The following is a 72,089-nucleotide window of genomic DNA, read 5'->3' on the forward strand; positions in this document are numbered from 1 at the left end:
GAACACAACATTTTGGCCACTTTGTGGTTCTTTTATTGACCTGGAAAACAATGGCAGCGATGTCTATGCCACAGGGAAATGTGACTCATTACTGCAGTTACTATGGCAGACCCTCTGCCACAGAAAATATGGAAAAGCATCGTAACAGGCAGAATAGCTGTGAATAAGGACAGCTTGAAAGAAAGGAACCACAGAACATCCAAAGCAGCCAAAGTCTGACAAGCACAAGGTCTAGAGTCACTATCGAAGTTTTATATAGATATACACACAATAAAATGTTTCATGCAAAAAGTTCTCATAGAATATATTCTACCACTATAAACACATGCCTACAGGTAAAAATATAAGCAATGTTTCCCTCTAAGTGGTCTAAAATGGATTTTGTGAGTTTTCCCATTCATTTGTGAAAAAAAATCGTTGCTAAACAGATGGAAAAAATAAGACCCAGAAAAATTAATCAACTTGTACTCCAGATATATCATAGCTTTGTGTTGTTGGTCTTGTTTGTTTAGTCCTTTAAAGTGACAAATTAACTAGACATTGGGAGATCTAAATTGACAGTTCATATCATAACACCAAACCTAACAGTCCCTCACACAGAGCTACCCACTCCATCTTAGCCCATTAGTTCCCACCTTTGTGATTAGTTTTAAATACAGTGTGTGATCACAGCGGGGTCTAGAAACACAAAACAAAAACTAAACAAATGCCTAAAATCTTTTCACGTGCACAGAATAAGTATTCAGGAAAAGTACTGCATACTCTAAATACATGATCTTAACTTTTGGTGAGGTTCATGCTAGCATAAGATTGTAAAATAAATCTAAATAAACAACAAATTGATACTCGTAACTGTTATTAACATCCTTCTACAATTTTATTATCTTTATTTTTTCAATGATCTTAAACATTATTTCCTTTTTTTTTAAGTAACAAAAGACTTAGTCAACTTAGCGATGGGGAAGGTGAGGAGGAAATCAAAGACACCCTCAAACGGAGCTTAAAAGAAAATTGCATTCGCTTCTTGATGGCCCGGGCATGGCTGAGCAGGGACATCCCCAGTGTTTGGAGTTGCTGAAAGCCCCATGCCAGCCCCTGGGGCCCTCCCGTCCTCCACAGGAGAAGGGAAACCAGAGAGGAGAAGCTGATTTGATGGACACCTAGAGATCTTGGACCCCCTTTAACCATGATGAATCTGTGAAAGTTAATTAGGTGTATGCACATTTACAAAATTAATTTAGAAAAGTGAATGAGCCCACAGATATCCAGAGTAAACTCTCTTTATAATCCCCGGGATCCTAGCACAGGCCAGACAGATAACAGGGGGGCAAAGAGAGTCCCAGGGGTCTGCAGCAAAGCAGAGAGCACGTGTCTGGCTGCAGTGGGCAGAGAAAAATTAGCCCTGCCAATTGTGGCCTTGAATAGCCCGGTTCTGTGTGATTTTCTGGAAATTACCATTCAGACATCTTTTTAGCAGTATTAACTGAAGCCGGACATATGCATCGTCTATGTCGTAACAATTCCACTCCTAGGTATAGATCCAGTGGAAATAGGTACATAGGATCCCCAAAATATTTTCAGAGAATATTCACAGAAACACAACTCATAATAGCCCCAAACTAAAAATAGCCCAAAGGTCTTTCAATAGTAAAATGGACAAATATATTGTGATACATTCACAAAGTGAAATTCTATTCAGCAGAGAAAGAGAATGAACACTTCCTACAGTCAACAGTGTGGAAAGATTTCACAAAGTGGCGAGCAGATGTTCAAAAGATGACATCCCGTAAGGTGCCATTTGTATAAAGTTCAAATGGTAAAACTCTTCCTTTAAGACAGAAGTCAGAATGGCGATTACTTAAAGTAAGGGAGGAGGTGACAGGCTTTGGAGTGCTGGCGATGTCCTGTGCTGAGATTGCGGAGGTGGCCTCAGGAGGGGTCCACTTTGTAAAAATGCATCACCAAACCCTGCCCTGAAGATTCTGAGTATTATTGTACGTATATTATGTATCTCCCTCCAAGGTTGTAAAATAAAACGTCTGTACTTCTAAAAGAAATGAGTGTCCTGTTTCATGTAGTGAATCTTAGAAACCAACTCAGGCTGAGTGGTGGAGAGCTTTCGGGAAGATGGCGGAAGAGTAAGCCGCGGAGATCACCTTCCTCCCCACAGATGCACCAGAAATACATCTACACGTGGAACAACTCCTACAGAACACCTACTGAACGCTGGCAGAAGACCTCAGACCTCCCAACAGGCAAGAAACCCCCCACCTACCTGGGTAGGGCAAAAGAAAAAAGAATAAACAGAGATAAGAATAGGGCCGGGACCTGCACCAGCGGGAGGGAGCCGTGAAGGAGGAAAGGTTTCAATACACTAGGAGCCCCTTCTCGGGCGGAGACTGCGGGTGGCGGAGGGGGGAAGCTTCGGAGCCGCGGAGGAGAGCACAGCAACAGGGGTGCAGAGGGCAAAGCGGGGAGATTCCCGCACAGAGGATCGGTGCCGACCAGCACTCACCAGCCCGAGGCTTGTCTGCTCCCCCGCCGGGGCGGGCGGGGCTGGCAGCTGAGGCTCGGGCTTCGGTCGGAGGCAGGGAGAGGCCTGGCGGTGTGAACACAGCCTGCAGGGGGTTAGTGCGCCACGGCCAGCCGGGAGGGAGTCCGGGGAAAAGTATGGAGCTGCCGAAGAGGCAAGAGACTTTTTCTTCCCTCTTTGTTACCTGGTGCGCGAGGAGAGGGGATTGAGAGCGCTGCTTAAAGGAGCTCCAGAGACGGGCGCGAGCCGCGGCTAACACCGCGGACCCCCCCGGAGTGCGGCGTCACGCCGGCGTCACGCCGGCCTCTGCCGCACTCCGTGCCCCTCCCGCCCCGAATCAGCGGCTCCTTTAACCCCGTCCTGTCTGAGCGAAGAACAGACGCTCTCTGGCGACCTACACGCAGAGGCGGGGCCAAATCCAAAGCTGAGCCCCGGGAGCTGTGCGAACAAAGAAGAGAAAGGGAAATCTCTCCCAGCAGCCTCAGAGGCAGCGGATTAAAGCTCCACAATCAACCTGATGTACCTGCATCTCTGGAATACCTGAATAGACAATGAATCATCCCAAATTAAGGAGGTGGACTTTGAGAGCAAGATTTATGATTTTTTCCCCTTTTCCTCTTTTTGTGAGTGTGTATGTGTATGTGTACGCTTCTGTGTGAGATTTTGTCTGTATAGCTTTGCTTCCACCATTTGTCCTAGGGTTCTATCCGTCCGTTTTTTAATTTTTTTCTTTTTTCTCTTAATAATTATTTTTTATTTTAATAACTTTATTATATTTTATCTTACTTTATTTTATCCTCTTTCTTTTTTTCTTTCTTCCCTCCTTCCTTCCTTCCTTCCTCCCTCCCTCCCTCCTTTCTTTCTTTTTTTCTACTTCTACTAATTCTTTCTTTCTACTTTTTCTCCCTTTTATTCTGAGCCATGTGGATGAAAGGCTCTTGGTGCTGCAGCCATGAGTCAGTGCTGTGCCTCTGAGGTGGGAGAGCCAGCTTCAGGACAATGGTCTACAAGAGACCTCCCAGCTCCACATAATATCAAATGGCGAAAATCTCCCAGAGATCTCCATCTCAACACCAGCAGCCAGCTTCACTCAACGAACAGCAAGCTACAGTGCTGGACATCCTATGCCAAACAACTAGCAAGACAGGAACACAACCCCACCCATTAGCAGAGAGGCTGCCTAAAATCATAATAAGTCCACAGACACCCCAAAACACACCACCAGACGTGGACCTGCCCATCAGAAAGACAAGATCCAGCCTCATCCACCAGAACACAGGCACTAGTCCCCTCCACCAGGAAGCCTACACAACCCACTGAACCAACCTTAGCCACTGGGGACAGACACCAAAAACAACGGGAACTACGAACCTGCAGCCTGCAAAAAGGAGACCCCAAACACAGTAAGATAAGCAAAATGAGAAGACAGAAAAACACACAGCAGATGAAGGAGCAAGATAAAAACCCACCAGATCTAACAAATTAAGAGGAAATAGGCAGTCTACCTGAAAAAGAATTCAGAATAATGATAGTAAAGATCCAAAATCTTGGAAATAGAATAGACAAAATGCAAGAAACATTTAACAAGGACCTAGAAGAACTAAAGATGAAACAAACAACAATGAACAACACAATAAATGAAATTAAAAATACTCTAGATGGGATCAATAGCAGAATAATTGAGGCAGAAACGGATAAGTGACCTGGAAGATAAAATAGTGGAAATAACTACTGCAGAGCAGAATGAAGAAAAAAGAATGAAAAGAACTGAGGACAGTCTCAGAGACCTCTGGGACAACATTAAACGCACCAACATTCGAATTATAGGGGTTCCAGAAGAAGAAGAGAAAAAGAAAGGGACTGAGAAAATATTTGAAGAGATTATAGTTGAAAACTTCCCTAATATGGGAAAGGAAATAGTTAATCAAGTCCAGGAAGCACAGAGAGTCCCATACAGGATAAATCCAAGGAGAAATATGCCAAGACATATCAATCAAACTGTCAAAAATTAAATACAAAGAAAACATATTAAAAGCAGCAAGGGAAAAACAACAAATAACACACAAGGGAATCCCCATAAGGTTAACAGCTGATCTTTCAGCAGAAACTCTGCATGCCAGAAGGGACTGGCAGGACATATTTAAAGTGATGAAGGAGAAAAACCTGCAACCAAGATTACTCTACCTAGCAAGGATCTCATTCAGATTTGATGGAGAAATTAAAACCTTTGCAGACAAGCAAAAGCTGACAGAGTTCAGCACCACCAAACCAGCTTTACAACAACTGCTAAAGGAACTTCTCTAGGCAAGAAACACGAGAGAAGGAAAAGACCTACAATAACGAATCCAAAAAAATTAAGAAAATGGGAATAGGAACGTAACATATCAATAATTACCTTAAATGTAAATGGACTAAATGCTCCCACCAAAAGACACAGATTGGCTGAATGGATACAAAAACAAGACCCATATATTTGCTGTCTACAAGAGACCCACTTCAGACCTAGAGACACATACAGACTGAAAGTAAGGGGATGGAAAAAGATATTTCATGCAAATGGAAACCAAAAGAAAGCTGGAGTAGCAATTCTCATATCAGACAAAATAGACTTTAAAATAAAGACTATTAGAAGAGACAAAGAAGGACACTACATAATGATCAAGGGATCGATCCAAGAAGAAGGTATAACAATTGTAAATATTTATGCACCCAACATAGGAGCACCTCAATACATAAGGCAAATACTAACAGCCATAAAAGGGGAAGTCGACAGTAACACATTCATAGTAGGGGACTTTAACACCCCACTTTCACCAATGGACAGACCATCCAAAATGAAAATAAATAAGGAAACACAAGCTTTAAATGATACATTAAACAAGAGGGACTTAATTGATATTTATAGGACATTCCATCCAAAAACAACAGAATACACATTTTTCTCAAGTGCTCATGGAACATTCTCCAGGATAGATCATATCTTGGGTCACAAATCAAGCCTTGGTAAATTTAAGAAAATTGAAACTGTATCAAGTATCTTTTCGGACCACACCACTACGAGACTAGATATCAATTACAGGAAAAGATCTGTAAAAAATACAAACACATGGAGGCTAAACAATACACTACTTAATAACGAAGTGATCACTGAAGAAATCAAAGAGGAAATCAAAAAATACCTAGAAACAAATGACAATGCAGACACGATGACCCAAAATCTATGGGATGCAGCAAAAGCAGTTCTAAGAGGGAAGTTTATAGCAATACAGTCCTACCTTAAGAAACAGGAAACATCTCAAATAAACAACCTAACCTTGCACCTAAAGCAATCAGAGAAAGAAGAACAAAAAACCCCAAAGTTAGCAGAAGGAAAGAAATCATAAAAATCAGATCAGAAATAAATGAAAAAGAAATGAAGGAAACGATAGCAAAACATCAATAAAACTAAAAGCTGGTTGAGAAAATAAACAAAGTTGATAAACCATTAGCCAGACTCATCAAGAAAAAAAGGGAGAAGACTCAAATCAATAGAATTAGAAATGAAAAAGGAGAAGTAACAACTTCTGACACTGCAGAAATACAAAAGATCATAAGCGATTACTACAAGCAACTCTATGCCAATAAAATGTACAACCTGGAAGAAATGGACAAATTCTTAGAAATGCACAACCTGCCAAGACTGAATCAGGAAGAAATAGAAAATATGAACAGACCAGTCACAAGCACTGAAATTGAAACTGTGATTTAAAATCTTCCAACAAACAAAAGCCCAGGACCAGATGGCTTCACAGGCAAATTCTATCAAACATTTAGAGAAGAGCTAACATCTATCCTTCTCAAACTCTTCCAAAATATAGCAGAGGGAGGAACACTCCCAAACTCATTCTACGAGGCCACCATCACCCTGATACCAAAACCAGACAAGGATGTCACAAAGAAATAAAATTACAGGCCAATATCACTGATGAACATAGATGCAAAAATCCTCAACAAAATACTAGCAAACAGAATCCAACAGCACATTAAATGGATCATACACCATGATCCAGTGGGGTTTATTCCAGGAATGCAAGGATTCTTCAATATATGCAAATCAATCAACGTGATACACCATATTAACAAATTGAAGGAGAAAAATCATATGATCATCTCAATAAATGCAGAGAAAGCTTTTGACAAAATTCAACACCCATTTATGATAAAAACCCTGCAGAAAGTAGGCATAGAGGGAACGTTCCTCAACATAATAAAGGCCATATATGACAAACCCACAGCCAACATCGTCCTCAGTGGTGAAAAACTGAAAGCATTTCCACTAAGATCACAAACAAGAAAAGGTTGCCCACTCTCACCACTCATTCAACATCGTTTTGGAAGTTTTAGCCACAGCAATCAGAGAAGAAAAGGAAATAAAAGGAATCCAAATCAGAAAAGAAGAAGTAAAGCTGTCACTGTTTGCAGATGACATGATACTATACATAAAGAATCCTAAAGATGCTACCAGAAAACTACTAGAGCTAATCAATGAATCTGGTAAAGTAGCAGGATACAAAATTAATGCACAGAAATCTCTTGCATTCCTATACACTAATGATGAAAAATCTGAAAGTGAAATCAAGAAAACACTCCCATTTACCATTGCAACAAAAAGAATAAAATATCCAGGAATAAACCTACCTAAGGAGACAAAAGACCTGTATGCAGAAAATTATAAGACACTGATGAAAGAAATTAAAGATGATACAAATAGATGGAGAGATATACCATGTTCTTGGATTGGAAGAATCAACACTGTGAAAATGACTGTACTACCCAAAGCAATCTACAGATTCAATGCAATCCCTATCAAGCTACCACTGGCATTTTTCACAGAACTAGAACAAAAAATGTCACAATTTGTATGGAAACACAGAAGACCCCGAATAGCCAAAGTAATCTTGAGAACGAAAAACGGAGCTTGAGGAATCAGACTCCCTGACTTCAGACTATACTACAAAGCTACAGTTATCAAGACAGTATAGTACTGGCACAAAAATAGAAAGATCAATGGAAGAGGATAGAAAGCCCAGAGATAAACCCACACACATATGGTCACCTTATCTTTGATAAAGGAGGCAGGAATGTACAGTGGAGAAAGGACAGCCTCTTCAATAAGTGGTGCTGGGAAAACTGGACAGGTACATGTACAAGTATTAGATTAGATCACTCCCTAAGACCATACACAAAAATAAGCTCAAAATGGATTAAAGACCTAAATGTAATGCCAGAAACTATCAAACTCTTAGAGGAAAACATAGGCAGAACACTCTGACATAAATCATAGCAAGATCCTTTTTGACCCACCTCCTCAAGAAATGGAAATAAAAATAAACAAATGGGACCTAATGGAACTTCAAAGCTTTTGCACAGCAAAGGAAACCATAAACAAGACCAAAGACAACCCTCAGAATGGGAGAAAATATTTGCAAATGAAGCAACTGACAAAGGATTAATCTCCAAAATTTATAAGCAGCTCATGCAGCTCAATAACAAAAAACAAACAACCCAATCCAAAAATGGGCAGAAGACCTAAATAGACATTTCTCCAAAGAAGATACACAGACTGCCAACAAACACATGAAAGAATGCTCAACATCATTAATCATTAGAGAAATGCAAGTCAAAACTACAATGAGATATCATCTCACACCAGTCAGAATGGCCATCATCAAAAAATCTACAAACAATAAATGCTGGAGAGGGTGTGGAGAAAAGGGAACCCTCTTGCACTGTTGGTGGGAATGTAAATTGATACAGCCACTGTGGAGAACAGTATGGAGGTTCCTTAAAAAACTACAAATAGAACTACCATACGACCCAGCAATCCCACTACTGGGCATATACCCTGAGAAAACCATAATTCAAAAGGAGTCATGTACCAAAATGTTCATTGCAGCTCTATTTACAATAGCCTGGAGATGGAAACAACCTAAAGTGTCCATCATCGGATGAATGGATAAAGAAGATGTGGCACATATACACAATGGAATATTACTCAGCCATAAAAAGAAACGAAATTGAGCTATTTGTAATGAGGTGGATAGACCTAGAGTCTGTCATACAGAGTGAAGTAAGTCAGAACAAGAAAGACAAATACTGTATGCTAACACATATATATGGAATTTAAGGAAAAAAATGTCATTAAGAACCTAGGGGTTAGACAGGAATAAAGACACAGACCTACTAGAGAATGGACTTGAGCATATGGGGAGGGGGAAGGGTAAGCTGTGACAAAGCGAGAGAGAGGCATGGACGTATATACACTACCAAACGTAAGGTAGATAGCTAGTGGGAAGCAGCTGCATAGCACAGGGAGATCAGCTCGGTGCTTTGTGTCCACCTAGAGGCGTGGGATAGGGAGGGTGGAAGGGAGTCGCAAGAGGGAAGAGATATGGGGATATATGTGTATGTATAGCTGATTCACTTTGTTATAAAGCAGAAACTAACACACCATTGTAAAGCAATTATACTCCAATACAAAAAAAGAAAAAAGAAACGAACTCAAAAATTGCGAAGCAACATGGGAGCCAAACCAAACACGTCAGGGGGCTGCACGGGTCTCCTAGGGCAGGGACATCTTCAGAGTAATATTTTCTGGTTTGGACTTCGAATGACAATAAGATTTATTAAGCCCTTCCATCAGTAGGTCATTGTACCCATAACAGAGTGCATGGGAAGAGCTTCTCTGCACGGTGACCAGACAGTGGAGGCGTTTCTCCAGGCGCCAGTGAGGCCAGCATATTACTTCCTCAGGATGTTCTGCTAATGCACTGAGGGCCCTCACTGGGTGATTAGGTAGCATCACGAATCTTGACTTCGGATTTAACACAGAAGAGTATCTGGCCTGGGCCCATACACTTAAACCTTAGAAATTTTCTTTCGTAGGAAATCCCAGGATAACATCCATTTTCTGCTAAAATAAATTGGAGGAAAGATAGCAAAGGCTGAACTTGGGCAATCTCACTCACTGTTGCAGTCACATCCCCCCACACCTCTATATTTACCTAATCTTTTTTTTTAATTTATTTTTTATTGAAGTATAGTTGAATTACAACACCATGTTAATCACTGCTGTACAGTAAAGTGACTCAGTTATACATATATCTACATTCTTTTTCATAGTCTTTTCTATTATGGTTTATCCCAGGTTATTGAATATAGTTCCCTGTGCTCTACAGTAGGACCTTGTTGTTTATCCATTTTATATATATACCAGTTTGCATCTGCTATTCCCAAACTCCCAATCCATCCCTCTCCCACACCCCTCCTCCTTGGCAACCACCAGTCTATTTTCTATGTCCCTGATTCTGCTTCTGTTTCATAGATAGGTTCATCTGTGTCATATTTTAGATTACACATACAAGTAATATCATATGGTATTTGTCTTTCTCTTTCTGACTTAATTCAACTTCCTGATAACTGCATAAACTTTGACTCACCCGAAGTCTGATTTTCCTCACAATTTCACTGACGAGGAAGATAAGATTCACATTTTAAGGCTGGTTTGAACAGAAAGCAAAATAAGATTTAAGACCATATTATGTGGCTGAATTCTACACCTGCTGACAAAATATGCTGAGCCATTTAGAAAGAAAAATGTTGCAAGCTGTAGATTCACAAGAGATTAGGGCACAAGCCTATTACAATGTAGTTTTATCTTTTTTTAACCTAGGCTCTAAGAAATATTTAATCCATAACTTTATATATATAGTATCGAGGTGACCAAATCCTTTTTGAAACATGTAAAATATTTATGACTTCAAATACTTTATATCATACCCTAACACATACTACTTTATCATGTGCAACAATTTATGCACCTAATTTTTTTTATCATTTTACTTAGTCTTTTTTTTAATTGAAGTATAGTTGATTTACAATATTGTGTTCATTTCTGTACAGCAAAGTGATTCAGTTACACATATATATACACTCTTTTCCATATTCTTTTCCATTATGGTTTAATCACAGGATATTGACTATAGTTCCCTGCATGCACCTAAGTTTTAAGACAACATTCAGTGTTATGGAGAGAAACCAAAAGATGACTAGTGTTATACAAACAATCCAAAACTGAGGCAAAAGGCACTAACATTTTTTTATTTGGCAATTCACTTAGCAGCAACACTAAGAAAATCTCTGACTTCCTTCTATTATCAAAACTTCTACCTCACCTATCACTTCCTTTTTTATTACAATATTGAAGAACAGAATAAACTGCAAAGTGTATTTTATTTTAACCAAAAAGCCCAAACTATAGAAATCAGTTTTAAACAAAGTTTAATTTTAGGCACAAAATACAAATAATTTTGTTTTGAAAAAAATACCTTTAAAAATATTTTAATGTAAACTGGGGAAAACTAGTGTAGACCAGGGTCTATTTTTCCATCTGTTTAAACAATGAAGTAAACTGTTTAAACTGATGACATTTAAAAATATAAGCAAAACACATGACGTTATAAAAGATAAGTATTACAGCATTCTCAAAAATGAGTCTTTATAAAATGAAAATTAGGACAGTGTCTTCTGGCATGTGATAATCTTTGGAACAAGCACATGGGATATAACATACTCAGGATGCCAAGAACTTTAATTAAACCTCAACTTCTGTAAAGCTAATAACATGAGTATTTTTTAAAGGCTGGGATATGTGAACTACAATACCAGCAGTTTAAAATAGAAGGATAGGAAATAAAAGGAAATGATATTACATTATTACAAATGTACTTATTAACTTCTATGGCAGATTTTATTTTTAGGTTAAAACACTTATAGTTATTTCTTTCAATTAATGCTTATATGCATGAATTGGAATTACCCTACATTAAAAGTTTCTGAAGTAACTGAAATTAGCTATAAAAAATACACCTAAGTGTAAACACATGAGAGAATTATTTTCCTCCTGTGAAAGATGTCCAGGAGTGTTCCAGCAGGTAATATATGATATTAGAGCTAAAAACTGCAAACTTGAAATAAACCTAAAAGACTTAAATAGTACCTATATCCTATTTTGAGTCCGATTGTTTAATGATATTTAAACTTTTAGTTACTTTTTCATGTATGGAATGCAAGATTTCTATACTTTTTTTTTTCTTTTTTTTAGTTTCCTCAATATTAACTGAAAATGGAGAGAGGGTATTTAACATAAAAATAGAGGATAAATCCTCAGATCTCCCCCAAATGTCTTAATGTCCTACAGCCATGGGCGCTGTCCCATAGCAAACAGTGGGATACCATTTTTGAAGAAATGTTACTGCCCCTTTGAATCCTGTGCTTCTTGCAAGGTAAGAAACCATGACTAAGGTGTTCAACATGGCATTATAGTGAAAAGTCTTTCTAGTTCTATTTTTCCTTAAACGGGCTCTAGTTCTTTAATTCACATGACACCCTTTGGCTGTGGTTGTCTGTTAAATTTCCTGTTTTGGTCTAGTTTCAGCAAACCAGGCTATGGTAACTACCTTTTTTTTTTTTTTTTCCTTTTGGTATTTCCAGTTAAGTGTTTTCTCTTTAGAGGTACAAAGAAAGGGAGGAAAACAGCCACACCAAGGTGTGTAAGTAGGTCACAGAAGTTTCAGTGCACCGAAAAACGTGCCGTCTCCATCCCGAGATATTTTAGCATCTTCGCGTGGTATTGCCAGTTGGAGTTCATCTCCTTCCTCCAGCTTTGCTATGCCTGGAAAAGAATGATTTGCAAGAACTTTAAGCAGTTGTACACGGAAAGGAGGGGGAGGGGAGAACATCAAAGACAACTACTTTGTTTTGGAAAAAAATAGTAGGCATTCACCCTTCAAATTACACCAGTGGACTTCTAAACCCGTTATGATTTGCCTGAACACCACCCCCCCCCAAAAAAAAGTAAAAGAAATAAGCAGAAGGAGTTATAACAGACATAAATGGATGTATCACCTACTGTTTGTAAAATGGAGAATCTAAACAGGACTCAGACATCTAACTATAAGAAAAAGTTTAGGAATTCATAGCACGTCCCTTGATGGAATATTATATAGTTAAAAGTAGTTTTGGGCTTCCCTGGTGGCTCAGTGGTTGAGAGTCCGCCTGCCGATGCAGGGGACACGGGTTCGTGCCCCGGTCCGGGAAGATCCCACATGCCGCGGAGCGGCTGAGCCTGCCCGTCCGGAGCCTGTGCTCCACAACAGGAGAGGCCGCAACAGTGAGAGGCCCGCGTTCCGCAAAAAAAAAAAAAAAAAAAAAAAAAAAAAAAAATTGGTTTTGCTTCATTTTATTGACATGGGAATCTTTAAAAAATAATGTTAAATAAAAATACAAAAAAATGAGCACACCCACGTATATATACTGCATAGTCCTAAATATACTTTCAAATGTGCATATAAAATGCATAAATTATTTAAAAGTGAAAAACAAAACACTACTTATTCACAAAGCACATCTGCTAACATAGTCTTTCTCTAGAGTACAAACTACGGGATGAGAAGTCATTTGGATTACTTTTATAGCCCTCTATAATTTGTGTTTCCATACTTGTTTTTATAATCAAAAGCAACAAGGTAATTAGCTTCTCAAAACTGATCAACTAATCTTCATTCATGCGCCTAATTTACAATAATGCAGCCTGTGATTCAGGAATACAAAACACAACTCAGGAACTACACTCAGTATACTATCAGGTCATTCTTGACATCATTTTAAAAGAAAAAGATAAAGAAAAAGAAAGAGGAGGAGGGGCAGAGAATAAAACCAACGAAATAACAAAGGAAATAGCATCTAAATTGTCAATACATTCAACTCACAATTTTAAAAGTAGTTGCATTGTTTCATTAACATGCCATGAAAATGTATTTACAGGAACACATCTACGTTAACCACTAGTCCACTGTCAAGCCAAAGCACCTGGGTGTCCTGCAGCACTAGCCAGCGGGTATTTATTTACGGAGCACCTCAGATATACCAGACACCTTCGTAGGCCCTCATAGGGCGGTGATCAGAATAACCAAAGAGTCTGTCTACAAGGACCTTGTTTTTTGTTAATAGACCAAGACAGACAACAAACAAAAGAACATAGTTCTAGGTATTGTTAAGGGTAAAGTGTACACTTTTAGGATTGGCAAGGCATTTGATGACTACATTAAGTAGTAGAAAAAAAAAAAGATTGAAGTTACTTGTTGAATGGATTAGTCATTATCATAGAGATTAAAGATAATCTAATAATTTGACAAAGGCTATAGATCACAGATCATTAATTAACAGGAACTCTCCAAATAAAGTCTGTGTGAACCAACTACGTTTCAAAGTAGGTTCTATTTAAAATTTCAACACTGGGTTATTGGCTAGTTCAAGTCTTCCAGATTATAGCAATCAGCTCTAACTTTTTCTACAATAAACACATTCAATTTGTTAATGAAATAATAAGATTCAGCTTCGTTGGGCTCCTCAAATGGACCATTTTAATTTTTTCCAGATTATTATGGAAGCACTTTATACACGTATACACCAATGTGTAGCTTTTAATGGTTTTAAACAAATTCGTTCTAGAACAGATAAAGATTGAAAACCTGAAATTTCCTAGAAAACACTTTTCGTAAATAATACTAAGCTACTAGCACTGAGAAATATCTTTAAGGTCAAGTTAATTACTCTTAAAAAGTAAGGCACCTAGGAAATCTGGCTGAGAAAGTAACCATGAGGGGCTGATGATTAGAAAATTTGAAAAAGAGTGTGTTGTAAAGCTCTAAGTACTAATTAATGTAAATACATATAACAGACTGAAGTGACCTCACCATTTATAAATATTTTGCAACACCAAGATACTGGTTACCACTGGCTGCAGGGAAGCAATTCTCTACGAAAATTAGGGAATTCCAATTTCGTACACTTCCTCATCACCCTGTCAAAGCTATTTGTGGCTGTGGATCCAGGATGACAATTGTCTCCATTACTGGGAACTATTTTGCCTTCTCACTTGTTTCATCGTGCCTTTGTCAGTAAACGCCTTTGGAATATAGCGCTTCAAATCGCACAGCCCAGCTGCACCCCGTGTTCCACACTGCCATTCACGCTAACTGTCTGGAAGGGAAGACATTCCTCGGGGTCCTGAATGGATTTGTCAAAGTCACCAGAGAGAAATAAACGTGTCAAAGGCAATTTTTTTTTTTTTTCAAATACTGGCCTCGATTAATTTGAAATTACCCCAAGACAAGATGAAGGCTACGATGGCAATTACAGCCCAAACAGACCTGCAATGAAGCGAGCCTGCCCTTTCCCTTTTCTGAGTTGAAATGCAGCCTCACTCCTACACTTTCACATCCCAAACGCATCCACCTGGTGTCCACTGACACCAGCAAAGCCACTGGGCCACTGGACCTGACCCTCAAACCAGCCAAAGGTACTTCTTCCGCAGGAGGTGAAGAAGAGATTCTGTGAGTCCCACTGGGGTCAGACTGGCTGGTTTAAACTAAGTTCTGTGCAGCCTAAGACAATGTGTGATTCCTCTCTGTGCCTCAGACCCCACCTCCCTTCCACAGGGAGGATTAAAGGAAGGGGCACAGGTAAAGTGCCTGGCACGCGCTTATCATTCTCGTATTATTCCAGCATTGTTATTACAGGTTGAAGAAAACACAGTTTACGATTGTTCCAGTGTGGACTGCTGTGAAGTTACTGCCCTTTCTAAATGTATATAAAAATGATAAACCTATTAATAATGATTTTGCCTCTATCAACACAGACTAGCTTATCATTGAAGATAATAAGTACCACACAGTATATTGAGGAATGTCTTTCTGTCTATGTATATAGAACTATTATTTACCAGCAGAATAACAGGAATTATTGGGTAGTGTTTCAGGCATATTTTGAATACATCGGAACAAAGTCACCAGACTCAATTCGTCCCCAAAGACATGGACTTTTTTCCTCTGTATTAGGTGTCCCATGGCAAAGGTGTTATCGGTGTATAAAACCTGAGAAACAAACCAAAGAACTTTGTCAGAAGTCAGCACAAAATGGGAGGCACTGGACAGTGACAGCGGTATTAGGGTGGAACCTACCTGACCGTATATAAAGAAGTAACCCGTTTCTTTGACCAATATTTTATTCTCTTTTTCTTCTAGCGCTCTTCCTCTTTTAAAGCTGAGAAGCCATGGAACAAATGTGTAAGCTCCTACAACGAAGAGAATCATTTATAAGAAAAAAAAACTGAGAAAAGCAGTTCTTCACCTCCACTTAGCTGCTAAACTAAGTCCGAAACCTAGAGGAGAATTTCATCTTTTAAAAAAAGGGGAAAAGAAGAGAAATCACAATCCTCCACTGGTTTCTCAGCCATATTTACATACTCACCCAGGCAATTGTCAGATACAGGAACTTGAAAGCAAACACTTCATATGTAATGTCTGGGGTTTTGATTTCTTCTGTATTTCAGCAATTTTCAAAATATAGTCTGGTCTGGATGGGACAGTTTGAGGCCAAAAACATGGACAAACTGTCTCTGAATAACACACCAAGGGAAATTTTTGGTTTTCCTTTGATTCTGTCGGGGAGGAAAAGATTTTCCTCTACCCTTCTTGGTTCTTCTGGCTGGTCTAAGAATTCAACTGACATGAGACAGATCAACAGGAGAAAATCACACAGAAGTTTAATAATATGCATACATGGGAGAGTCCCAGGAAGACTGAGTAACCCCCCAAAGTGGGCAAAACAAATGTCTGCTGGGCCACCAGAGACAGTGGGACACAGAGTGGACTCTGGTCGCTAAGCCCTACCAGAGTCTCCCCCACTACCCTCAGCCCATATTCTTTGCAGACATCTCTCAGGATGGCTCTGTTCTAGGAACAAGTCCTCTATCCAAATTCTTTTAGGTACTTAAGGGGAGAGGTAACAAGAAAAACTTCCCGAGTCTTCTTAAAAATAATCGCTAAAAATAATCAGCCTAAATTAATCCTCATGTCAAAGAGACACATTTTGGGGCAGCAAATTTTGCTCCCCTCCAGTTCCCAGAGAGGATGGAGTTTGTATGTGGAGAGTTTAGCAAAGAATATGGAGAGGAAGCCACCCTCTCCCCAACATGGCAGTAAGACAGAGCTTAAGGAGAGGGAGAGAAATTACTGAGACGCAACTTCTCCTAGGAAATGGTCCAGGAATGTTGTGATAACCATCCGTAATGTTCAGATTGAAGCGGTTTCTGTTCAATACACCAATTCTCCTCCACTATCCTTCAAACATCACCTGGGGAGTGGCAGGAGAGCCACGGTTCTCAAGAGTTGGATAAAGGGGCAGAGAGAAGACAGAGGCCAAAGAAATGCATGGGCAAAAGGGGTGCGGATGGCTGAGCACTGCTTTCTGGTGAATTCACACGCTAAGGTCACTGGAGCTCCCACCATCATGTTATGCATATAGTGGAGTAAACAGTGGACCCTGAGGCTAGGGGCTGGGAAATCTGGGGTATAAATAAAATGGCAGAAAGTAAGGGAAAAGAAGATTAGGGAAATGGCAGTACAAGAAAAAAATAGTAAAATGAAACTGGGGTCATCTAAAATCATATAAAAAATGTTCCCATATAATTGGCAATGTTGGACCACATGTGTCCCCAAGCGTCACCTTGGTCATAACAAAAAAAGAAACAAAATCAATAATAAAATTCAGAAGTCTACGAGACGGTATGACAGAAGCTCAAGAAAAGAACAACTTGTCCTACACTGAGAATAAAGGAAATGTTCCCCTGCGGATTTTCCTAAGGCGGCGCCCTAGGGTGCAATAGTTGACGATGCTTTCATGTTCATAAACATAATTTCTAAGTGGACATGCCCGCTTCAATGGTGCCCCCAAGGCAAAACCATCCTACTTGAGCTTTTCCCAAATAGGATTCTCGAGGGAAGAATACAGAAGAAGAACCACATATTTTCTGAATATTTCTGAGGAATTAAGAACCTGAGTGGTCAAACAAAGCCGCTATACTGTGAATTCAAGTTACAATGAAACAATTCCCTAAGGCAGCCCTCCAGGATCACATTCCACAGACAGAGGGAGGGAGCTGAGAGGGAGGGGTGGGTGGAGAGAGGAGAGAGGAAGCAGCAGGAGGGGACCCCACAGATCTCCACTCCTCTCCTGTGCTCCCCTGAATGGCTCCGTCTCTCAGGAGGAGTGAATGCTCCCCCCGACACATGAGGCAGGTCTGATCCCCCCAATCTGCTGTCCACAAAGACGGTCTCTGAGAAACCATTTCCTTAAATGAAAACTCTCCAGGGCCACACACTGGGTAATGACAGTCCATGACTAAAGATCTCCTCATTTACAAATAACAGAGGTAATCTCATCATCACCTGTTTTTATAAAATATTATTTCGGTGAAAAGATTATAATGACGTAGTTTTAAGTTCTGTTTAAATAAAGATCACGTGCCCAAAGCATTCTCTAAGGTAGAGTTCTGAAAACATGAGGAAAAATTAATATCATGGTTGTTATTATTGTAAAATGTAAGCTGATGACTGAACGTGATTGTTTTCATGGAAGTGATACTTACTTGGTACTCTGACCACAAAGGGCTTTCCTTCCCCTTCAAAACTATACCCATCATAGACTCTAATTTCTCTGAGCTTGGGGACTGTTCCTGTTTGGTTCCCTGCTGTTTCCCCAGGGCCTAAAATGATACCTGGCCCACAGCAGATGCAGCAAATATTTACTGAGTTAACTAATTCAACTTTAAACATAAAATAATTCAAAATGGTGGGGTACTAGGCAATTAGTCACTAGCATTCGATTGTTTTTTAAAAGCATTTTATTACCTGGTTTCTGAAACTCTTGGAAATGAAACACCCTCCACTATAGAGGCAATATGAACTTTGAAGTAAAACACATATTTCTAAAACTGCTTGTTTATATTCTGACTAGAGATATTGAGTAAAAAAATGTTTTTGCCATACCTGAAATTGATCCTCTATTTCTTTATACAATACTTATATCTATAAAATTAGCCAGTTCTTACCAAATTCCACTGCTGTATTGTCATAATAGAAAGAAAAACAAGTAGTTATTAGGTTTATATTCTTATTTACTCTTTTGCTTTCGGCATTTCATCATACCTCGCTGGAAATATTATTAAAGAGAGAGAGAGTATACATTTACCTGTCTTTATATACTGTCTATGTTTCTCCTCCCAACCGCAGCCTCACTCACGCACGTGCACGCACACACACACACACGGATTACACTCCATTAGGCCAAGGCAATGACTATGCTGTAGTCACAGCTGGAAACTCAGACGCCAAGAATGGAGCCGAGCACACAGTATGCACTCAATCAATATGTGCTGCTCCATGAAGTTTTAATTTAAGAAAACGGACTGAACAATTAATTACAAGCTAAAGTAATTATAAACTTAAGCATAAATGTTATAATATGTTTCTACATCTTAAAATTCACTTAGGCTTTTTTGCCTGCTAGTTAGACCGCAGACAGATGCTAACAAGAAAATAGGTACTAAATGACTCCTCTGTAGGACGCTTATCTAAGCTAGTGTGAATCACTCCTTATAGTATCTAGGAATTTGGAAAGGAAAAATTTCAATGACCACAGATTCTTACATCTTCTCCTCATACATAGGAAAGCCCTAAAGTCATTAAACTGAGAGTCTATTCTTTGTGATTAGCAGTAATCTTTTGATGGTCGACTAAACATTCTTTTCCAGAAAAAAAAAAAATTAGATATATCCAGGTTCCTCCCTTGCCTTTTTGGAACTCTTTCTCACAGCTATCTGAGAGGCTGTCTCCCGGGCTATAGTCTTCAATAAGACACTGAATGAACTCCAACTCATAGATCTTATATTGTGTGTTTTTATTTCAGTCAGTGGAGGTAAATTCTAGGAGTATTAATGCTTAATTTTGCTAGTCAACAGCTAAAATACTGATATATCTTGGTATATAAAGTGTGAACTTCCCAGCTCCACTCAGCTTTAAATACTCGATGTATTTAAATGTTTCAGAAAACTTAATAAATTACTGTGTACATTAATGTGTGAAATTAAATAAAAATAATGCCAGCATTTAAATGTAAAAATAATTTACATGTATTTCTGAAAATGCCTGCTTTTGAAAGAGTAGATCTTTCCTGTACTGATATATATGAAAGACTTGTAGATAAATTTTAGGACAAGAAATTTTTATAGGAAAATCAGATCTATTTCATTAATATTTGTTTTCTATTCTACTTTATGAATAGGAAATTTCCTCCCAGATATTTATACCTCCAGTGTTATTTCCCACAGTAATTGAATATAGATGCTCCAGAGAGCAGCTGTCAATCACAGCTATCGCATTTGCTTACCGTTCCTGATTTTCTATTTTATTATCTTAAAACTCCTGGAAATAGTTTTAAGGGAGAAGATACTAATAATATTTTCTGAAGATAGATTAAGTAAACCAATTTAAGAAATAGGGATTTTTAAAAAAGAAATAGGGATTTTTTTTTTTATTGAACAAATATAGTTTAGCAGTGAAATCCACGTAATCATGTGTCTGATTCTGTAGATGAGGCAGGACTAGAAAAATGAAAAGAAACAGAAGCCAGGCAGGCAGAGTCATGCAGGCTGAGCTACCAGAAGGGCAGTGAGAAGCCCTGTAGGGGCTGTGAGAAGTGGGGGAAAATGACTATATCTGTGTTTTAGAAACATCTCTATGTGGTTACCAGGTAAGAAATGTGCAAAACTGGAGGCAAGGAAACCAGCCAAGGTGAGAGACGATGGTGGTTTATACTAGGATGGTGAAATGAAAATGAAGAAAACCAGATTAGTTCCAATTATACATATGAGGAACCACTGATAAAGTTTTGAGATTAACGTACTGACTTCGAGGAAGCCGTCAAGAATGACACTCAGAATTCCAGATTGAACAGCTGAAGACATGGTCAGCACTTACTGAAACAGGAGACACTGGAAAAGACCAGACTTGGGGAAAAGTTCTAAAGAGTTCACGCTGATATGCCACCAAGATACTCAGGAAAAGACGTTAAGTAGACAGAGGTATATATAGGCTTGGATCTCGGAAAAGTCATCTGGGCTAAAGATCTACATTTAAGCCATCACACGTGCATGTTAAGTGACAACACAGGAGGATTTAGGAATGCCAAAGAAATAAGAACGAAGACAATGGGACTGTGTCAGAGGTCTGAAAAACATCAATACTGAAGAAATTTAAGAATAATTTGCAAAGAAGTTTAAAAAGCAGTGGCCAAAAAAGCTGGGAACATGGTTGGAGAAACAAACCAAGAAAAGCACGTGTTTCAAAAAGAGGGAAATCAGCAAGTGTCAAATTCTACTGTGAGATTAAATCTCATCATTGCCTCTGTGAAATAATTATGTTGAAAAACAGAATAAACAAGAAACTTCCACTATCAATGATTGTGGAAATCACATCTCTCCTTTTTTACCTCCTGTAAATCCCATGAAAGAAACATAGATGTGTGTTCTCCAAAATAACTGCAAGGGATGCCCAAAGCAACGGAGATCACACTGAAGTTGAGCATAAAAGTGCAGAGAAAAAGCAAAGGAAATAGTCAATGCCCTGGAACAGCAAAGCTCACACAGAGTCAGCAAAATCAACTCGCTAAAGGTGATGAGGCCCGCACACACACACACAGAAATCTACAAACAAACAAACAGGAAATGTCAATGTAAGCTAAAAGAATTTGGGAAATTAGGGGGGAAAGTGCTCACTTAAATGAAAGTAAGAGTTTCAGAAGGGAAAATAGGTTTCACACAAAACAAAATGAGATGGAAATTTAAAAAAGAGTTAAGAATTTGAGAAAAATTGTAAAACTATAGAATATAAAAGATAGGTAATGAATTACCAGCATATGCATAATTGGAACCCAGAGAGACAAAACAAAAACAACAAAAAGTCAAGCAGAACAACCACTTAGAGCTACTGCGGAATTAAAAGACCCATTATGTGTCAGAGAAAGTTGATTCAGAGTTTTATTAGTTTCTTATTGCAGCTGTAACAAATTACCACAAACTTAGTGGCTTAAAACAATACACATTTATTATCTCCCGTTTGAAACATCTGAAGTCTCACTGGGCAAAAGTCAAGGTGTTGGCAAGTTGTGTTCTTTCTGGACGCTGGAATGTCCATCCCTTGCCTTTTCCAGCTTCTACAGTCTGCCTGCTTTCCTGGGCTTGTGGCCCTTCCTCTTCCCAGACAGCAATCACAACATTCTGAACTCTGTTTTCATCGCCACATCACCTTCTCCGACTCTGACCCTGCTAACTCTCTCATACAAGGACCTTTGTGATTATACTGGGACCACACAGATAATCCAGGATAATATGCCCGAATTCCTTATCTTAATCACATCTTCCAAGTCCCTTTTGCCAGGTGAGGTAAGAAACTCACAGGTTTCAGGGATTACAGTGTGGACATGTCTGAGGAAATATTTTTCTACCCACCACAATAGTCTACCTTCAGATACATAATAAAATAAGCACTGAAACTTTAAGGTAAATATATACTTCTTTGTGTAACTAGGCAAGATAGTCAAGCCACTTATGAGAAGGAATTTTCTCTTACTTTAGTTTTCTTCAAAGTGCATATAATGCCAAAGGCAAAAGACAGTGGAGAAATTCCTACAAGCTACCCAGGTAAAGAAAGGGTAAACTGAGGATTTCATACCCAGGCATCTGTCCTTAAAGTATAAAAACTACAAGGAAACAGCTTTATTAATGCAAACACTAAGAGAGCATTGTTCTCCTGTGGCGATTTTGAATAAACTAGTAGAAAACAAAATTCAGGAAACTAAGATATGAATGAGGAAACCATAGCAAAAGGACTTGCAATGGGTATTGAATATATTTACTGTAAAAACACATAAAGAGGATGGTTTGATGATAAAGAATAGAACAGTTTTATGCCATGACAATGTAGAGATTATATAACTAGCAAATACTGAGAAGTAGTGGAGAAAAAAATGTTGACAGTAAATTCATCAACTGCCTCATTTGTAACAGCTGGGGCTCAAAGGATATAAAGTTGAGAGATCAAGTTATAGAAATATAAACATTGTAACAGTATGTAGATAAGCATTAAGAAATGTAATACCACTATCCAAAAAATGGACGGTGGAGGACAGGAATGATAGAGAAAATAAAGAAAAATCATATTTAATTTTATTACAGACCAGAGTAGACAATCAATATATATTATCTAAAGATATAATTATAGATGTCAGAGTAACATCATGAAAAATGACAGAGTACAAAGCTCAAAAATAAGTCCCTTTGTGGAGGCAAGGCTATACAATGGAGAAAAGACAGTCCCTTCAATAAGTGGTGCTGGGAAAACTGGACAGCTACATGTAAAAGAATGAAATTAGAACACTCCCTAACACCATACACAAAAATAAACTCAAAATGGATTAAAGGCCTAAATGTAAGACTGGACACTAAAACTCTTAGAGGAAAACATAGGCAGAACACTCTTTGACATAAATCACAGCAAGATCTTTTTGGATCCACCTCCTAGAGTAATGGAAATAAAAACAAAAATAAACAAATGGGACCTAATGAAACTTCAAAGCTTTGGCATAGCAAAGGAAACCATAAACAAGACGAAAAGACAACCCTCAGAATGGGAGAAAATATTTGCAAATGAAGCAACTGACAAAGGATTAATTTCCAGAATTTACGAGCAGCTCATGCAGCTCCATATCAAAAAAACAAACAACCCAATTCAAAAATGGGCAGAAGACCTAAATAGACATTTTCCCAAAAAAGACATACAGATGGCCAAGAAGCACATGAAAGCTGTGCAACATCACTAATTATTAGAGAAATGCAAATCAAAACTACAATGAGGTATCACCTCACACCAGTCAGAATGGGCATCATCAGAAAATCTACAAACAACAAATGCAGGAGAGGGTGTGGAGAAAAGGGAACCGTCTTGCACTGTTGGTGGGAATGTAAATTGATACAGCCACTATGGAGAACAGTATGGAGGTTCCTTAAAGAACTACAAATAGAATTACCATGTGACCCAGCAATCCCACTACTGGGCATATACCCAGAGAAAACCATAACTCAAAAAGACACATGCACCCCAATGTTCACTGCAGCAATATTTACAATAGCCAGGTCATGGAAGCAACCTAAATGCCCATCGACAGACGAATGGATAAAGAAGATGTGGTACATATATACAATGGAATATTACTCAGCCATAAAAAGGAACGAAACTGGGTCATTTGTAGAGACGTGGATGGACCTAAAGAGTGTCATACAGAGTGAAGTAAGTCAGAAAGAGAAAAACAAATATTGTATATTAACACATATATGTGGAACCTAGAAAAATGGTACAGATGAACTGGTTTGCAGGGCAGAAATTGAGACACAGATGTAGAGAACAAACGTATGGACACCAAGGGGGGAAAGTGGCATCGGGGGTGGTAGTGGTGGGATGAATTGGGAGATTGGGATTGACATATATACACTAATATGTATAAAATGGATAACTAATAAGAACCTGCTGTATAAAAAAATAAATAAAATAAAATTCAAACATCAAAAAAAGATAAAGAAAAGTCCCTTTGCTAAGGCAGCAATTAAACTTGCAAGAACTTACAGAATCCATGTTTTTGGATATATGAAATCTAGTAAAAAACTTATAGAAACCAAGGGAGTGTTTAATGAAACAAAAGGTGTAAATTTCAGTAAGAAAGTATTGTGGTATTTCTGCTTACTCATGTACCACCCCTCATTCTCCTGCTTAGTGGCAGACATGGAGATGGTGGCCTGAGTTCCAGTTGGTGTCTTGCTGATGCCAGGAAGTGCAATACTCACTTTGTTCTCAAAACATTGTGACTCTGGATTTTGACCTGCCTGGAGTTTCCATTTAGATGGGAGCAGCTCCTCAGGCTGGTGTCAGTCAAAAGCTTTACAGAAATACACTACCTGTAGCCACCTGTAACAAGGAACAGTGGACAGGGCAAGCAGCAGGCTGACAAAAAGCCTGAGAAGGATGAGGCTAAGGAGGAAGATACTTCAAGGAATAAGGGCTTTGAAGGGTTACCACATACACCAAGGAATCTGCAGTGGATTGTGCATGACCAGAGCAGGATGCATGTACAGAAAACACCTGAAAAGAACCCTAAGCTAACATCTCTAGTCGATCTTTGCTCTTTGCTCAAGCAGGATGGGAAGTCTAAGGCACAGTTGCTGGTAGCCTAGCTAAATGTTGAAGGAGTGCCCCAGCCCAGAGATAATCTGCTCAGAAAAAAGGGAGTTTGGTTTTTGTTGGTGGTGGTGGTTTTGGTTTTGGTCCCTGGCATTAAAGTAAATCTCTATCGGGATTAGGATTGGAGATAAAAGAATCCCCAACAGGATTACTGCAGAGATAACAGAAAAAAGACTTCAGTGACCACACAGAACAAGGAGTACAGTTTATTTTTTGAAAAAATATTTTGGAAAATTCAATAAAAAAATGGACAACTGCAGCCCACAACAATCAACAACAGCAAACCCTGGGGATGGGATTTCCAGAGTTACCACACTGTAATATTCAAATTGTCCAATTTACAAAGAAAAATATAAAGCATACAAACAAACAGAAAATTATGGACCATTCACAGGGAAAAAAATTGGCAGAAACCATTCCTGAGGAAGCCCAGATATTGGACTTACTAGACAAAGATATTACATATTTTAAGTATGTTTAAAGAGCTAAAGGATACCATGGACAGAGAACTTAAGAAAACTGGGAGAAAAGTGTATGAACAAATAGACACTATCAGTTAAGAGACAAAAATTATTGTAAAAGGAACCAAACTCCTTCTTTAAAAAGAAGTTGTGGAGCTAAAAATTAAAATAGCTGAAATAAAATTTTTACTGGAGAGGTTACACAGCAGACTTCACCAGGCAGAAGATGGAATCGGCAAACTTGAATATAGGACAATTGAAATTATCCAGTCTGAGTAGAAGAAATAAAAAGGAATAAAAGGAAATGAAAAGAGCATAAAGGACCCATAGGACACTCTCCATCAGACTAATATTTGCATTATAGGAGTCCCAGAAGGAGAAGAGAAAAAGGCAGAAAGAATATTTGAAAAAATAATGGCCGAACTCTTCCCAACTTTGTAGAAAGAATGAATCTACATATCCACAAAGCTGAATGAATTTCAAGGAGAATAAACTTAAAGAGATCCACACCAAGATGCATTATAACTAGCAGCTGAAAGACAAAGGCAAGCACAGAATTTCGAAAGTAGCAAGAGAAAAGCAATTCCTCAAGTACAAGGGATGCTCCATAAGATCAACAGCTGTTTTCTTACTTGAAACTATGTCATCAAAAGGCAGTGGGATGACATATTTAAGGTTCTGAATGAGGAATTATGCCAGTTAGACGGTAGAGTAGGGAGACTTACCTCTCACCCTCCACAGAAATGCTGATTTAACAATAATATTGTTATCAAAATACCGTGAAGAGACATTCAGGATCCAACTAAGAAGTAGAAGCAGCCTAGAGGAGCACAAACTGAGAAGCAGTCATATTTATACAGGTAAGAAAAGCAATTTCAATTTACTCACATCAGTCCCTCCTCCAGACAGGCTTAGCTCCACCCCAAGAAGACTGCCTCAAGCCCATGATTCTCACATGGAGGGATGGTGAGGTTGGATTGTGCACAAGGCCTCAGGGCCTCCTAGGGTGCCTTCTGAGGAACTGGTTTCTATCTTGCCTCGTACTGAGCACTGAACAACCAAAGATCTTGGTCCCTTGAGACAGTTAGAAACAAAAAAGGGGAGTGCATCCCCTTATAGTCAGAATTTTTTTTGTCGTGATTGTGGAAAAGCAGAGAACTGATACTTTTCCTCCGGAGGGAAGGAAGGACGCAAAGGGGCTTTGCTCCCAGCCCTAGAGTGACTAACACTGAGCACTGCTGACAGTGAAAGTGTATCCCAGTCAAAAACAGTCCAAGAAGATGGGGAGAAGTAGCTGCTTCTTCAAATGCACAGACAACAAAGCAAATCTACAAGGAATATGAGGAATCGAGAAAACACAACACAAAGGAAGAAAAAAAATCTCCAGTAAACGTGAGAGAAATGGCTATAATGAGTTGTAGATCACTTTTTTTTTTTTTTTTTTTTGTAGATCACTTTTAACTCTAGTAAATATAAAAGTTAAAAGACAAAAGTATTTTTTAAAAAAGAATTATGACTACAATAATGTGTTAATACATACACAAGATAAGCTGATGTAAGTTGTCACATTAACAAGCTAAAGTGTAGGGGAGGGAGAAGTAAAAGTGCAGTTCTGGGATAAGATCAAAGTTAAGTTGTTATTAGCTTAAAGTAGACTATTATCACTAGGTTGTTTTATGTAAACCCCATGGTCAGCAGAAATAAAAACCTGTAGTAGATACAAAAAATGTAAAGAGAATCAAAGCATACCACTACAAAAAATAATCAGAGAACACAGAGAAAGACATTAAGAGAGGAAGAAAGGAACAAATGAACTGTGAAACAGCCAGAAAACAATTAACAAAAGGGAAATAATAAGTCTTCATTATCAATAATTACTTTAAATGTAAATGGATTAAATTCCCCAGTCAAAACACACAGAGTGGCTGAATGGATTGGAAAGAACAAAATCCAATCATATGTTGCCTACAATAGACTCACTGTAGCTTTAAGGACACACATAGACTGAAAGTGAAGGGTTGGAAAACAATATTCCATTCGAATGGTAAACAAGAAAGAAGAAGTGGCTTTTCTTAAATCAGACAAAATAGATTTTAAGTCAAAACCTGTCACATGAGACAAAGAGGGTCATTATGTAATGATAAATGGATCAATTCATCAAGGGGATATAACAAATATAAATATATATGCACTCAACAGTGGAGCTCCTAAATATGTAAAACAAATATTAACAGATCTGAAAGAAGAAATAGACAGCAATACAACAACAATAGGATAATTCAGTACCCCATTTTCAACAACGGATAGATCACCCAAAAGAAAATCAGTAAGGATATAGCATACTTGAACAACCCTGCAGACTAAATGATCTTAACAGATATATAGAGAACATTCTAGCCTACTGTAGCAAAATATACATTCTTTTGGCTTTTTTTGTTTGTTTGTTTGGTTGTTTCTTTTTGCGGTATGCGGGCCTCTCACTGCTGTGGCCTCTCCCGTTGAGGAGCACAGGCTCCGGACGCGCAAGCTCAGCGGCCATGGCTCACGGGCCCAGCCGCTCCGCGGCATGTGGGATCTTCCCGGATCAGGTCACGAACCCGTGTCTCCTGCATCGGCAGGCGGACTCTCAACCACTGCGCCACCAGGGAAGCCCCAAAATATACATTCTTAAGTGCACAAGGAAAATTCTCTAAGATAGATGAAATGTTAGGACACAAAATAAGTCTTAACAAATTAAAGGAGACTGAAATCATATCAAGCATCTTTTCCAACTAAAATGGTATGAAACCAGAAATCAGTAACAGGAGAAAATTTGAAAAACTCACAAATATGTGGAAATTAAACAATACACTCCTGAACAACCAGGGAGTCAAAAAAGAAATCAAAAGGCAAATCAAAAAATATCTTAAGACAAATAAAAATGAAAACACAACATACCAAAACTTATAGGATGCAGTAAAGCAGTACTGCTGCAGTGTCCACACACACTAACATTTACACGTTCAAGGTTTACTGGCATCACAATGCATCAGCCCAAATGGCAAAGCACCCAGATAAGCACCCAGATCTTCCAAGGAAGATCAATGTAGAGCAGCCACCACGCCAGGAAGATCATAACACTCTGTGAAATTCAAGCTCACAATGGAGTAGCAGCTTCATATTTTTTGCATGATTTATAGCATTTCTGGTTTCGGCCAAATGTGTAAAACAAACCTTTTCCAAGTTATATTTTTTAATTGGTCCTTAGGGTCTTCTTCTGGCTCTATTTTAATTCTTAGGGAACAATCTGCTACCTAATAAAAGTTGCAAACATATGACTTTGGAAGATGCAGAACAATAAATAATAAGAGAATTTCAAATAGTTTATTATTTGGGTTACATTTAGGATAATTAAAGTCACATAGAAAAATATAGATGAAAGGTAGCATTCCCAGGAATCACTGCAAAGGCCAATCCAAATTCATTATCTTTCTTGTGTCTCCACTCCTGGCCCCCAGCTTAACTTCCTGACACTTCTGAACTCCCCCTTGTGGTTCACAACCCAAATATTCCCTTGCCCCCCCGCCCCGCCTGCTTTATTTTTCTCCATACCATTTAATTTTATCGTTCTACATTTTACTCGTCCATTTGTTTGCTTTTCTGTTTTCCCTTCATGAGAAGGTAAATTCCATAAAAATGAGGACCTATATATATGTTTCACTGCTGAACCCCAACACCCACACAGTAACTGGAACACTGTATGTTTTTAACCAGTATATGTAAAATATAAAGCAATAATTTCACACTGGAGATTTATCACAAAATGTTATATTTGTACATATACTTATTGATAAATTAATATACAATGTATGTTCAGTTTTATCTTCATCCTATTGTAATATTCTACAACCTAATATAACAGAGAATGAACATTTGTGAAGAGGATCTTGAGGCACCAGAGAGGCCAAAATCATTTCTAAATAATAAAATACTGAATTTGATTTAGTACTGATTTTGCTTTATCATGTGCTACTTATTTAAAATTTGTACGTATTAGTATCCTTAAGGTAATTCTGTTAGGTTATTACATTAGCCTAAATATTTACTCCCCAATCATTTTAAATAAATTTATTATTTTAAATCTGATTGTAAGAAATTTTGAGGCTGATAGGTGATTTGAGATGGAGTTTGAATACAATCTTTAGACTTGAAATGTACAGGTAATTGGACTGAATTGAATTCTAAGTGGAAACGTTCCTGGGAATATTTTATTACCTTTTCGTATGGTAGGCGTGTCACTGTCTGCAATCAATTGCAAGCAGTCTTGAGTGACTGAAAAGCAAAAATATATCATTTTAGCTACTTGAATAGAAATAGTAAGGGAATAAAGATGACCAAGAATACAGAGCTGTAAACCCACTCTTCCAGTGACACCAAATCAGTTATACTTTCTATATTGCTTGTATGCTCTTCTTAAAATTACTATAGGAAATGTGCCCACAGGTTCTTAATATAACTCGTACTTGAAATACAATATGTACTTGAAATTCAAGCTTTAGAAAAACTCTATATGCTGTTGAAATACAGTAAGTATATTATCTGAACAGTTTAGCTTAACTTATTCTAAAATGTTATGCCTGTATAGAAAGCAAGTTTAGCCACTGTCATTTGTTTTTCAATTCTCTCAAATACACAAGCCAAATTATCAGATTACTCTAAAATGATTTTTTGTTTTAAAAAATCTAACATTAAGTAACAACTCACTAGTACTGAAACTATCACTATTAACATTACTGAAAATAAAAATAATTGCTAAAATGCATTGAGCTAATATAAATCCAGGCAACTTCACAAAAATCCCAAGATTTACATACTGGAAACTACGTCATGGAAAGTGTAAACAACCTGTCCAGTCCCCAGGGATAGAAAGTGACAGGGCCAGAATTTAATCACGCCTGTTTCACTGTGGAACCAAAGTCAGGCTTTTGGTAAAATGTTTTGGACTAGAAAGAGAAAGAGAGCTATAACGTCTTTTTAGGATAAAATGGAAGATTTCCCTGACACTGCATCACCAGTAAAGCTTCTGGGAAGCATCAATTCACATCACACATCACATACAGGATATAACCCAGAGTATTCCAAAGAATACATAACTACGCTATTAAATAAAGACAATGCCTTCGGGTAACAGCAAAATAGGTACACTGCCTGTAGGAAAAGGAAACAAAGCAGCAAAGATCTACGGTAAATATGGAACATGAACCTAAGTATATGCCTATTTTAAATTAAGAAAATATTAGTTTAGGTCGTTTATTATATAGCAAGTATTTTATTCTGCATTGAAGTAATGCTTTAAAAACATGCTTCGCCATGTATACACTTCAGGAGCTTATTAACGCGGTGGAGAGTTCCTGCTGCAAGTCACTAATGGAAAACGTGGAATAACAGATGTAATAATTATGTAATATTCTGAAGCTGTGCAAATGCATAGGCCTAAAAAGAATACTGTTACGGGCAGTGATCACATATGAAAATCTGCTAAGAAACTTCCCTGGTATTTAAAGGTAGAACTATAATGATAAAAACTGCAATTCCTTTATAACCACGAGACTTTTCTAACACATTTTTATGTTAATGTGATGGTTTGGATAGGAGCACAACATTTTGGCCACTTTGTGGTTCTTTTATTGACCTGGAAAACAATGGCAGCGATGTCTATGCCACAGGGAAATGTGACTCATTACTGCAGTTACTATGGCAGACCCTCTGCCACAGAAAATATGGAAAAGCATCGTAACAGGCAGAATAGCTGTGAATAAGGACAGCTTGAAAGAAAGGAACCACAGAACATCCAAAGCAGCCAAAGTCTGAAAAGCACGAGGTCTAGAGTCACCATATTAAACCTATTTTTCTAACAAACACTTCTTGAGGAATTACTACATACAAGGCACCATGATAAGTTTTGTGAGGGATGCAAGGGCCAATCAGAGCATGAAAAGCTCTAATCTTTCCTCCACAATGAAAAAGAAGAGGATCTTGACGAAAGTCAAAGTTAAATTTCCAAATTTTCCATCTTTCCTTTGTCATGTGCATGCATATTGTAAAGATTAAGTGAGATAATACATCTGAAACATTTAGTACTGTACTTGGGACATAATAATTGCAAAGTCAGTCTTGGGTATTATTAGTGGTATTGTTCTTAGTAGCATCGAACCAAATAAACTGGGAACACAAGGGAAGGACATTAGGAGAGCAAGAAGACCAAGTGAAGCTGATACAGGGCCCAAGGAAATACTAGAAATACTATTTCTTGTTCTTTTTTTGGCCACACGAGGCACCTGGGATCTTAGTTCCCCAGCCAGGTATCCAACACTTGCCCCCTGCACCCCTGCAGTGGAAACGCAGAGTCTCAACATCTGGACCGCCAGGGAAGTCCCTAGAAATACTATTCCAATTAGCCCTCTCCTTGACTGTTTCCACAAACTCCTGTAGGAGACTTACCTTTTCTATTTAGACAGAAAGGGGTTTACCTAATGAGTGCTGCCTGGAAACTACCAAACTGATACGAAAGTATCTGAATTTTAATCTCCAAAGCCCAACTAAAACTTGGCCACAACCTACACACTGAAAAACTATGGTCTATTCTATCACACAGTAGCAGAAATCTAACTTTCAGAAGAAAATACACTATGGAGAGAAATTTTTATTTCATGAAATACTCTTCAGAAAAGAAAATGAGATATTAAAATGACAGCTCAAGAGTAGTGTTTGAATTATACTCACTAAAGCTAGTGCTATTCATTAGTTTTCCTTATTCCAGAGAAAGTCACTGGGCTTTTCAAGGAGATAAGTTCTTGGAAATAAGAACAGGACTTTCCATCCTGCCCTCATTAGATGCTGTTCAGGTCCCATCAACCCTATCAGTGCTACTTACCTCTTCAGCTTTCAACTCTTCCTTTTAAGGAAATTTGATATCTATTATCAACTTATCTCCAGTTCAGTCTTTGAGGACTCTCTTTCCAATTCAACATAGATCTGATTTTAGACTATAGATTATTGCTCACAAAAAGTTGGCCAAGAGAGCAGTACTCTTTTTGTATCTCCCAATAGCATAGATATCCAACCACAAGAGTTTTGCGAATGCATAGTCTAATATAAGAAACATAATATTGATAACAATTGTAGTATTAATTGACTGTGTTTGGTTTTCAAATGCCTTTCACACATCTTTCCTGCTGCTACAGTTGAGGGGAATTATACAAGAGTTTGAGAATGGTTTATCTTTTTAACTAAGCAAGGCAGTAGCATACATTAAAACATTTCTGTGTCAATGGGGAGACACATATTTCTAAATATATATATATGTATATATATCTCATATTATAATGATGTGAGAACCACAGATAATTAATCTTAAGTACATTTTTACAGCATAAGAAAATTTACTCATAATATTAAACCATGTGAAAAATATTTCTAAAAACAAAACATTATATTGATGACAAAACTAGCTTACAAAAGAGAATTCCTAAAATAAGAACTTTTAGACAAAAGTCATTTTCTATTGCTCAATATTTGATATAATAAAATCCAACCAACTTCACAATTAGAATAGTGGTTGGACTGATTGAGATTGAAAGCCACCTTTTAAAGTGGCTTTTAATCAGGAAAAGAGATTTATAGGTTTATGGAATTGCTAATATCTGTTGTATTGTTTTCTGCGTTGGAACCAAACCTTTTCAGACTGGAATCCAGTTTATTATACATTATTTCCACAAAGCTAAATCTAATAGAAACTACCATAAATAATGCAATTATTGCAGATTATGCGTGGTTCCCATGAAAAGCATCCCACATGAGCTTTTCCCATTACTCGTGTCCTGTCCATATTACCTACACCCACTAACTCCCATATTTCTCACTCATCTCATTCAAGAAGCTTCTTCTAAGCTCTTCAGTCTGAGTGAGACACCCTTCCTTCATCTTCTTTTATCTTTCTTCTTTTTTCTGTTGCCTTACTTATTACATTGTACATTTTTTCAAGAATGACGACTCTGGAGATGATGCCTCTCTTCATTTCTGTAGAGCTTTCATTCAGTACATGGAAGCCATGACAAATGTAGGAGTTGGAATTTTCTTGAGCTAGTTTTGAATAAATCATCAGTGGCTGGAATAGTTAGTTAAGAGAAATCCCTTACAGATCTAAATATTGACCTAATGCTGGACATAGATTTATGAAGAAATCAAAGAAATCATGGTTTTAGGATAAACATTTCTACTGGAATGGGAAGACAAAATTTTAGGGGTGGAAACTGGATTATAAAGTTTTATTTGATCAGGGATAAGCAGTTTGTGTAACTGGCAACATTTATTAAGTTACTTATTGGTAACTTACAAAAACAATGAATTGAGAGAGTTTTGAAAGAATTTCTATAGTGCTAGGTTGAGAAGTCTGTATCTGACTTACTAGAAAATAGAAAAAATATTAGGAATTCTTAATCTTGAGAGGGGCTTGCCTGATACATGTTGTGCCTGAGAAAGACAATACATGTGTCTATGTGTAGAATGAACTGCTGTAAAGGGAGAATGAAAGCCAAGGTTCAGCTCTTGACTGGTAATATAATATGTGGGTGATTTGGTCTAAAATGCAATTACATAAGTGAAGCACCCAAGACAAACTGTGAAAAAAATTTAAAAGTTTCTGACTAATGAGTATATGTGCTTGAAGGAGAATTAAAAACTAATAATAAAAGCACGTTTTCAATTCTGGGGAATTCACAAAGATGGCAGCACTATAATGGCCTTGGGGAAGTGAGAAAGGGGTGCTGAATTTTTGGAGGGCTTGGAATGAAGCTGATAAAGTAAAAATAAATATAACGGATAGAAGTAAAGAAATATATTTGAAGATTTTCTATGTGTATATGTGCACAGAAAGAGTCTTGATGTGAACTGGAAGTTGCCATGTACCACTCATGATATAATCATGTTCTATGACTAAAGTAAGGCAGGATATGTAAGATGGCAGCCCTCTGGATAGCCTCGTAAGAGTAAAGTAACAAAGACAAAAAACCCCCCCAAAATACCATCTTCATCTAATGTTGTTTAATTTTGCAAATGATCAAATATTTTAACTTAAAATTACCAATTTTATAGTTGTCATCATCTCCACAGGATATGTTTTTTCTTCGGTCATGACTTCTTTGCATTATTTTAGGGTATTTCACTTTATTTATTTATTTTTTAATTTATTTTTTTGCGGTACGCGGGCCTCTCACTGTTGTGGCCTCTCCCCTTGCGGAGCACAGGCTCCGGATGCGCAGGCTCAGTGGCCATGGCTCACGGGCCCAGCAGCTCCGCGGCATGTGGGATCTTCCCGGACCGGGGCACGAACCCGCGTCCCCTGCATCGGCAGGCGGACTCTCAACCACTGCGCCACCAGGGAAGCCCAGGATATTTCACTTTATTAATGACGCATACTCAGAAAGCACTGGGTATCACTAACTTACCAGTGAAGGACATTAGTTTCATAACACAACGTGCAAACAGCTCTGAAGTCAAGGAAGGTAAAACCAAAAATAGAAATACACCTGAATACCTGGAGAAAGGTAGCAATAAATTGCACAGTTGGCTGTTACATTTGCAACTCCCGCTTGGACATTCCCACCTGAACGCCATAGTGATACCTCAAGCTTCATCTGCCTCAAATCTATTTCTTGATCTTCTCCACACACACTCACCTCTCACTCCTTCTCTGTTTTCTCTCTTAGTGGATATATAACTGTCCTCTGAGTTGCCCAAACTAGAAACTTTATAAACATGCCTTATTTCTTCCTCCTCAATCTTGAAATTCAACTAATAACCAAGTTCTAATGGTTTGAACTTTTAACTTTCGTTCAATTAAGATTTCATCTCTCATTCATCCATTCAACAATTTTACTGAGCACTAAATTTGTGTCACATGTTGCACTTAGGGATACCAAAAAAAGGGAGATATAATTCCTACCCCCATGGAGCTTACAATCTAGTGGGAAGAACAGGCATGAATCAGTAGCACTAAAACAGAATTAAAATTGCAACTGTAAGAGAGATACAGTGCCTAGATGTCTGTTCCAATGAGGAAGGCTTCTTTGAATGGTGGCAAGTTTGGCTGAAGGAGAGAGAGAGAGAGAGAGAGAGAGAGAGAGAGAGAGAGAGAGGAGAGAGAGAGAGAGAGAGAGAGAGAGAGCATCGTAGCCTAAATTCAGATCTTTACCCTCACCATTCTTCACAATTACCTTAGTCTACCTAGTTGTGCCTCTTCCATTTTCTACAATTCCTAGCCCATCACTTGCATTTCCTCCAGAATTATCTTCCTAAACCCAAATCCTATCTTGTCCTTTTCATGTTTATAATTCCTTCAAAGGATTTCTTTGCACACAAAATCCAAGCCTACCTGCACAGCCTCATGACCCTCCTCTCCCACCCCCACTGTACTGAAACACACCTTCTCAGAACAGGAGGTCGGCTTCATGTTTCCAGGACCTTGTATCTGCCATTCCCTACGGCTGAATATTCCTCACCTTTCCAACTGGTGAAACCTCATTCATGCTTCAGGGCTCAGGCCACATATCAAATCTTTCCCTGATCCTTCTAGCTAAATATTTGATGCCATTACACTTTGTACGTACATCTACTGAAATACATTTCACTATATGTACTAATTGTTTCTATAACTGCTTCCATCCCTAGACTGTGAGTCACTTCATATTAAGGGCCATCATTTACAAATTTGCAGTGTCTGATTTACAGCACATTAAAAAAAAATCTGTGGAACAATTTAGAAAAGAAAGTAGACATCATACCAACATCTAACCTTTCCAAATAATTTTTAAAAACCCCATCCTTACATCCGAATTTATAAGACATGCTAAATCAAATTAAATTAATGTTTTAGGGAAAATAGGTCCCATTAAAAAAAAAAACACCTATGTCCATGATGTCTGAACTCTGTAACAATAAATCTTTGGGTCCATGGTTTTATGGAAAACATTCTTCATAAGGAATAATCTCAATAAATTTTTGAAACGTCATCCATAGAACTGTAGCATGCTATAATATTTTTAAAAGTAAATGGTTTTGTGCTATTTCTCTAGAATTTCTTACTCTCTAGTCGCCAGAAGAAGCTCTAGGGTAGTAGACAGAAGAGAAAAAAGATGAGCTGAAGTGTAGCTTCACAACTTGTGTCAGCAGATACCATGAAGCAGTTATTTTCCATTTCTTTGTCTACCTGACACAGGATAGTCAGAGGAGAGGGATGGAGAGGAGAAGAGGAAAGCCTGAACTTCAATCAATCAACATTTGCAAAAATCCCCAAGGAGATGGCCGCTTACTATAATAAGGTCTCTTCTTGTATTTTTTCTATTTCCTGTTTTATTACTGTTACCATACCTTGGATACACTCTCCTCTTACCCACATCTACTCAACCTTTAAAACCCAGCTCAGCTCTTCTCGACCATAGTCTAGATAATCTTTCAGTCTGTGATCTCCACTACTGACATCCTGTGATTCCATAACTAGCTATCCTTCTCACTGGTAATAATATTAATAATAATTTAGGCTTCTCCAGGATCCAATAACTTTTCTCAAAACTGGTGCTTTATTTGAACATTAAGCACATATAGCTCACGTGATCAAAAAAGCTCAGAATTTATAGTCGAGATAATAAATTCAACCTTAGTTCTTAAAGCAATTAGCTATTTAATCATGAGACTGACACAATTTTGAAATATTTTTTCTTATCTGTAAACTGAAAAAAACTATTTCATAGTGTTGTGAGAATTAGTTGAAGGCACAATTTGCATGTGTTTTGTAAAGGCAAAAGACATTGTTATTTTTAAATTATTTATTATCTTGAAATTTACATTAGTTTTTTGAAACTTCTCCAACTCAGTACTGGGTTTCTGAAAAGAGGGGTTGGCTGTGCCTGCTTCAGTTCTCTCACCTAAAATGCAGACAATAATGCCAGCACTGCAGGGTTACGAAGAGGGCAAATGATAATCACAGGTCCACAGGGCCTATCCCAGAGCTTTCACATGGACCGTACTCAGCTAATTTCATTTCATTTCTCTCCCCTTTTCTGCACATTCTGGAGAGCCTACGTCAGAGCTTTGCACAGTAGGTGTCGCCTCTATTTTGAGAAGAGTCTGTTTCTTCTCTAACTCCTCAGAATGGGGATACTTTTGGGGTTTTTTTGATATGTCCTTTGAGGAATTTTTATTTTTTTAACATCTTTATTGGAGTATAATTGCTTTACAGTGGTGTGTTAGCTTCTGCTGTATAACAAAGTGAATCAGCTATATGTATACATATATCCCCATATCCCCTCCCCCTTGCGTCTCCCTCCCACCCTCCTTATCCCACCCCTCTAGGTGATCACAAAGCACCGAGCTGATCTCCCTGTGCTATGCGGCTGCTTCCCACGAGCTATCTACTTTACATTTGGTAGTGTATATATGTCCATGCCACTCTCTCACTTCGTCCCAGCTTACCCTTCCCCTTCCCCGTGTCCTCAAGTCCATTCTCTACGTCTGCGTCTTTATTCCTGTCCTGCCCCTAGGTTCATCAGAACCTTTTTTTTTTTTTTTTAGATTCCATATATGTGCGTTAGCATACGGTATTTGTTTTTCTCTTTCTGACTTACTTCACTCTGTATGACAGACTCTAGGTCCATCCGTCTCACTACAAATAACTCAATTTCGTTTCTTTTAATGGCTGAGTACTATCCCATTGTATAAATGTGCCACATCTTCTTTATCCATTCATCTGTGTATGGACACTTAGGTTGCTTCTATGTCCTGGCTATTGTAAATAGTGCTGCAATGAACATTGTGGAACATGACTCTTTTCGAATTACGGTTTTCTTAGGGTATATGCCCAGTAATGGGATTGCTGGGTCGTATGGTAATTCTATTTTTAGTTTTTTAAGGAACCTCCATACTGTTCTCCATAGTGGCTGTATCAATTTACATTCCCACCAACGGTGCAAGAGGGTTCCCTTTTCTCCACACCCCCTCCAGCACTTATTGTTTCTAGATTTTTTGATGGTGGCCATTCTGACCGGTGTGAGGTGATACCTCATTGTAGTTTTGACTTGCATTTCTCTAATGATTAGTGATGTTGAGCATCCTTTCATGTGTTTGCTGGCCATCTGTATGTCTTCTTTGGAGAAATGTCTATTTAGGTCAAAGAAAATCCCACCACAACAAAAGAGGAGCTGCCCAACGCAGATCCTGTAAGTAGGACTTGACCTATAAAAAGCATAATTAACCGTTAACACTAATATCACCCATTTCTATGAACTATTAATGAGAATGCATCCCTCGACGTTATGAATTTATTGTTAAAATACCTGGAATGTCTGCAATTTTTTTAAATGTTGAAACAATAAAGAATTATTGAGCTTTCAGGGATTAGATAGAAAGACTTACCCTGGCCTCCCTACTTAAAATACAGACATGTCCTCTTACCCTTCTTCACCCTTAACTCTGCTGGTTCTCTTAACCCTGTCCTAAATTTTTCACTTTTGCAATGTATTTGACATTTTCTAGTATTATAATTTCCTCATTAATTATGTTTATTGATTATTTTCTATGGCTTTCCACTTCACTGCAATGTAATCTCCAATGCATGGGAAACTTTTATCTGTTTGTCTTATAATCAATACCCAACAACTAGAACAGTGCTTGGACCTCCTATAGGTCAGGGAAGGTTGGAAGAGATACAACATCGCCTCTGGCTTCACTGGTTGATTCGCTTCCTGGCTCTTCTGTTTCCCAAAACTTTAAACTTGATAAGAACAGGGTTCAAAGGTTTGGTTACCAGGTCACTATTTTCATTTTAAATACTCTTGTGGAAATTGAACAGGATCCAGCTCTTGCAACACTGAAAAGAAGGCTCTCCTTATTTAAAGCAGGGGAAAAGAAAAATAACACTCAGGGAAGATTCTGGTCAAAGGTCACCATGACAGCAGCCAGCTGTTTCTGTTCTAGGAAGGAACACACCCTTGCTGGGTAAGAGGCTGCCGTTAGCCTCATCTGGGGACAAATTGGATGGCTGAGTTATACACTGCATGCTTTTAACACTCACTTTACAGCCTGGTAAGTTACAGCTGAGCCCGAAATGCCGATGGAGCAAAGACTGGATGTTACAGACCCCTCAGACACCCCATCTTTTCTTGCAAAGGAAATGCACTATGGATTTCAAGAAAGAAATATTAATATTTCAAAAATATTAATAGTATTGATATCTTTATGTTTAACAACAAAAATGTTTACCCCAGAGAAATACTTTAGTTATACTATTAGGTGTTAACTTATGTGCATTATATTCAAAACTCTGATTTTTAAAAACTATTAAATGCATTCTGGTGTCCTGGATGGCTCCCGGAACATGGTAAGACCTTAGCGGAAAAGCTGGTGAAATTCAAATAAAGTCGGGAGTTCAGTTAAATCCTAATGTTGGTCTCTAAGTTGTGACAAAGGTACCATGGTAACATAAGATGTTAACATTAGGGGAAACGGCATGAGGGATATATGGCAGCTCACGGCACTGTTATTGCAACTTTCCTGTAATTCTAAAATAATTTCAAACTAAAACGTTTATTTAAAAATGGAGAAAAATAAAGTAGATTGGTCAGAATTTTACAATAAATATTTGAAAGATAAAATATGGGCAAATTTTTCTGCTCTTGTTTTTATAGTTCTTTGAAATGCTCATGCTTTCACCACTTCATGACTTTTTTTGTTTTTTGTGTTTTTTTCGCTGTTTGGCTGTGCCATGCAGCACGGGGATCTTAGTTCCCCGACCAGGGATAGAACCTGCACCCCCTTCACTGGGAGCACAGAGTCTTAAGCCTGGACTGCCAGGGAAGTCCCTTTCACCACTATTTTTAATATTACAGTTGAGATGAGTATAATAAACTTTATTAATAAAAAATAATTTTTGTCTTTCTATGATCTAAAATACATGGGTTTCTGATAACTTAAATTCCCTACTGAATAACAAGGGAAAAAATGAAAGGTCACCTAATTGTATTAATAAACTGTTTTAATTCAGTAGGAACCCATTTGGAAGAATTCACTTTCTTGATGGACTCTGAAGATGCTTATCTTTAGATTCTTGAAATGAATAGAATTATAGTTAAGTGCGGGTTCAAAACGTGGGTCATCATGATTTCATCTGTGAAGAAATTTTCATGCCTAATATTTTCAAAGCCATGTCACTTTAGTGTTTTTGTTTTTGTTTTTTTTTCTAATTGGGACTATCTCCAAATACACTTATGGGCTTAAAAGTGAATTTTTGGCTATTGTAAGCCATTTGGCAATTTAAAGCCTGGATTTCCCCACATTTCTGTTTGTTATATTAATCATAAATTATCTTATGAAACACATGAAACTTACTGAGACTTTCATTTGAAACACAACATAATTAAGAAAAACAAAACTGGAGCCACAGCACCAAATTCTAGAATGAAGTCAAAGCAGCACGTTTACTCCGGGGGTGGTCTGCAAGAAATACTAAATGGGTGTGTAGGCTGATGGTGATGTCTGCCCTTCACCTACTGCTGTTCAGCTTGTGAATTTCACTGACCTGTGTCCTGAAGATACATGCCCTTTTCTGTGTGTAAATAATATGTCAATTAAAATTTTAAAAAAGTAAGCTAAAAACCCAGGAAATTATAGTTAAAGAAGTTGCTGAATATGGGAGCTTCTCTGTGACTTTTCAATGAGCCCAAGCAGTTCCTCTACCTGGTGCACCAAGAGAGTCTGAGGCAAGGGGTTTCCAGACTGCCCCTGCGCCTTTAGCCTTATGATCATGCTCATTCTTTGGTTAATTAGTTATTTTAATGGTCAAGTTAAAAAAAATTCATAAGATGGCCTTTGATCAAAACCTGACAAATGAAGAAATATGGGAAAATCCCCTCCTCCTAAAAATGATACCAAATCATTCTATCTTATTTGATATTGAGCCCAAAACTGATGAACACATATTCGTGGAATATCTACAGGGTGCAAGTGTCATGATGAATATACAAAAGGAGAAATAGGCCCAGACCACGGAAGTCTCTACACTCTTTAGTTGAACAGATGGGGTATACACAAATGAAAAGAAAACCACCTTCCTAGGTAATATGTGATGAGTATCAAATACCAATGCAATAACTAGGCTTGCTGTGTGCTGGGGAGGTTCGACTTTCTAGCCCACGGCATACTGGAATTTACTTACAAACTGAATATCCACACAATAAAAATTGAGATGCCTGGTGAAATTTGGGTTGGATTTATAGAAAAATAAGAACGAGTAACATTCTGGTATGTTACTTAGCAATATTCAGCTGTGAAACTTTTTGACACAGTTATAAAATAATGACCACCTGATGTTGAGGAGTATATACAGAAAGCAGAGTATTTTAGACAAAGTCTAGAATAATATTATAAATCTGTTAAGTATAGATCCACTGAGTGTACTACTGACATGGCTTAAAAATAAGCGTGAGATCAAATACTAAATCATTTACTGCAAATTCTATGTTTTTTAGCAGTTTAACAAGCTATTTGAAAATGCTAAGACTCCTAATAGCAATAAACCCTTTTTAATTTAACTATGAAAGAATAGTGAAACCCATATAAGGAAAGTTGTCTTACTGTGAAATTTTAAATTCTGTATTTAATAGAGATATTAAAAATTCTTGAATATATCAATTCAAAGTGTGAAAATTCATTTTCTTCTTCAGAGTTACAGTTTTTCTAAAATTCCAACAAAAACGTTTATAGAAAATGAATAAATAAAATAGAAACTAATGCTTTGAAAGTAAAAAGGATAACTCTGGCTTTTGAGTTTTACTTAAAATAAATCACAACAACTAGAATGGAAACCAAAACCAAAGAAAGTTGCTAGATTCAAACTGCATAGAATTTTCTCAATTCCAAAAAAAGGACCCTACCAAACAGAAAACAAACAAAAATCATGGAGTCTCAGACAACCTTCTTGGTATATATATATGCATTAATTTTGGAGTAAGGCTAAACAAAATAAATTTTCCCTGCACAAAAGGAGAGTGTCTAAGACAACATTCAAGCCAATTTCATTGACCGGGAATAATTGATATTACCTATCACTAAGGTTCTGGTCTTCAAACCTTTCATGTGGGATCTATGAATGTTATAAATATATGTAGAGAGAGATTTAGAGATATATATGTACTAAGTATATTTATAGAGTATATATATATATACACAAACACCATATACATGCTACATCAGGGTTTATAAAAATCTGAGGCAAACCATGATAATGACCATAGTGACTACATCTGGGCTATGGAAACCCGGTGCATTCTGATTCATTGGTTAGAACTTTCTGCTATTCTCCAAACTTTCTAAAAATTGCAAATTTGGGGGGGGAAATTTTTGTCAGTATACAATTTTTGGATGCCATAGTAACACAAATATGAAAAAATATTCACATGGGAGGAAATTTTCAAATATTAATAGAACATATTTTGGTCAAGTGGGACTCAGGGAGTTACTGATTTCTTACTCAATTCTTTCCTTCTTAAATCTGATGTAATGAGTCTATATCCTCTTTGGAATGGAAAAGTTAGGGTTTAGTTTTAATATTAATATTTAGAGGCAGGGGAATACTAGCAGACAAGGTTGAAGAAGATTGAGGCATCCTCACCCTACTAGGCATTGAAGCTCATTTTATTATAAAATTACTTAAAATATTTAATACAGATAAATAGGAAATAAATCAATGAAAAAAAAGTCTCAAAATAGATTCAACTATAAATGAGGAACTTAATATAATATAGTAAGCATTCCAATGCAAATGAGTTAAAAAGAATCATCTACTGAATTTGGCCGAGATATTTAGCAATAGTTTGGAAGGAAAAAGTAAAAGAAGAAAGGGGAAGTTAAGGAAGGAAGGAAGGAAGTTCCAAAGAAAGGAAGTTAGTATGACATGACCTACCAAAATAAACTCCAGGACTAATGGATTAAATACCAAACTACAACACTAAATTACAAAAAAAGTCAAAATGGCAGAGAAAAGAATAAACTACTTAAGAGATTATGAACAAATATATTTTTAGCTTTGATGTATTACAGAAAATTTAAAAAGTGTATCACATTAAATATACAGATGCAAAATCTCTGTACGAGTTTAAAAACCTGCAAAATATTGTGAAAATATTTACATCAAAATTTTGATAAACAAGATGCCTAATATAGAGTTTATTCAAAATTATTTTAAAAATAGGACAAATGAGGGAAGTTATAAATAAAAATTAGTAGAAGATAAAATTAGAAGTTATCAAAATATGCCGAAATAAGTTAATTCTTATCTGTAAGCAAGCAAAAAATTAAATTTGAGGCATTCTTTTACAACTACTAAACTAGCCAAAATATATTTTTAAAGGTAAAATGCTGTAAGAATGTGGAGAACTTGTACACTGCATTTCTGACTACATACATTTGTAATTCATTTTGAAAACAGTATGGCAACAGGTAGCAAGGGTGCTAAAGATGTTCATCCTCTTTGGCTCAGACATTCCATGTATGGAATTTATATTGAATATATGCATAAAATTCATCAGAAACAAAGAGATCTGCACAAAAATTTTGGCATGTTCCATTCTATCAAAAAAATTGGAAATGATCATGATAAATAATTGTATGATAACAAATAAATATGGATGTGTGAGAATTACTTAGAAACAAGGAACACATTTATTGTGCAATAAGTGAATACAAAAATATACCACAGTACATATACTGAATTTTTTCAATTATGTAAAAAATATAGATGATAAAACGCAAAATATGAAAATAATCGATGTGTTAAAGCATAGTAAAAATATGAGTGTTTTCCAGTTTTAAAATTTTTAAACCCAATTGTTTCTGATAATTGGCACAAAGATATGATAACCAGATACAAAATATACAGTTGTATAAAACGAGGAAGAATTTTTTCCACGAATAAGGCATTTAGTGAAAAATAAGTTTACAGAAGGAGCATCCTGTGTGTGCGTGTGTGTGTGTGTGTGTGTGTGTGTGTGTGTGTGTGGTGTGATAGGACACCTATTCTGTCTCTCATGCACTTCTGTTCAGAAGTACAAATACATGTAAATAATTACACCTGTTGGGTCTGCCTCACACTCACCGTGAAGATGGAAGGAAACAGGAGGTGTGACGATACCTCTCCTAGTACAAGCCTGCCTGGCACATTCTAGGGGCTCAAGAAAAGGTTCCTTCAATATAAAAGGGAAACAGCACCAAGGATTTGTTAAATTGCAATATTAGTAAGCGCCATTCAAATGCTCTTTCTCAGCCTTGAGATGAAGGAACTAGAGCTGAATCACGTCTTGGGAGGCCCCACCAAACCTGAGGTGTCCGGGACGCACACAATTCTGTAAGAAAGGTAGCGATCGCTAAGGAACTGTTACAAGGAGGCTATAAACGTGTGTGGAGCTCCAGGAAAAAGCACACGTTAAAGAAAAGCATTAAAATCTCCGTGTGTGTGTGAGTGTGTGTGTACAATAGGCTTTTTTTAAAAAGCAAGACACCAAATGAAGCACAAACACGCACCTGCCTCCGGGGTGATCTACACGTGGTTTCACGGCGGCTACGCCCCCCAGGAGATGCTGTCTGGCTGCCCTTCTCTGACAGAAGCTGATTCTACACTGGCACGTGGTGCTTTGTTCCCGCACGGCCAGACGATGCTCCTGACGTAGGAGTGAACTATCTATTGGAGGGGAAATGTGGGCCCCTTTCCCCTTTTTTAAAGTGCCGCGCAGATAAATCCCTCTCCCCACGAAACCCGCTCACCGTAGGACAAAACGTGCTGTCGGCCTATCACATCGGCCAGGGCTTGGTTTTCCCCGGAGCCCCACCCGGCTGGCACGGCAAGCTGGCAAGTGTCCAAGTTTCCAGGTCCTGTCTGGCTTCCCTCTGCTCCTCACCTGTGAACTGGGATCCCTGACTCCTAGCCGCTTCTGTGCCCCCAACATACCTGTTTCTTCTGCATCCTGCAGGCCACGCTTACTCCTGCTGCTTTGGCTGGAGTTGCTTTCTCGGGGAGCTGGTAGCGCAAAACTCCCCTGCCAAGAGAAAAGGCCCCCGTTATTGCCAGGGCGTCTGGGTGCGGGAGCGTGGGGCTGGGGCTGCCGCAGACTCACTTTCAGGGCGGAGGTGGCGGCTGCAGCCTCCCGCAGGGCGGCCCTGGGGGCTGCGGCTCCCGCCTGGGGGGCGCCGGGCAGCTCCCGCAGCTCCGCCCGGAGCCTTCCCAGCTCTGCTTGCAGGGAAGCCAGGCGGCAGAAGGACAGCACCGTGAGGCAGCAGGACAGCAGGGCCAGCAGCAGGGTCACGGCCAGCAGCTTTCCATCTTTGGAGAAGCGGACAGAGGGGCTTTCCTTCTGGGGGAGGATGGAGACTGTCTCCTCCAGTTTCATTTCGTCTCTGGTCTTAAGGCGAGAAAGGCGTGACTGCTCCCCTGTGGAGTCATCCATTTCCCTCCTTGAACTTTGAAGGTTCGGGCCCTTTGAATAAGTGACCACAGAGAATGGATCATTTCCTGTTATCTGTGTTTGTTGATGTCCTACATTGACTACATGGCCCAGCTCGGCGCTCGCCCTCCGGAGAGTTCTCCTGAATTTTCTTCTCTCTGCCCGGCCGCATCTCTGCCCCTACTGTATGATAGGTCTTCCTGGCATTCGCCCTTCTATGTGATTGCTCAATCAGTCTTCCTCATTTCACTTTCAGTTTTTGTAAGAATTTTAATGGCATCTCAGAACACTCATGCACAAAAGGGCCCCTTAAATCTACTAACGGCAAGGAGTTGGGGGTTTGGACCAGCACACTCCAGACAACTTTTAAGATAGGAAGGTGTTTAAGGAACTCCCCCTCAGGCATTAGGAGAGAACTGGGTCCACTTGGGGCCACGTGGCTTTGTAGGGAAGGGGGAAAAGAATATGAGTAAGTTCCTGCTGGTGTGATAAAATTAATGAATGCCAAGGTCAGATAAGCTAAGTACTTCAGCATTGAACTGTAGTCAGCTGGAGAGTGATTTCCTAACAGTCTCTAAGTGGGAAATACAATGAAATGTCCTTAGACAAGGCATAAAAGTCCGCCGGGGAGTACTGTCCCCACTATCACCTTAGTAATGGAATGAGAAGAAAGTGCCTATATTTTGGGGACCTACTTAGATTAGCTGTGCAGGGGATCCTCTATATGCAGGTGTATGCATTTTGAAAGGGACTCTAAGTAATCCTCTTCCTCCTGGGACTCACTGCTAGAGAGGCAGCCACCCACAGGATGGCCAGTCCCCAGGAGCTGTCCCACCTCTGCCGTCCCCACCTCTGGAGCTGCAAGTCCCTGCTCCGTCTGACACCATTTGGGGGAGAATCGGTCTTAGCTCAGCTCCAGATGCCTGGGTCCCGTCATTAACTGCTCTTTCCCTAAAGCAGCTAATCTGCTCGTCCACATTAGGCCGACTCTGCCCCAATCTAACCTGTATACAAGACGACCCGACTCGACCCAGACAGAATTTAGTTTCAAATCTCTATTGTTGGGGGCCTCCCTGGTGGCGCAGTGGTTGAGAATCCGCCTGCCAATGCAGGGGACACGGGTTCGAGCCCTGGTCCGGGAAGATCCCACATGCTGCAGAGCAACTAAGCCCGTGAGCCACAACTAATGAAGTCTGCGCGCCTAGAGCCCGTGCTCTGCAACAAGAGAAGCCACTGCAGTGAGAAGCCCGCACACTGCAACTAAGACACAACACAGCCAAAAATAAATAAAGTTTTAAAAAAAATCTCTATTGTTGGACGTGGCGTGGCTGTAAGGACACCAATCCCGCCTGTGATTCTGTGTCCTCATCTGTTGGATGGGGTGATAACTGTCCCCGAGAGCTGTAAGGAGACTTACAGGAATGTAGAACAAGCTACCTTTAAGATGTTCCCATTTTTCATTCATTCCATTCATTCATCATGTGGAATCTATTTCATTCCTTCATTTTATGAACGGAATGTTTCATTTATTCAGTCCATGGAATCTTTTTCATTCTTACAAACAGTGCTGCAATAGACGTCTTTGTACCTGTCCCCTGGTCACAGCTGCACACACCTGCTGGAGAAGAGCACATAGTCACCTTGACCAGGTGTCTCTGAGCTCCCTCCCAGGACCGCCTGTTTCGTCCTTGTCTCACTAAGTGCGATGTCATCCACCTTATTCATTTTTACCTCTTGGGATTGTTTTTTCCTTTGCATCTGCAAGTTCCAAGACCTTTCAAAATGACTTTAAAATTTTTTTCTGTTTAAAGAAAGGTTTTAGTGATTCCCGTGGTCCCCCCAGTTAGCTGTTCTCAGGTGCAAGTTGTCTTCTATAAGTAAGCGTGCAGACTCTTTACTGTAATACAATTCCTTTGTGACAGTCCTCGTTTCCAGATCATCATGGTAAAACATACTAGGTAACATTTCAATTTTTTACAAAAGGATTAGTTTGGGGATTACTTTCTGACTGAAAGTAATTGAAACTCTCTCAGATTATAAGTGTGTGCATTTCCTAGTACCTAAATACATGGAGAAATAAAAGAATTCAAGGCAGTGCTAGAAACCAATTACTCTCTTTTCCACCCTGGACACCTGCAGCCAGCGCTTCTTTCTGTGAGTGGACATTCTTCTCCTTCTGGCAGGCCACTCCGCTCCGTGTTCTGCTGTAAAAGTTCTCAAGAGAGAGGGAATGACTTGCTTTAGGGAATTACCTTCGCCTTCAGCTGCTCTCCTGGGAGAGCCACTGAGCAGTCTGCCTGCGGCCAGTTTGGAACCAGGAGCTGGTCTTGGACCACCAGCGGGCAGCCCCAGCAGAGGAGGGCTAGTTCTCCCTCGACCAAAGGCGGCAGGGCAGCTGGCCCAGACTGGACATGGCCGGGTGATGTCCTCCACAGCCATCACATGATGCAGTTTCTCAGAAGACAGGTAGAAAACGAAGTGGCATTTATGTGCTCTCGAATTTCTTATTAGAGGAACAAAAGGAAGTTATTACTCCATCAATCAAGGATCTGTTTCCTGCAGAGGAAAGGGTGTGACAATAATTTAACTGAAATTCTGTTCAACAGATAGCAAGCGCGTCCATAGTCACTGACTAGCTCACCACTTTCATGTTTATTTAGGGCTGGACCTGAGCCACACTTCTCTTCCACGGTTCAGCTCCTTTTCAGCCACTTCTTTTTCTCAACTGGAGTGTAAAACATCCTCCTGCAACAGAGCTGAAACAAACTGAATAAACAAAGGGAGTCCCACGTTCCCTGTCCCATCTATTCAGGAGAGAGTAGATAGGAACATGGGAGAGTATATTTGAAAAGAACTGAAGTCAGGAGTCTGTCTGATGGATGAAACACAGCGTAAAACAAACATCTACTCTGACGGCTTGCTTCTTATAGTGACAACCTCAAAAAGATTCAGAAAGCTTAATTTTAAACTTCTGGCTTAGCAATCCTATAAAGAATTGGCGGGTTTGAGAAATCTATCCTTTACCCATTTCTTTGAGGAAAAAAGTGTCTTTCATAAGGATTTGGACAACTCAAGCATGGAGACAACAGCTCTTCTAGAAATGCATATGTACCTAAAAATAGACCTAGGTAAAACTGGCTTCCTCAGGTGCTCAGAATATGGAAAATGGCTTGATGCAAATAATTATTAATTTCAGAAAAAATCATGTTGTTTCCTTGTAGAAATATATACATGCAGTCAGTTGCTATTATAATTATAGTGAAACTTGAGTTGGAAGGCCAAGTGCTATCTGCTCTGTGAAACTGAACCAGGAAGTACTGGTGTGATTTTAAACATAGACAACACTGGTCATTTCTTATACAAAAAATAATGTCAGTCCCTGCGATGTTGATTTTTATTTCTTAATAGTTATATTCAAATGAGGAGTGTGTATGTATTTACTGGAGCTTAATTTTTGTCAGTTTTGGAAAAAAAAATCCGCTAAGAATTCAGTTTCATCTGTGAATTGTCCTCAATTTGTAGTGTAACTGCTTTCAGATTTAATTCTCTTGAGTGTTTATTTAAGTGTGTGTTTTTAAGAAATTTCTGTTTAATACTATTTTCAATTAAAGTGCAGTTTAGTTTGTTATTCTTTACCTTTATAACACTTACGAGGATATTTTCATTAGTATTAAGATGAATATGTGTCAGATCATCTGTCTATTTCATATACATCAACTAATTTTTCTACTTTACATGCATGACACAGACAATACACACTGACACAGAAGGGCACTCAAATAATACCTGGTCAGATCTGACCATCTCAAAAATGTTGGGAGAAAGGATTAATTCTATCCATGCAGGAAACATTACTTATGAAATTCTCTCTGTCTTTAAAAACAAATAAAGCAGAGTTTGCAAACGTTTTTAATAATTTATTTGAAATTTTGCTTATTAAATGTGAGAAGTAAAATGATGGGGGTGAGACGTATGGCCTCTGAAGTCAGACGCATCTGTATGCCCAATTTTGTTCTACCATCTTAACAGACTCTTCCCTGCCCCAAATCTAGAAACTGATTTTGTTTAGATAGACATTTTGGTGGGATGCTGACCCACTGCAAGCTTCAATTCTAATCACTGCAACGCAGTCCTAGTGATTCCATCCGCATCAGCGTTGACTGCTAAGAGTGGACGGATAAGAGAGGTTTCTAACAAGCAGATGCAAGGGGTGGTCTCTTTGGGGGCTCATGAGAAAGAGTTCATCATCTTTAAAGAGAAACCCAAGAAAAAGACATCCTTCCTGCACTGCCACATGTTCACATATGACCACACAGAACTGTGCTGGCCATCCACCAACTGCTGTGCTGTCTAGGCCGACAGGTGGAGGGTAGGAAGAAAACCTGGGTCTCTAACTGCACTATTGCGCTGCTGAATTAATCAACTCTTCGTGTTCCCTATCTGGGGATGTTTTATACTGAGTAATCCTTTCGCCTTATTCTTTAAGCCAATTTGAGACAAGAGTAGACGTTAATGGATCCCGAAACATCCTAACTAGTTCTGCTAGCGTGAGGATATTTATATTCCTACAACCCAAAAACTGTGTGTTTCGAATGTTCTTCCAGAATTTTTCCAAATGTCTTCATGTTAAAAATTACAATGTAAAGAGAAATTTTTGTTTTATATTTCATCTAGCATTTATTGCTGGAAAAACTAGCTCATTCACTAAGAAGAATCTTATTTCCATTTCTACTCTGAAGTTACTTTTTGATAACTTCAACTATTTAGTAGAATTAGGAAACAAGAAAACAACATCTTTAAAAGTGTTATTCTGTGGAGATGCATTGAAGGGATCTGTCTTTTCTACGTGGACCCAGAATAAATTCAGTCACCTCTTCAGGAAGGGAAATAGGAAATCAGAATTGTGGGTCACCATGTAAGGAGGGAATCACCTCGAATTAAAGAAAAACCAAAGGAAGCCCAGGGTATTCTGAGAAAAATGCAGCCTGAATCCATTTTTCTTCTCCTTCCTACAGGCTCTGAGTTATCCATCTTTCTTGAGCCAAACTACAGAGGAACCCATAGGCAGCTGGATGTTGGGCTCTAACAGTTCTTAGACCAAGAAAAATGATGTGAGGCTTCTTCCCCCAAAGCAAGGTTAGGTAGTATTGAATCTGGGACTGGAGTCTCAGTGAATCTTCAAATAAATGACAGAGCAGAAGTCTCTGGGCCCAGGCAGTGGGGGCCATCAGCCTCCCATGAGTGTGCCAGGTGTCCTTGACCTGGAGACGGCATGGAGGAACCAGGTGTGTGGAGGTATTCCTCCCATCCCTGGAGCTGGGATAACGTAAGGGGTGAGAGGAAACAAAAGCCTCCCCAACGCCCATGTCTCATCAGTAGACGGCAAGCTTCTCTGCCGGCACCAGGCCGGCTTATCCAGATGGAGAGGACTTGGTTTCCCAGCAGTTGAGTGAGTAAAGAAAACTTATAGGATGCTTAGGAGAGGTGAACAGGCACAGAAGGAAAGAGAAACAGGAATCCTCTTGCCAACATGCAAAACAGAGGTGATGGACAATTTGAGTTCTAAAAATTAATAGAAAATTCAACTGCAGTAAGTTTTCTTAGAAACTAAAAAAGATCCCCATCATTTTCCAATGAAACAGTTTAATAGATGAATAGATGAATTAAATAGATGAATAGTTTAATAGATGAATTAAAAAGGAAAGGATGGTCACATTTTGTTTTTTTTTTTGCGGTACGCGGGCCTCTCACTGTTGTGGCCTCTCCCGTTGTGGAACACAGGCTCCGGACGCACAGGCCCAGCGGCCATGACTCACGGCCCAGCTGCTCTGCTGCATGTGGGATCCTCCCGGACCGGGGCACGAACCCGTGTCCCCTGCATTGGAAGGCGGACTGTCAACCACTGCGCCAGCAGGGAAGCCCTCTCTGAGCAGCTTGGAAATCTGCAACTTCTCTTCTTGTGTTTTCCTGCTACTCAAAATATAAAGACTCTCTTAATCTCAGATTGTTTTATTACCAAGTCTGATTGCTCAACAGAAATATAATTTTATAGGAAATTTTGTAAAAGCTGTATTAGATAATCGTCAAGTGTCATAAAACATGTCTAATATGTCAGAGTTCATAAATTGCATTTATTGTTAATTACATCTGAATGTACTGCATTTAAAATGAATTTGCTGATTTTTGTCTATTCCTTTTAAATATAAGCCTCTTTTTTCTACCACTGGTATAAAAAAAAGAGGGTGATTTCCAGAATTTTAACCAAAAGCATAATCTGTTATCTCACAGCTACAGCTGTTTACATATTTTAAACTAAATAATGAGTTTCTACTAGTTTCAAAAATTAAACACAATCCAGACCCATTTTCGTCTTTCCACACTCAAGAGAAGTGATCACGATGCAGTACAAAATTCATGTGAAATTTTCACTATCACTTATCAGCCAGCAGTATTAGTAATAATTAACTAAGGATAACAAGTCAAATAAAATAAAGTATAAACTGGGCTCTGCTGGTGACTATTAAAATCCTTCAGTATTTTAGAACACTAATCTTAAACCATTAACTGTACACACTTTTTGAGTTTTTCTAATTGAGGTAAAATTGGCATATGACATTATGTTAGTTTCAGGTGTATAACATAATTCAATCTTTGTGTGCGCTACAAAGTGATCACCACAGTAAGTCTAGTTAGCATCTGTTACTGTACAATTGATCCCCTTCACCCATTTCACCCACCCCCCCAAGCCCCTTCCCCTCTGATAACCACCAATCTGCTCTCTGTATCTGAGTTTTGTTTTGTGTGTCTGTTTGTTTTTTATATTCCACATGTAAGTGAAAGCAAACAGTATTTGTCTTTATCGGTCTGACTTATCACACTTAGCATAATACCCTCAAGGTCCATCCATGTTGTCACAAATGGCAAGTTTCCCCCTTTCTCATGGGTGAGTAGTATTCTACTGTACATGTACCACATCTTTTCGATTTAAAAAACATTGTGTTCAAATACACATAACATAAAATTTATCACCTTACCTTTTTTTAAATTGAAGTGTAGTTGATTTACAATGTTGTATTAGTTTCCGGTGTACAGCAAAGTGATTCAGTTATACCTATATACACATTCTTTTTCAGATTCTTTTCCATTGTGGTTTATTACAGGATACTGAATATAGTTCCCTGTGCTATACAGTAGGTCCTTGTTGTTTATTTTACATATAGTCGTTTGTATCCACGTTACCCTTTTGAAGTCACTTTTCAACTTCTCTTTAATATGGTTGACTTTTTAAAAAAATACATTTATTTTTTTATTTATTTTTGGCTTTGTTGGGTCTTCGTTGCTGCGCGTGGGCTTTTCTCTAGTTGTGGAGAGCAGGGGCTACACCTCGTTGTGGTGCGCGGGCTTCTCACTGCAGTGCCTTCTCTCTTTGCAGAGCATAGGCTCTAGGCACACAGACTTCAGTAGTTGTGGCATGCGGGCTCAGTAGTTGTGGCACACAGGCTTAGTTGCTCCACAGCATGTGGGATCTTCCCAGACCAGGGATCAAACCCGTGTCCCCTGCATTGGCGGCTGCTTCTTAACCACTGCGCCACCAGGGAAGTCCCAATATGGTTAACTTTTGAATTTATAATCCTCACCCCATCCCAGAGAAGGAAAGATATCTCATTTGGGGAAACTTCTGTATGTCATGGATCTGCAACACGAAGAGGACTGCAGGAGGCACTGTACACGTCATCTCAGGCTCCAGAAGCTGGCAGTGCATGGCGGACAAAGCCCCGGCCACACTCAGAAAATCTGGGTCCTGATTACAGCTGCGTGTCTAGGTTTGGTCCCTTCACCCTTGGGTTTCATCTCATTCCTCTGTGGAATTCACTTCTCTTTCAGGTCTCTTCCACTCTAATCAGTACAGAGAAAGGCATTTTGATTCCCAGGACTGTCCTTTGTCTACAGTGCCTCCTGTGGCCCTAGATTTTTTTTTTTTCAAATTGTGGTTTAAAAACACATACCATAAAATCTACCATCTTAACCACTTTTAGGGTACAATTCAATAGTGTTAAATGCATTTACCCTGTTGTGCAACCATCACCACCATCTTTCTCCAGAACTTTTTCATCTTGCAAAAATGAACGTCCATACCCATTGAACTAAGAGCTCCCTTTCCCCTCCCTCAGGCCCTGGTCACCACCATTCCACTTCCTATCTCAATAATTTTGACTACTCCAGATACTCATATAGGTGGAATCATACAATATTTGTCTTTCTGTCACGGGCTTATTTCACTTAGCATTATGTCCTCAAGGTTCATCCATGGGATGGCATGTGTCAGAATTCCATTCCTTTTCAGTGCTGAATAATATTCCAATGTACGTATGTTTGCCTGTGATAGTAATGTAGGCAGCCCTCATCCAATCCATCGAAGGCCTGAAGAAAACAAAGAGGCTGACTTCCCCTTGAGTAAGAATGATCTCCTCCTGCCTGTTAAGGGGGACACGTGTCTTTTTCTGCCTCAAGACTTGAACTGAAACCCTGGCTCTTCTGGGGTCTTGAGCCTGCTAACTTTCATAGTGGAACCTACAATACCAGATCCCCTGGTTCTCAGGACTTCAGACCTGTACTGGAATATGTATGTATGTATGTATGTATGTATGTATGTATGTATGTATGTATGTGTGTGTGTGTGTGGGGATAAACATTCTGTTTATCCATTCATCCATCGATGATGGATGATGACCAACTTGGGTTTCTCAATGATCAGTTTGGGTTGCTTCCACATCTTAGCTACTGTGAATAATGTTGCTATGAATATGAGTGTGCAAAATCTCTTTGAGATCCTGCTTTCAATACCTTTGGACAAATACACAGAAGTGGAGTTGCTGAATCACATGTTAATTCTATTTTTAATTTTTTGTGGAACCTCCAGACTGTTTTCTGTAGCGGCTGCACCCATTTTATTGATACATGTCCATCAAAGTGCTCAAGGTTCCAGTTTCTCCACATCCCCGACAATACTTCTTATTGTCTGTTTTTTGATAGTAGCCATCCAACAGAAGTGAAGTGATATGTCATTGTGGATTTGATTTCCATTTCCCTGATTAGTGATGAACAATGGACATTTTTTAAAGGTCTTTAAAGTTTACTTTAAAAAATAACACAGGGCTTCCCTGGTGGCGCAGTGGTTGAGAGTCCGCCTGCCGATGCAGGGGACACGGGTTCGTGCCCCGGTCTGGGAAGATCCCACATGCCACGGAGCGGCTGGGCCCGTGAGCCATGGCCGCTGAGCCTGCGCGTCCGGAGCCTGCGCTCCGCAACGGGAGAGGCCACAGCAGTGAGAGGCCTGCGTACTGCAAAAAAAATAAAAATAAAAAATAACACAAATGCTAACTTATCTACAGACAGTTCTTGTGCGTTGACTGGCACATCTCCTCAAACAGGCTTGTAAAGAAAACCTCAATCTTCCTCCTATGTATTTTTTTCTTTTTTTAATTTCGTTTTCCGTTTGTTTGTTTCATCTTTCTATGTATCTTTTCACCGTCACACCACTACCAATCTCTCAACTCTTCTGACACCAAAAGTGTGGGCGCTCCTCTGTGAGGCCGGCTGGCTGTCCTAGAGTTTAATTCAATTCTGACACATCTATCTGGAGTTCGTCTTAGGTTCCACAGGCTGAGGGCTCAGTCCCACAAGACTAACTCCAGCCCACTTCAGATGGCAACCACAAGTCCAGGTTGTCACCGTGCATCTGATAGACTGGCTATAAATCAGAGGAACCCACGACCCGATCCTTGGGTTTGATTAATTTGCCCACAGAACTCAAGAAGATGGTTTAATTAGTGTTTACCAATTTGTTATCAAAGGATGCGATAAAGGGTACATATGAACACGCAGACAGAAGAGGTGTGTGGGAAGTGGCGCCTTGCTTCCACACCCTCTCCAGGACGCCATGCTCCCAGCACCTCCAGGTAGCCACCAACCCCACACTTCTGGAACTTTCCTGCAAGCTTCACCAGGCATGATTGCTCATTAACTCCAGCTCCAGCCCCATCTCTGGAGAATGAAAAGTGGGGCTGAAAATTCCAAACTTCTAATCATGGCTTGGTCTTTTTGGTGACCACCCTTCATTCAGTGACCAAGAGTCTCCTCATTAGAACAAAAGACACTACTATCACCTAGGATATTCCAAAGGATTTAGGAACTCTGCACCAGGAACCGATCAAAGACCAATATAAATATTTTCTGAATCATTAAAAAAATCGTTTAGAAGCTAACCTATTAACAATGTGGAAAAAACTATAGACACAGTTTTTGTTTATTGATCAGCAAATTTTCTCCAATATGCTCAGATATTCATGTGTAAATACACTAGTGAAGCAACATTAGAAGCACAGGTTTTGGAATTGAGCAGGAGATTTCTTGGATTAATTTCACAGTTACTGTTATCAACCCATGTTAGCAAAATAAACCTGCGCTGTCTACAAGGACACACCTGCCCTTACACCCCACTCTCTAGGTCACAGTCTCCTCCGCCATGAGGGAGGCTTACTGCTAATGTGACTTCCACTTTTCACGCCCCATTCCTGACCACTCCTCTCTAACTGAGACACTGTTTTCCTCTTGGATTTGTTAGTCTTGTGCCATGAAACATTCTACTTTTTAAGGAGACTTTGCATATGTCTAATCTATTATTGTTTGTTCTATAATATAAAACATAAAATCCAAACGCAATGTATAACCAGATGAAGATCCGGGATCAAAAAAAATAAAAATAAACAAGCTCAAAGAAATTTGGGGAGAGATTGAGGAGAACTGAATACAGATTGGCTACTTTGTTGTGAAGTATCTTAGGTGTAACAGTGGTATTGTGCTTCCGTAGGAGAACACCCTTATTCTTAGGTGATGCGTCCAGTAGTATTTATGGGTAAAGTGTCATCATACCTGCAACTTACTCTGAAATAGTTCAACGTAAAATAATAGATATATGATGGATAGAACAGACTGACAGGTGAAGCAAATATGGAGAAAAACATGAGCAAATTCTGAATCTAAGTGACAGGTGAATGGTTATCCATTTTACCACTGTCTCAATAGCTCCGTACGCATGAAAACTTTGTAACCCCACAAATGGAACAAAAGCTCAATCACCTTTTTCTATTTACAAGTTCTGTGAAAAGAAGACATTGGAGGCAGCCCCTCCGTCTTTCGTCCACGTACATAACAGTCCTTTTTCTAAAAAGTAGGATGTGTGAGCTCTCATGAAACTTTCTCTTGCTTCTGCCCTTTCTCCCAGAAGGCAGGTCAGCTTCTTTGTACTCTTATCCTTCAGAATCTACGACCATCACCTGCTCTGCTGATTCTGGATTTTTAAATCATGCAGCATCTTCGTCAGTTTCCAACAGAACGGCACTCAGGACAGAGACTGGAAAGGGGGTAGTTTCCGCCAAGTAGGGAAACCCGCATCTGCCACCTGCAGGGCCTCTGATGGGAGGTCTGTGTGAGGGCCAGAGACACACAGTGTCCCTAGGAGCCGTGGAAAATAGACTCGTGGCTGAGCCTGGTGTGGAAGGAACGATGCCGCCTTAGAACAAACTCTGGAGTAGAAAGACCCAACAAGATTTAAATAGCCAGCAGTTACCATATTATATTGAAAACCTGAGGCACTGCTCCAACTGTCTCAGATCCCATAAGTCAAATGGCTCTAGAACCGTCTCAAGAAAGAGATTAGGGGACCCTGACAGCAGAACCATCTTGATCACCAAGATTAACAATCCAGCCAGGAAGATGAGTGAAGGCTGAGTCAGATTTAATTTGATGTAGAAAAACAAGGAAACATGATCTTTCCTCCTCCCAAGTACAAGGAAGTCATTCTCTTTCAGAGAAATCTATTCTTTCTAATTATAACATGTACTATTTGTACTGCATGTGTATATATTTATTTACCTGTTAACTGTTCATCTCCCAAATTCCATGAAGGCAGAAGCTGTGTCTGTTTTGCTTGCCTTTAGGGAACCAAAATACAGTACAGTGACAGAACACACTATAAATGCTCCATTCATTTAAACAATTAATGAAACAAATAATATCCATTATATTATTATATATTATGTACATTATATACAATATATAGTATAATTATATATAATCAATAATTATAATTTAGGCTATAAATCAATCAATAATTTAGGCTAGTTTATCTAAATGTGCAGTTGTTTATTAATGGAATATATATATATATATAAACATTTCAGCTATTTTGCCCTATTTCACATTATTTCAACATTCTTCCATATCAAAATCTCATCAGCATGTCTTCAGTTGACAATACATTCGGATTTCTGGTAATTTGTTTACACCTCAGTATGGCAAATGTGCTATATGTGAATTAATTAGAATTAGTTAATAGAGGTTGAGTAATTATTGTAAAGAGTTAGCTCGTCCGTATTACATCTTAGGTTTGGTAAGAAACATAAAGATTGTCAGAGATTATCCTTAATTGGCAAAATCAGTGGACTACGAGATACGTGTTAGTGAGTACTGGTACGGCAGGGCCCACGGCCTTTGCACGTCCTCGGATAAGAAGCTGGCGAGCCCAGCCATCCACGGTGCCCCAAAAGTATGGATCCTGCTAACCTTGCATCTCTCTATTTCAAGAGAAATCCTGCTAAGCTGCTGACCCACAGAGCATGCTGCTCCTGTCTCAAAAGCATTATCAAAGAACGTTGGAGTGGGGCTTCCCTGGTGGCGCAGTGGTTGAGGGTCCGCCTGCCGATGCAGGGGACGCGGGTTCGTGCCCCGGTCCGGGAAGATCCCACGTGCCGCGGAGCGGCTGGGCCCGTGAGCCATGGCCGCTGCTGCGCGTCCGGAGCCTGTGCTCCACAACGGGAGAGGCCACAACAGTGAGAGGCCCGTGTACCGCAAAAAAATAAAAAAATAACGTTGGAGTGTCCCATTGATACAAGGTGTTAGAAGGACCAGAGGACAGAGAAAAGAACCTCTTCCCCTCTATCCAATGTGTCACGCTGGCTGTGAATTAGAGTCTGTGCACGAACAGGAATTCAGTCTGAGACCTGCTCTCGTAGTAACATCTACCTGGGTGATAGGTGCCTCTAACATGCAGAGAATCTAGAGATTCACAAGTATAAGCATATTTGCTACAGCTGACGATCTAGGAGGAGGGGGAAATTATTAAAGCTATCATATACAAACTCTCCTTTATCTTTTCAGTGTTAAGTACATGACAACCCACACTTTTGTCCAAGGTGCTTTTTTTTTTTTTTTTGGCTGCGTTGTGTCTCCATTGCTGCATGCAGGGCTTTCTCTAGTTGCGGTGAGCGGGGGCTACTCTTCGTTGCACTGCGCAGGCTTCTCATTGCGGTGGCTTCTCTTGTTGCGGAGCACGGGCTCTAGGCACGCAGGCTTCAGTAGTTGTGGCACTCGGGATCAGTAGTTGGGGCTTCGCGGGCTCCAGAGCACAGGCTCAGTAGTTGTGACTCGAACCCCTGTCCCCTGCATTGGCAGGCGGATTCTTAACCACTGCACCACCAGGGAAGTCCCCAAAGGTTCCTTTTTATTAAGAATTATTTCACTTATACTTTGTCAATATAATGCATGCTAAGTATAAGTCAAACAATTTTGAGTTCTATACCAACTAATGATCTCTTCCTGCCTTCTCCCCTCTGTAGCAATCTTTCCCTGATATGTAATTAATACCAACAGTTTAATGCATGTACTGTGTATAATATATAAACAGTCAGATAGCATATACAAACAACTTTTATACCAATACCACTCTCTTTATATGTATACATATATACACAAACACATACATATTATTATATCTATATATATGCTTTCTAATGGACTAATACTGTTCACATTACACTGTAACAGATTTTCTTCAATAAAATATATCAAGGGTATTTTTCCAGATCAAAAATATAGATTTTAATTTCTTTTATAACTTATTTTATTATTTCTCACTGATGGAATTTCAAGCTATTTTTCAGGGTTTTTGTTTGTTTGCTTCTTTGTTTTGGCTACTACCAAATAAATGCTACATTAAGATATAATTTTACACATGCTCTCATCTAACTATATTTTTAGGATAGATTTCCCAAAGTGAAAACTGGATTAAAAGTGATAAAACAGGGGCTTCCCTAGTGGCGCAGTGGTTAAGAATCCGCCTGCCGGGGCTTTCCTGGTGGCGCAGTGGTTGAGAGTCCGCCTGCCGATGCAGGGGATGCGGGTTCGTGCCCCGGTCCGGGAGGATTCCACTATGCCGCGGAGCGGCTGGGCCCGTGAACCGTGGCTGCTGGGCCTGCGCGCCCGGAGCCTGTGCTCCGCAACGGGAGAGGCCACAACAGTGAGAGGCCCACGTACCGCAAAAACAAAAAAAAAGGAATCTGCCTGCCAATGCAGGGGACAAGGGTTCGAGCCCTGGTCCAGGAAGATCCCCCACATGCCGCGGAGCAACTAAGCCCGTGCACCACTATTACTAAGCCTGAGCTCCAGAGCCCGTGAGCCACAACTCCTCAAGCCCGGGCACCTAGAGCCCATGCTCTGCAACAAGAGAAGCCACCGCAATGAGAAGCCCGTGCACCACAACGAAGAGTAGCCCCTGCTCACTGCAACTAGAGAAAGCCCGCGCACAGCAACGAAGACCCAACGCAGCCATAAACAAATAAATAAAATTTTTAAAAAAGTGATGAAACAAAGCTTAATGTTTCATAGATGTATGCAATCTGGTCTCCAAAGTGTAGCAATTCACAATCCTGTTGGCAACACTTCCTTGTGCTCTTGCCAGCATGAGATTTTATCAATTAATTAAATCTTGTTCCTGTTAAACTTGAAAAACAAAACAGTGTATTGTATATACACTGACACCAAATTAAACTGTTATTCCAGCTACCTCTGGAGTAGAAAGTCCTAATTCTATACTAATTTCACTAAAAATTAAATTCTTGTGATTTTAAAATATAATAACCAACAAATCCTCCCAGAACTCATACATTCCAAAGAAATAAACTAGTACTAAAGATGCTAATTGGCCCTCCTCCCTTTTTCACATCCCCTTCTTGGACCATCTGCCCCATGCATAGCCCAATAACGGGGCTGGGAGTTGCAGGCGTCTTTGGTGACACCAATTATGGGCTAAGTCCAAGCAGAGCAGAAGTCGATCTGCTAAGAGGAAGCAGAGATATGAGACCATGTGACTCTAGAACAGCCAAAGAGAAGCTTCATTCATTGATTCTTTGATCAAATGGTCATGGCAGGGTCTGCTTCTGTTGGCATCTTACAAAATTCAACACTCTTTCATGACTGAAAACATTCAACAAACTAGAAATAGAAGGAAATTACCTCAACATAATGAAAGCCATATATGAAAAGCCCACAGCTAATCTTCAGAGAAATGCAAATCAAAACTATAATGAGATACCACCTCACACTGCTCAGAATGGCCATCATTAAAAAGTCTACAAACAGGCAGTCCAATGGTTAGGACTCTGTGCTCTTACTGCTGAGGACCCGGATTCGATCCCTGGTTGGGGAACTAAAATCCCACAAGCCACACAGCACAGCCAAAAAAAAATGTCTATAAATAATAAATGCTGGTGAGGGTGTGGAGAAAAGGGAGCCCTCCTACACTGTTGGTGGGAATGTAAACTGGTGCAGCCACTATGGAGAAGAGTATGGAGTTTCCTCAAGAAAATAAAAATAGAGTTGCCGTATGATCCAGCAATCCCTCTCCTGGGCATATATCCAGAGAAAACTCTAATTCAAAAAGGCATCTGCACCCCAGTGTCTGTTTACACCCCAGTGTAAACAGCAGCACTATTTACAATAGCCAAGACATGGAAACAAATGTCCATCAACAGGTGAATGGATAAAGATGTTGTATATATATATACAATGGAATATTACTCCACCATAGAAAAGAATGAAATAATGCCATTTGCAGGAACATGGATGGACCTAGAGATTTTTTTAAACTTTTTATTTTATACTGGATTATAGTTGATTAACCGTGTTGTGACAGTTTCAGGTGTACAGCAAAGTGATTCAGTTTATACATATACATGTATTTATTCTTTTTTCAAATTCTTTTCCCATTTAGGTTGTTACATAAGGACCTAGAGATTGTCATACTAAGTGAAGTAAGTCACTTAGAGAAAGACAAATATCACATGATATCACTTATATGTGGAATCTAAAAGAAAATGATACAAATGAACGTATATACAAAACAGAAACAGACCTATAGACAGAGAACAGACTTGTGGTTGCTGAGGGGGGACGGGGGTGGGGGAGGGAAGGATTGGGAGTGTGGGATTAGCAGGTACAAACTATTATATATAGGATGGATAAACAACAAGGTCCTACTGTACTGCACAGGGAACTCTGTTCAATACCCTGTGATAAATCATAATGGAAAATAATATGAAAAAGAATATACATATATGTATTGATATAACTGAATCACTTTGCTGTACAGCAAAACTTAACAAAACATTGTAAATCAGCTATGCTTCAATAAATTTTTTTAAAAAGACCACAGCTAACATCATACTCAATGGTGAAAAACTGAAAACTTTCCCTCTTAGTAACAAGGCCAGAATGCCCATTTTTGACGCTTCTGTTCAAAACAGTACTCGGAGTCCCAACTAGAGCAATTAGGCAAATAGAAGAAATAAAAGGCTTCCCAATTGGAAGGGAAGAAGTAAAATTGTCTGTTTACAGATGACATGATCTTATATGGACAAAACCCTAAGATTCCACAAAAATATTGTTAAAATAAATAAATTCAGTAAAGTTGCAGAATATAAAATCAGTTGTGTTTTTATACACTAACAATGAACCGTCTGTAAAGGAAATTAAGAATACACTCCCATCTACAATAGCATTAAAAAGAATAAAACAATTAGGAATAAACTTAACCAAGCAGGTAAATGGCATGTACACTGAAAACTATAAAACATTGCTGAAAGTAATCAAACAAGACACAAATAAGTAGAAAAACATTCCACGTTCATGGGTTAAAGGAGTTAATATTGTTAAAATATTCGTAATACTCAAAGCGATCTACAGATTCAATGCAGTCCATGCCGAACTATCAATGGCATTTTTCACAGAATTAGAAATAACCATCTTAAAATTCAGACGGAATCTCAAAGGACTCCAAGTAGCTAAAACAATCTTAAGAAAGACAAAAAACAAAACTAGAGTCTTCACAGGAAAACGAACAAAAAACTATAGAGTCTTTACAATTGCTGATTTTAAAACACAGTACAAATTTACAGTATGGTACTGGCATGAAAACAGGCACATGGACCAGTGGAACAGCATTTAAGAGACAGCACAGAAATAAATGCTCACTTCTATGGTCAAATGATCTTTGACAAAGTTTTCGGGGCTACACAACGGGGAAGAGATAGTCTCTTCAACAAATGGTGCTAGGAAAACTGAATATCCACAAGAAAAACAATAAAATGGGGCCCTTCTATTACACCATATACAAAAATCAACTCAAAGTTGATTAGATACCTAAATGTAAGACCTGAAACTATAAACTCCTAGAAGAAATCATACAGGAAAAACTTCACGACACTGGATTTGGCAATGATTTCTTAGATACGGCACCCAAAGAACAGGCATAAAAAGCAAAAGCAAATGGAACCACGTCAAACTTAAAAACGTCTGCCTAGCAAAGGAAACAACGAACAAAACGAAAAAGCAATCTACAGGATGGAAGAAAATACTGCAAACCACAGATCTGATAAGGAATTAGTATCCAGGATACGTAAAAATCTACAACTCAACAACAAAAATCCCCCCATAACCTGCTTCAATAATCAGCAGAGGACTTGAATAGACCTGTCTCCAAAGAAGATAATTTGTAAATGGTCAACAAGCACATGAAAAGATGCTCAACATCACTAATCATCAGGGAAATGCAAATCAAAACCACAATGAGGTACCACCTCACATCCGTTACAATGGTCACTATTAAGAAAAAAGGAAGTAAAGTGTTGGCAAGGATACGGAGAAATTGGTACCCTTGTGCTCTGTTGGTGGGAATGTAAAATGGTGCAGGTAGTATGGAAAACAGTATGAAAGTTCCTCGAAAAATTAAAAATAGAATTGCTATGTCATCCAGCACATCTTATTTCCTAGTATATATCCCAAAGGATTGAAAACAAGATTTCAAAGAGGTATGTGCACACCTATTTTCATTGCAGCATTATTCACAATAGCCAAGAGGTGGAAGCAACCTAAATGTCTACTGGCTGATGACTGGATAAAGAAAATGTGATGTATACATACAATGGAATACTATTCAGCCTTAAAATAGAAGGAAAGCCTGTTTTATGCTATAACACAGATGAACCTTGAGGACATTATGCTAAGTGAAGTAGTCACAAGGAGACAAATGTTGCATGATTCCATTTACATGGAGTATGTAAAGTAGTCAAATTCAAAGAAACAGAAAGTAGGATTATAGTTGCCAGGGGCTTGGGGAAGGGGGAAATGGAAGTTGTTCAAAAGGTAGAGAGTTTCAGTTTTGTAAGATGAAAAAAAATCTAGAGATCCATTGCACAGAGCATATAGTTAACACTAACGTACCATATACTCAATAATGATTAAGATGGTAAATTTCATGTTTGTGACTTTTACCACAAGAAAAAAAAGATAACTAATGACAAAATAATTACAGTTGTGAAATTTATAACATACACAGAAGCAAAATATATGACCAAAATAGCACAAAGGCAATAAGGGGAGGAACATAAGCATACCATTTTTAGGTTCTCAAATTTCATGTGAAGAGGTCTAAAATTATCTGAAGATAAACTGTGAATTTAAAAAGAATGCTGAGAGAACTTAAAGAACGCCTCAAGATGAATATTTTTAAGATATTTATTTGACCCAAACAAACAGTTCATCAATTTGAAGGTTTTTTTTAAAGAAAATAACATTTCAATATTCGTATGGAAATGAAAATGATTTAGAATAGTGAAAAAATCTTGAAAAAGAATAAATGTTGAGGATTTACACGAAACGATTTCAAAACGTTCTAGAAAGCTTTAATAGGTAAGCGAGTGGTACTGAAATAAAGGTAGAGAAGTCAATGGGACAGAGTCAAAAGGCCAGAAACTCTGTGTTGGTCTGTCTCTGTATCTCAGCTGCTACAAAGGCAGCAGAGTCAATACTATCAAAAACGGCCTTGTTCATCTGCTCTTGGCCAATGAGTGGTTATAATTCCAAATCTTAAAATTTCACAGTAACAGAAAACCTAAACCTAAATGCCGTCATCTCTCTTTCTTGCTCTTTATCCTAAACATATATATGTTCACTTCTGCCACCTCTAAGTATCCAGCTAAGGGAAAAAAGAAAATATAAGACTTAACTTTGTCATTATTTTTATTGCCACCTTAGCGGAGTGGATGTTACTAAGTAAAGAAAGGTGTGGCAATCGATCGTAGTGAAGGTTGTTGATAACAGCTGCAGAACGTGGCCCACATTCATGAAGAAATCTCACTTGTCAGAGAAACAATAAACTGAATTAGAGTGTATGTCGGGAATATGACTGTATGTGAAGACTGAATAAAAGTGTTTTCAGGCAATGGCGCCTTGCTTCTGACTACGTGCAGAGCAAACAGTACTGTGTCTTCCAGTCCCCGTCCTGGACCCTGGATTCCTGTGGACTCTGCACTATAATAAAAGGAGCTGTTCTATGCCATGACCCCAACTGCTAATCTTTTTCACCATGATGCTATATACCAAATTTTATAACCCATGTGTAATTAAAGATGCAATTAACACTCAACAAGCTCAGGAGCTCTCCAGTTGAGGAGTAAACTCATTCATTCGTTCAGATTTGGAACAAGGCTACAAACCTTGTTCCAGACTACCCAGTGCCAGCTACTCCGCAGAGCTGAATAAAACACCTCATTCTCTTTCTCCTCTAGGGACATATCTCTTTCTCCTATCCTTTAAAGGTTCAAATGCCTCAGCCTAGGTCCTTCGTTCTCCTTTCCTTTTAGACTCTTGCCCTAAACATTCTCATCCATTCCTTCTTTTTTTTTTTATTGTGGACATATAACACAAAATGTACCATTTCATCCATCCTTTGATAAACAGTTCAGTGCATTAGGTACAATCACACTGCTGTGCACCACCAATTCTTATATCAACAGTATCACTGATGGCTATTCAAACTCGTATCTTTATCTCCGATCTCTTTCCCCAAAGCTAACGGCCTTTTCAGCATCTTCTTTTGGATGTTATTCCAGTCAGGTTTCTCTTAGGTGCAAGCAACATAAACCATCTCTAGCTAATCAGATAGAAAGGATTCCATTGAAAGGATTTAAAGTAACTTGCAGAATCTATGGAAAGAATTAGAGAATCATGCTTAAGCATGTTTGGGGGATTGAATATATATACCTCTCGCAATCACGATACAGAAGTGAACCCCTAAAAATACCACTGCTGTTACAGCTGGGCACAGACCACCACTTGCGGTCATAGCTCTGGGTACCTACTGCTAGAAGCATAGGTGCTGGAGGCTCTGAAATCTGCATCTGGTTGCTGGCGCTCCACTGCTGCTGCCACATTAGCATGGATTTGATAATGGCCTTCCTTTTCCACACCACCAGCCTCTACCTGGTTGACAAAGTCTGGGTCATCACAGCTACAAGAGGAGCATCCAGCTCTGACCCATCGGATGGAACATTTGCCAAAGCAAAGGGCAGGTGCTAGGCAGCTGAAAAGGATGAAGACTGCTCACACCTTCTTCAGGAGACACCTCAAACTCATTACGAATTTAAATTGAACTCCTGATATTTCTCCCAGAACATTCTTGGGTTCTTTTAATCAACCAGGTATGAAAGGCAGAGATATAGATGTATTCATTCTATAGTCTTCTGCACCTCTGACAATCGCTTACACCCCAAGTGTATCTTGAATCCATCCACTTCTCTCGAGATCCACTACCATCATTTAAATCCAAGAGTTTCTACTTAGAATATTCCTAGTCTCACCTATTATAACAGCTTTACTGAATATAATTTACATGCAACACTATTCATGCATTTAAAGGTACAATTCAATGATTTTCAGTATTTTCACAGAGTTGTGATACAGATTGATCACAACAATTTTAGAACATTATCATCTTCCCCAAAAGAAACTCTATATCCATGAACAGTCACTCCCCATTCCCCCTCACCCAATACCCCTACACTCAGACAGCCACTAATCTACCTTCTATATCAATGGAGTTGCCTATTTTGGACTTTGCAAACGAATAGTCCTTTGTGACTGGCTTCTTTCACTTTGCATGTTTTCAAGGTTTGTCTATGTGTAGCATCTATCAGAATTTCATTTCTTTTCATTGCTGAACAACATTACATTGTAGGATTCATCACGTTATTTATTCAATCATTAGTTATTGGATTGTTTCCACTCTTTTGCTGTTACGAAGGATGCTGCTATGAACATTCATGTACTAGTTTTTGTATGAACATATATTTTCAATTCTCTTAGATACATACCCAGTCATGCAGATCCTGGGCATATGCTACTCCATTTTCAACATTTTAAAAACTGCTAGATGTTTTCCGAAGTGGCTACTCCATTTTTCATTCCCACCAGCAATGTGAGTGTTCAAAATTTCTCCACATCCTCGCTGACACTCGCTGACACATTGTTTTCTGTCTCTTTGATTATACCTGTCTTACTGGATATGAAGAAGTGTCTCATTGTAGTTTTGATTTGCACTTCCCTTATTATTAATGACAGTGAACATCTCTTTATGTGCTTATTGGCCACCTGTATGTCTTCCTTGGAGAATGTGCCTTTGCCCATTTTTAAATTGGGTTGTTTGTCTTTATATCGTTGAGTTGTAAGCGTTCTTCATATTCTGGAAACAAGTTCCTTATCAGATATACGATTTGCAAATATTTTCCCCCTTTTTTATAAGTTATCTTTCACTCTCTTGATAATGTATAATGTCCTTTGAGGAATATTTTTTTAAATTAAGCCCTATTAATCTATTTTTTTTCTTTTGTCCTTTGTGCTTTTTGTGTCATACCAAGAAACCACTGTCTAATCTAAGGTCGCAAAGATGTGACTACGTTTTCTACCAAGAGTTTTACAGCTGTAGCTCTTACACATGAGTCTTTACTCCCTTTTTAATTAATTTTTTATACGGTAAGATGTAGGAGTCCAAATTCATTCATATGCATGTGAATATCCAGTTGACACAACACCATTTGCTAAAAGACTGTCCTTTCAACAATGAATTATCTTGGCACTTTTGTCAAATATCAGTTAACTGTAAATATATATTTATTTATGGATTTTCAACTGTAGGCCATTGATTTATACGTCTATCCTCATGCCTGTATGTCTTGACCATTATACCTTTCTAGCAAGTTTTAAAATCAGGATATATGAGACCCCTGACCATGTTCTTCTTTAAAAGATCGTTCTAGCTATTCTAGATCCTTGCATTTATGCATGAATTTTAAGATCAGCTTGTTAACTTCTGCAAAAAAAAGAGACAGGCTTAATAGGGAGTGTTTTGATCCATTGATCAAACTGGGGAGTATGGCCATCATTTTTTTTTTTTTTTTACATCTTTCTTGGAGTATAATTGCTTTACAATGATGTGTTAGTTTCTGCTGTATAACAAAGTGAATCAGCTATACATATACACATATTACCATATCTCCTCCCTCTTGTGTCTCCTCCCACCCTCCCTATCCCACCTCTCTAGGTGGACACAAAGCACCGAGCTGACCTCCCTGTGCTATGTGGCTGCTTCCCACGAGCTATCTACTTTACATTTGGGAGTGTATATATGTCCATGCCACTCTCTCACTTCATCCCAGCTTACGCTTCCCCCTCTCCGTGTCCTCAAGTCCATTCTCTACATCTGCATCTTTATTCCTGTCCTGCCCCTAGGTTCTTCAGAACTATTTTTTTTTCTAGATTCCATATATATATGGAATATATATATATATATGTGTGTGTGTGTGTGTGTGTGTGTATTTGTTTTTCTCTTTCTGACTTACTTCACTCTGTATGACAGACTCTAGGTCGATCCACCTCACTAGAAATAACTCAGTTTCATTTCTTTTTATGGCTGAGTAATATTCCATTGTATAAATGTGCCACATCTTCTTTATCCATTCATCTGTCGGTGGACACTTAGGTTGCTTCCATGTCCTGGCTATTATAAATAGAGCTGCAATGAACACTGTGGTACATGACTCTTTTTGAATTATGGTTTTCTCAGGGTATATGCCCAGTAGTGGGATTGCTGGGTCGTATGGTAGTTCTATTTTTAGTTTTTTAAGGAACCTCCATACTGTTCTCCATAGTGGCTGTATCAATTTACATTCCCGCCATCAGTGCAAGAGGGTTCCCTTTTCTCCACACCCTCTCCGGCATCCATTGTTTGCAGATTTTTTGATGATGGCCATTCTGACAGGTGTGAGGTGATACCTCATTGTAGTTTTGATTTGCATTTCTCTAATGATTAAGGATGTTGAGCATTCTTTCATGTGTTTGTTGGCAATCTGTGTATCTTCTTTGGAGATATGTCTATCTATGTCTTCTGCCCATTTTGGGGTTGGGTGGTTTGTTTTTTTGATATTGAGCTGCATGAGCTGCTTGTAAATTTTGGAGATTAATCCTTTGTCAGTTGCCTCATTTGCAAATATTTTCTCCCATTCTGAGGGTTGTCTTTTCGTCTTGTTTATGCTTTTCTTTGCTGTTCAAAAGCTTTTAAGTTTCATTAGGTCCCATTTGTTTATTTTTGTTTTTATTTCCATTTCTCTAGAAGGTGGGTCAAAAAGGATCTTGCTTTATATCATAGAGTGTTCTGCCTATGTTTTCCTCTAAGAGTTTTATAGTGTCTGGCCTTACATTTAGGTGTCATAGAGCGTTCTGCCTATATTTTCCTCTAAGAGTTTTGTAGTGTCTGGCCTTACATTTAGGTCTTTCATCCATTTTGAGTTTACTTTTGTGTATGGTGTTAGGGAGTGTTCTAATTTCATTCTTTTACATGTACCTGTCCAGTTTCCCCCGCACCACTTATTAAAGAGGCTGTCATTTCTCCATTGTATATTCTTGCCTCCTTTATGAAAAATAAGGTGACCATATGTGCATGGGTTTATCTCTGGGCTTTCTATCCTGTTCCATTGATCTATAATTCTGTTTTTGTGCCACTACCATATTGTCTTGATTACTGCAGCTTTGTAGTGTAGTCTGAAGTCCGGGAGCCTGATTCCTCCAGCTCTGTTTTTCTTTCGCAAGATTTCTTTGGCTATTTGGGGTCTTTTGTGTTTCCATACAACTTGTGACATTTTTTGTTCTAGTTCTGTGAAAAATGCCAGTGGTAGTTTGATAGGGATTGCATTGAATCTGTAGATTGCTTTGGGTAGTATAGTCATTTTCACAGTGTTGATTTTTCCAATCCAAGAACATGGTATATCTCTCCATCTGTTTTTTATCATATTTAATTTCTTTCATCAGTGTCTTATAGTTTTCTGCATATAGGTCTTTTGTCTCCTTAGGTAGGTTTATTCCTAGGTATTTTATTCTTTTTGTTGCAATGGTAAATAGGAGTGTTTCCTTAATTTCTCTTTCAGATTTTGCATCGTTAGTGTATAGGAATGTAAGAGATTTCTGTGCATTAATTTTGTATCCTGCTACTTTACCAAATTCACTGATTAGCTCTAGTAGTTTTCTGGTAGCATCTTTAGGATTCTCTATGTATAGTATCATGTCATCTGCAAACAGTGACAGCTTTATTTCTTCTTTTCCGATTTGGATTCCTTTTATTTATTTTTCTTCTCTGATTGCTGTGGCTAAAACTTCCAAAACTATGTTGAATAATAGTGGTGAGAGTGGACAACCTTGTCTTGTTCCTGATCTTAAAGGAAATGGTTTCAGATTTTCACCATTGAGAATGATGTTGGCTTTGAGTTTGTCATATATGGCCTTTATTATGTTGAGGTAAGTTCCCTCCATGCCTCCTTTCTGGAGGGTTTTTATCATAAATGTATGTTGAATTTTGTCAAAAGATTTTCCTGCATCTATTGAGATGATCATATGGTTTTTATCCTTCAATTTGTTAATATGGTGTAGCACATTGATTGATTTGCGTGTACCGAAGAATCCTTGCATTCCTGGGAAAAACCCCACTTGATCATGGTGTATGATCCTTTTAATGTGCTGTTGGATTCTATTTGCTAATATTTTGTTGAGGATTTTTGCATCTATGTTCATCAGTGATATTGGCCTATAGTTTTCTTTGCGACATCTTTGTCTGGTTTTGGTATCAGGGTGATGTTGGCCTCGTAGAATGAGTTTGGGAGTGTTCCTCCCTCTGCTATACTTTGGAAGAGTTTGAGAAGGATAGATGTTAGCTCTTCTCTAAATGTTTGATAGAATTTGCCTGTGAAGCCATCTGGTCCTGGGCTTTTGTTTGTTGGAAGATTTTTAATCACAGTCTCAATTTCAGTGCTTGTAATTGGTGATTGGTCTGTTTATATTTTGTTTCTTCCTGGTTCAGTCTCAGAAGGTTGTGCTTTTCTAAGAACTTGTCCATTTCTTCCAGGTTGTCCATTTTATTGGCATAGAGTTGCTTGTAGTAATCTCTCATGATCCTTTGTATTTCTGCAATGTCAGTTGTTACCTCTCCTTTTTCATTTCTAATTCTGTTGATTGGAGTCTTCTCCCTTTTTTTCTTGATGAGTCTGGCTAATGTTTTATCAATTTTGTTTATCTTCTTAAAGAACCAGCTTTTAGTTTTATTGATCTTTGCTATTGTTTTCTTCATTTCTTTTTATTTCTGATCTGATCTTTATGATTTCTTTCCTTCTGCTAACTTTGGGTTCTTTTTGTTCTTTATCTTATTGCTTTAGGTGTAAATTTAAGTTGTTTATTTGAGATGTTTCTTGTTTCTCGAGGTAGGGTTGGATTGCTCTAAACTTCCCTCTTAGAACTTCTTTTGCTGCATCCCATAGGGTTTTTTCTAGGTATTTTTTGATTTCTTCAGTGATCTCTTGGTTATTTAGTAGTGTATTGCTTAGCCTCCTTGTGTTTGTATTTTTCACAGATTTTTTTTCCTGTAATTGATATCTAGTCTCATAGTGTTGTGGTCAGAAAAGATACTTGATACGATCTCAATTTTCTTAAATTTACCAAGGCTTGATTTGTGACCCAAGATATAATCTATCCTGGAGAATGTTCCATGAACACTTGAGAAGAAAGTGTATTCTGTTGTTTTTGGATGGAATGTCCTATAAATATCAATTAAGTCCATCTTGTTTAATGTATC

The 72,089-nt window shown here is 38.7% G+C and overlaps 1 protein-coding gene across 2 annotated transcripts; it reads right to left on the reverse strand.

Annotated features, from left to right (window-relative positions):
- Window positions 1-10,879: 10,879 nt before the first annotated feature.
- On the reverse strand, window positions 10,880-50,310 carry TNFSF13B (TNF superfamily member 13b). 2 transcript variants are annotated; one of them, XM_027115854.1, is made up of 8 exons: window positions 48,387-50,310; window positions 47,998-48,248; window positions 45,419-45,778; window positions 45,253-45,340; window positions 29,478-29,534; window positions 15,595-15,707; window positions 15,357-15,507; window positions 10,880-12,245 (listed from the first exon to the last, which is right to left on the reverse strand). In XM_027115854.1, the coding sequence occupies exons 3-8, from the start codon at window positions 45,746-45,748 to the stop codon at window positions 12,133-12,135; spliced, it is 852 nt and encodes a 283-aa protein (XP_026971655.1). In that variant the 5' UTR covers window positions 45,749-45,778; window positions 47,998-48,248; window positions 48,387-50,310; the 3' UTR covers window positions 10,880-12,132. The 2 variants fall into 2 exon arrangements, with proteins under 2 accessions (XP_026971655.1, XP_026971654.1); XM_027115853.1 differs by having other exon boundaries at window positions 47,998-50,310.
- Between the last annotated feature and the right edge of the window lie 21,779 nt (window positions 50,311-72,089).

This window comes from Aethalodelphis obliquidens, unplaced genomic scaffold (assembly GCF_003676395.1).
Source record: "Aethalodelphis obliquidens isolate GAN/ISIS:26980383/991018 unplaced genomic scaffold, ASM367639v1 scaffold15, whole genome shotgun sequence".
NCBI lineage: Eukaryota > Metazoa > Chordata > Mammalia > Artiodactyla > Delphinidae > Aethalodelphis > Aethalodelphis obliquidens.

Bases quoted from the DNA above. Each gene is read 5' to 3' on its own strand.
- TNFSF13B (XM_027115854.1), bottom strand. From the start codon at position 45,748: ATGGATGACTCCACAGGGGAGCAGTCACGCCTTTCTCGCCTTAAGACC. The intron at 29,535-45,252 runs GTATGTTGGGGG...TTTGCTTTTCAG, and splicing joins GCAGGATGCAGAAGAAACAG to TCACTCAAGACTGCTTGCAA. The intron at 15,708-29,477 runs GTAATAAAATAT...TCTTCGTTGTAG, and splicing joins CACGCCTACCATACGAAAAG to GAGCTTACACATTTGTTCCA.